Raw genomic sequence first — 72,089 nt, 5'->3', positions numbered from 1 at the left:
TTGTTGCGATTATTATTGTAATTGCTGTTGTTGTTGTATTGGTGATTCTTATCACCGTTTTTCTCCTACTTTCTTTTGACTTGCTTCACATTGGCTTCTTCAGCCGTATGTTCTTTAATTCTTTCCTCAATCTGGTTCACTAGTTTGTGAGCCATTCTACATGCCTGTTGTATGGAGACGGGCTCGTGTGAACTTATATCTTCTTGGATTCTTTCCGGTAATCCTTTCACAAACGCGCCGATCTTCTCTTCCTCATCTTCGAACGCTCCCGGACACAATAGGCACAATTCTATGAATCATCTTTCGTACGTGGTAATATCAAATCCTTGGGTTCGTAACCCTCTAAGTTCTGTCTTGAGCTTATTGACCTCGGTTCTGGGACGGTACTTCTCGTTCATCAAGTGCTTGAATGCTGACCACGGTAGTGCGTACGCATCATCTTGTCCCACTTGCTCTAGATAGGTATTCCACCATGTTAACGCAGAACCTGTGAAGGTATGTGTAGTGTACTTCACTTTGTCCTCTTCAGTACACTTACTTATGGCAAACACCGATTCGACCTTCTCGGTCCACCGTTTCAATCCGATCGGTCCTTCGGTTCCATCAAATTCCAAAGGTTTGCAGGCAGTGAATTCTTTGTAGGTGCATCCTACACGATTTCCTGTACTGCTAGATCCAAGGTTATTGTTGGTATGTAGCGCAGCCTGTATTGTGGCTATGTTTGAAGCTAGAAAAGTACGGAATTCCTCTTCATTCATATTCACGGTGTGGCGAGTAGTCGGTGCCATTTCCTTCAAAATAGTCAAATGGAACAAGTTAATCATACAGAATATTAAGAGTAGTTAATAGTATTTCGTAGCATAATATGAACTCATTTATAAAAGCTTTTTCTTCATATTAGCATTTTATAAGTTTAAATTCGGGTAGTACCTACCCGTTAAGTTCATACTTAGTAGCTAATATACAATTCAACTACTACAATTCTATATGAAAAACTGATTATAATAATATTTCGCATTCAAACTTTTATACAATATTTTACAAACTTACAATACCGCTTATTTTACATAAAGCATGAAATATAGCACACAATAACTTTGATACAAGATAGTTGTGAAGATAATTCTAGCTTGTACACAAGTCGTTCAGCAAAGGCAATAAAGACACGTAATTCATACGTCCAGAAACAAGTCATGCATTCTGGTTTTACTAGGACTACTTCCCATCCTTGGTCTTGTGGAATATAACCGTTATGGCCGTTGATAAGACAGCGTATTGTAACGTCGTCAAAGGGACGAGGGTTACGTAATGACCAACAGTCTCGTAATAACCTAAAAACCTCATTTCTTACCCCAATTACCGACTCTGTCACTTGTGGGAACGTTTTGTTTAATAGTTGTAGCCCGATGTTCTTTTTCTCACTTTGGTGAGAAGCGAACATTACTAACATAGCATGCTTCTTTATGTTGCATGTTAGTCGCTTTTTCTAAATCATGAAGTCCTATATTCGGATACATTGAGTCAAAATAATTTCTTAACCCGTTGCGTAAAATAGCATTTGGGTTCCCCGCAATATATGCGTCAAGGTAAAAACATCGTAACTTATGGGTTTCCCAATGTGGTATCCCCCATCTTTCAAACGAAAGTCTCTTATAAACCAAGACATTCTTGGAACGTTCTTCGAATGTCTTACAAACTGATTTCGCCGTAAATAGTTGTGCCGAAGAATTCTGACCGACTCTAGACAAGATTTCATCAATCATGTCTCCGGGTAGGTCTCTTAAAATATTGGGTTGTCTATCCATTTTGTGTTTTTATACTGTAAAATAGACAAGAGTTAGATTCATAAAAAAAATACTTATTAATACAAGCAATTTTTACATATATCATAAAGCATAAGCACACTATATTACATATATTACACCACACGAATACAACTATCTTATTCCGACTCGCTCATTTCTTCTTCTTCAGTTTTGGTTCGTTTTGCCAAGTTTCTAGGGATATATGATGTTCCCCTAATACGAGCTGTCGTTTTCCACAACGGTTTAGAAAAAACTGGTGGTTTAGAGGTTCCCGGGTCATTGTTACAACTTAAGGGCTTCGGGGTTTGACGATACATATAAAGTTCATTGGGATTGGAATTAGATTTCTCTATTTTTATGCCCTTTCCCTTATTATTTTCTTTTGCCTTTTTAAATTCAGTTGGGGTAATTTCTATAACATCATCGGAATTCTCGTCGGAATCCGATTCATCGGAGAATTGGTAATCCTCCCAATATTTTGCTTCCTTGGCGGAAACACCATTGACCATAATTAACCTTGGTCGGTTGGTTGAGGATTTTCTTTTACTTAACCGTTTTATTATTTCCCCCACCGGTTCTATTTCCTCCCCCGGTTCCTCCTCTTCCGGTTCTGATTCTTCTTCCGGTTCTGATTCTTCTTCCGGTTCTTCTTCGGGAACTTGTGAATCAGTCCAATATATATTCGAATCTTCGTTATTATTAGGTGAGTCAATGGGATTTGTGCTAGAGGTAGACATCTATCACACAATATCAAACATGTTAAGAGATTAATATATCACATAATATATACATGTTAATAATATATAGTTTCCAACAAAAATGTTAAGCAATCATTTTTAAAGAAAACACGGTCGAAGTCCAGACTCACTAATGCATCCTAACAAACTCGATAAGACGCACTAATGAAAATTTTCTGGTTCTCTAAGACCAACGCTCGGATACCAACTGAAATGTCCCGTTCTTATTGATTAAAAATGTTCCATATTAATTGATTTCGTTGCGAGGTTTTGACCTCTATATGAGACGTTTTTCAAAGACTGCATTCATTTTTAAAACAAACCATAACCTTTATTTCATAAATAAAGGTTTAAAAAGCTTTACATAGATTATCAAATAATGATAATCTAAAATATCCTGTTTACACATGACCATTACATAATGGTTTATAATACAAATATGTTACATCGAAATCAGTTTCTTGAATGCAGTTTTTACACAATATCACACAAACATGGACTCCAAATCTTGTACTTATTTTAGTATGCAACAGCGGAAGCTCTTAGTATTCACCTGAGAATAAACATGCTTTAAACGTCAACAAAAATGTTGGTGAGTTATAGGTTTAACCTATATATATCAAATCGTAACAATAGACCACAAGATTTCATATTTCAATACACATCCCATACATAGAGATAAAAATCATTCATATGGTGAACACCTGGTAACCGACATTAACAAGATGCATATATAAGAATATCCCCATCATTCCGGGACACCCTTCGGGTATGATATAAATTTCGAAGTACTAAAGCATCCGGTACTTTGGATGGGGTTTGTTAGGCCCAATAGATCTATCTTTAGGATTCGCGTCAATTAGGGTGTCTGTTCTCTAATTCTAAGATTACCAGACTTAATAAAAAGGGGAATATTCGATTTCGATAATTCAACCATAGAATGTAGTTTCACGTACTTGTGTCTATTTTGTAAATCATTTATAAAACCTGCATGTATTCTCATCCCAAAAATATTAGATTTTAAAAGTGGGACTATAACTCACTTTCACAGATTTTTACTTCGTCGGGAAGTAAGACTTGGCCACTTTTTGATTCACGAACCTATAACAATATATACATATATATCAAAGTATGTTCAAAATATATTTACAACACTTTTAATATATTTTGATGTTTTAAGTTTATTAAGTCAGCTGTCCTCGTTAGTAACCTACAACTAGTTGTCCACAGTTAGATGTACAGAAATAAATTGATAAATATTATCTTGAATCAATCCACGACCCAGTGTATACGTATCTCAGTATTGATCACAACTCAAACTATATATATTTTGGAATCAACCTCAACCCTGTATAGCTAACTCCAACATTCACATATAGAGTGTCTATGGTTGTTCCGAAATATATATAGATGTGTCGACATGATAGGTCGAAACATTGTATACGTGTCTATGGTATCTCAAGATTACATAATATACAATACAAGTTGATTAAGTTATGGTTGGAATAGATTTGTTACCAATTTTCACGTAGCTAAAATGAGAAAAATTATCCAATCTTGTTTTACCCATAACTTCTTCATTTTAAATCCGTTTTGAGTGAATCAAATTGCTATGGTTTCATATTGAACTCTATTTTATGAATCTAAACAGAAAAAGTATAGGTTTATAGTCGGAAAAATAAGTTACAAGTCGTTTTTGTAAAGGTAGTCATTTCAGTCGAAAGAACGATGTCTAGATGACCATTTTAGAAAACATACTTCCACTTTGAGTTTAACCATAATTTTTGGATATAGTTTCATGTTCATAATAAAAATAATTTTCCCAGAATAACAACTTTTAAATCAAAGTTTATCATAGTTTTTAATTAACTAACCCAAAACATCCCGCTGTGTTACTACGACGGCGTAAATCCGGTTTTACGGTGTTTTTCGTGTTTTCAGGTTTTAAATCATTAAGTTAGCATATCATATAGATATAGAACATGTGTTTAGTTGATTTTAAAAGTCAAGTTAGAAGGATTAACTTTTATTTGCGAACAAGTTTAGAATTAACTAAACTATGTTCTAGTGATTACAAGTTTAAACCTTCGAATAAGATAGCTTTATATGTATGAATCGAATGATGATATGAACATCATTAATACCTCAAGTTCCTTGGATAAACCTACTGGAAATGAGAAAAATAGATCTAGCTTCAAAGGATCCTTGGATGGCTTGAAAGTTCTTGAAGCAGAATCATGACACGAAAACAATTTCAAGTAAGATTTCCACTCGAAATAAGATTGTTATAGTTATAGAAATTGAATTAAAGTTTGAATATGATTATTACCTTGTATTAGAAAGATAACCTACTGTAAGTAACAAAGGTTTCTTTATCTTGGATGATTACTTGGAATGGATTTAGAAAACTTGGAAGTAAACTTGCAATCTTAGAAGTATTCTTGATTTTATGAAACTAGAACTTTTGGAATTTATGAAGAACACTTAGAACTTGAAGATAGAACTTGAGAGAGATCAATTAGATGAAGAAAATTGAAGAATGAAAGTGTTTGTAGGTGTTTTTGGTCGTTGGTGTATGGATTAGATATAAAGGATATGTAATTTTGTTTTCATGTAAATAAGTCATGAATGATTACTCATATTTTTGTAATTTTATGAGATATTTCATGCTAGTTGCCAAATGATGGTTCCCACATGTGTTAGGTGACTCACATGGGCTGCTAAGAGCTGATCATTGGAGTGTATATACTAAAAGTACATATATCTAAAAGCTGTGTATTGTACGAGTACGAATACGGGTGCATACGAGTAGAATTGTTGATGAAACTGAACGAGGATGTAATTGTAAGCATTTTTGTTAAGTAGAAACATTTTGATAAGTGTCTTGAAGTCTTTCAAAAGTGTATGAATACATATTAAAACACTACATGTATATACATTTTAACTGAGTCGTTAAGTCATCGTTAGTCGTTACATGTAAGTGTTGTTTTGAAACCTTTAGGTTAACGATCTTGTTAAGTGTTGTTAACCCAATGTTTATAATATCAAATGAGATTTTAAATTATTATATTATCATGATATTATGATGTATAAATATCTCTTAATATGATATATATACATTAAATGTCGTTACAACGATAATCGTTACATATATGTCTCGTTTCAAAATCATTAAGTTAGTAGTCTTGTTTTTACATATGTAGTTCATTGTTAATATACTTAATGATATGTTTAATTATCATAATATCATGTTAACTATATATATATATATATATATATATATATATATATATATATATATATATATATATATATATATATATATATATATATATATATATATATATATATATATATATATATCCTTATATATGTCATCATATAGTTTTTACAAGTTTTAACGTTCGTGAATCACCGGTCAACTTGGGTGGTCAATTGTCTATATGAAACCTATTTCAATTAATCAAGTCTTAACAAGTTTGATTGCTTAACATGTTGGAAACACTTAATCATGTAAATAATAATTTCATTTAATATATATAAACATGGAAAAGTTCGGGTCACTACAGTCACACCATGCGATCGCATGGAGTGTAGGTTGTTTTTCCATGCGATCGCATGGCCTGCAGATCCAGAAATGGTTTTGGGCTGCTACAGTACTTGGCCCGATTACAATTTTTATTTTTTATTTTTTTATTTTTCTGAGTTTAATTTACAAAATATATATAAAGAAAATATTTATTAAAATAAACTTATATTTTAAAATGTAAAAATAAAAATACTTATTATAGACAAAATCTTAAAAATACTTATATTTTAAAATATTTATATAAAATAATAAAATACTTATATTTAAAAACTAAAATAGAAATAAAAATACTTTTTTAACTTTATATATTTTAAACAAACTCTTAAAAATAAATATATAGATATTTTTCTTTTATATTTTTGTATATATTTTTGTATATTTTTTACAAACGTATATTTTTAATAAAAACTTAATAAAACTCTAATAAAATCTTTTTTTATATATATAGCGTTGCGCTTCCGGCGTTTAAGCAAGAAGTCCCTGGCAGCGGCGCCAAAAATACTTGATGTGTGCGAGGCGTACTAGGAAATAGTTATATTTTTACTACGAAATACTATTAAATACGATACAATTTTACACAAGTTATTTATTTATTTATAGAATGGATATACCTAAACCTTGCTACAACACTTATAGGTAGTGTACCTAATCGTACAGTAGTGTAGTTTTTAGTAAGTCTGGTTCGTTCCACAGGGATCTTTTAAACAAGCTTAACGCTATATTTTTAACTTATAATTGTAAAAATACAAAAATATATATAAGTAGTATTATTATTATAAAAGGAGGTTTTTACCGTTTAATGACCGGTTTGTCGATTTTTAAAACTTTAGTCGCAGTTAAAACCTAATGTAAAATATTAAAAATAAATATAACTTAATTTTAAGCGTAAAGTAAATAATGATAATGAAATTGCGATAAATAAAAATGCGATAAATAAAAATGACGATAATTAAAGAGTACGATAATTAAAAGTGCAATTAAATACAATGACAGTAAATAAAAGTACGATAATTAAAAGTGCAATTAAATATGAAATAAAGAAATTATGCTTATTTAAACTTCTGTAATCATGATGTTCGACGTGTTGTTTTTTAGTTTATTCCCATGGGTTAATTGTCCTTTGTCCTGGATTATTCGATATGTCCATATGGATTTGTCTATAATAGTCCATCAGTCATAACCATAAAGTGCGAGAGTCTTCGTCAAATTATTCTTATTCCCGAAGTCAAATATTCCAACTAATTAGGGATTCGAATTGTAACAAGGTCTTAATACTTTATTTAATGAATACACCAGGTTATCGACTGCGTGTAGACCAAGGTTTTACTACTTTGTTAACAATTACACCAATTACCCTTGAATGTAATCCACCCCTGTTTTAACTAATCCATTAGCTATTAATCCAGTCCCGTGTCTGGTAAAATGAACAATTATTGGTATTTATAGATATCCCACCCACCGTGCCCAGTCAAGCGTATGTGGTTATATATAAATACGTCAAATTATAAGTCTATATATTAAATCAATGAGGTATCATTTAGTTAATATAAAGCCCATTAATAGCCCATAGTCTAATTTCCACAAGTGTCGTTCTTTTGTCCAAACCCCAATTATGGTACAAAGCCCCATTACCCAATTTTAATATTTAGCCCAACATCACGATTACTTCGGCATTAAATAAGCATAATAATAACTTAGCTACGAGATACTAATTTAAAAAGGTTGAACATAACTTACAATGATTAATAATAGAGTAGCGTTACACGGACAGAATTTCGACTTACACCCTTACAACATTCGCTAACATACCCTTATTATTAGAATTTAAAATTAAAATTATAATTATATATATATATATATATATATATATATATATATATATATATATATATATATATATATATATATATATATATATATATATATATCGTTAAGTGAATGAAGAAGAAAAAGATCTTGTAATGTTGCTCAAAACTGCAAAATTTATAGGCATGTGGCCTGGTACCTACTGCCATGCGATCGCATGGATTTCTCTTATCCAGGCCATGCGATCGCATGGCCTGCTTTTCCAGGTCACATGTCTTTGTTTGCATTCTGCCGACGGTTTATAAATATATATATAATATATAAATAATTTTAAGAATTATTTAAATATTATATTATATTTATGTGCATAGTTGACTTGTAATTTTTAATCCGTTGCGTCGAGCGTTGAGAGTTGACTCTGGTCCCGGTTCCGGATTTTCGAACGTCCTTGCGTACAATTTAATATCTTGTATTTTGCGTTTTGCATCTTGTACTCTTGTAATTTTGAGACGTTTCTCATCAATAATTTGAACCACTTTGATTGTACTTTGTACTTTTGAGCTTTTTGGTCGTTTGCATCTTCAATTCGTCAAATCTGTCTTTTGTCTTCACCTTTTATTATTTAAACGAATATCACTTGTAAATAGAACAATTGCAACTAAAAGCTTGTCTTTCTTGAGGGATAATGCTATGAAATATATGTTCGTTTTTAGCATTATCAAATATTCCCACACTTGAGCGTTGCTTGTCCTCAAGCAATATAGTCTTGAAATAAATATATACTAGAATCACTTCTTTATTCTTCACACTTTGTACATCAGTGATTTCTATACGGCGGTATGAACAATGGTAGTAACGATGTGGTTTACAGTCCCATATGACTATGAAAATTTAGATCCTTAAGGAAATTGGATCTTTATGAAAATATTTGATCTTTTGAAAATACAATCTAGCTTTTACCCTAGATAAGTTTTCCGGAATAACCCTTCACCGGTGTTTGCGAAATTGTTTTTGTGGGTTTGGTTGGTTTTCAGATTTAAAAATTTTAGCTCAAAACTTATGGTTTTGTGTCACCCACTTGCTAACCTTGTATTAGGAAAGCAACACGTCCAGTATACTTGCTCCGTATATTACCTTTCGATAAACTACCGTCCGGTTGTAAAGGAAAGCATTGAACAAGCAACTGTTAAGGCAATGTCCCCTGACATGCTTTTAATTATGGTCTATAACGTGTCGGATGCAATTACTATCCTTGGTAGGAGCAATAGTAAAGCTTACTCTATAGTTTTTCGGTCTGGCACAAGGTCCTGTCTTCGACCATGCTATGCAACCACCGTTCTTACGGTTGACACCCGATTTGGTTCAGGTGACCTAATGAATTCCAGGTGAATTCCTAGGATTTTACGTTCAATGGTAATGAACGCATTAAAAATGGATTTTCAGAAAACAAATCGGTTTGTAATTTGATCAAAATATTTTCTCGTTCAAGCTCGAGTTTAGATATCATCGAATTTCATGAGTTTGTAATTCTCAATCTTTAAGGTCAATCTCTAGGATTGAGTAATATCAGTCTTAAAAGCTGATTTTTGATCTTTAAGGAGATTATCCTTTCTAGAGGTCTGATTCATTAGTCTTATCAAGCTAATTTGCATGGCGCCCTCCCCATTTTACGAGACAGATCCTCTCATGGTTAGGATAAGTTTGACCACTTGGCGACCCTGTTTGATGCTGAGGTCCGTGGATTTCCAGCTGATTTTCGAGAAAACTTTTCAAGGTTTTTCGTAGACTCTACAACTGGTCTGGACGACAACTTCCTGACCTATATCAAGAAGCGCGTGTCTTTTTCGGAAGACTTTACTTCCTTTTAATGATGGAATTGATTCATCGTGTAGATCCATCTTTCTTTCAAATATATTAAAATTTTCCGGGTAAAATAGATTAGTTTAGTCCAAAGCAAAAGTATCTTCAATTATTTGTTACAAAAATATGTGATATATGTTTTAAATAACTTGGTAAATTTTTCCCACACTTGGCTTTTATTTTCCTTTCTTTTCCTTTTTATTGTCCTCTATTCCATTTTAAATGAATTCTAACATTTTGGTTTGTTTCTCAATTTATGCCCTTTCCGAGGTAACAATAATTTCGGTATTAACACCTAGTTTTATCGTTCATAAATATGTATAAACATGATTTTGAGTTCATTTAATTGGAAATTTTGAAAAATTTTACTAGAATTGGGTAGTCAATATATAAGACTAGGGCTGTTCTTTATTATCAGAGAGCACTAGATTCTAATACAACTACTGCGTTACTAGTATTTTTAATGGTAACCAAGTGTATAAGTTAAAATTTTAAAAATCTGAAAGAATTTAACCCCTTCCCACACTTAAGATCTTGCAATGCCCTCATTTGCAAGAAATCAGTAACAATTTAAATTATTGAGGGTGATTAGTGTGACAACCCAGAAATTTCCAACCAAATTTAAACTTTAATCTTTATATGTTTCCGACACGATAAGCAATATGTGTTAAGTTAAATTTCAAGAATTTTAAACTATGTTCATACATTCATTCAACCTCGACCAAGTTCCAACAATTCACGAACCATTAAACGAATATGATTATATATGCATATGTGTATATATTATAACTTGAAATGTAAACAAAAATATTAGATTAAATACTTTATATGATTGTATCTGTTTCAAAATGTTTATCAATGGAATTAGAAGATAAGATCAAATGATTGAATTATCAGATATATTGAATTATGATTACAAGTCTCTGTTGAAAGGCCCACGTTGATTTGAGAAATCTTTCCATTTTAACAATATTCGAAAAATGGTAAAGTGATTTATAAATAAGAATAAATTGTGAATCATTGAGAACTAGACAAAGGATAGTGGAAGATTGAATCTCATAAAGACTCGATTGATCTATTTAGTTTCAAACGTACAAAAACGTTTTCAGTTTAAAAAGAACTTTATTATTAAAACATATATAAATATCTAGAATCACTTTTGACAACTCATTACTTAACTAGTATGATAAAGATAACAATATTTATATTTTATTTTATTAAGTATATATAACGATTTAAATTAATATTATATATATTTATACGCGTATTATACGTACATAGTTTTATACTTTTACTATACTTAAACTTTACCTTTATTTTATTTTTACTTTACTTTAACTTTAATAATTCACTTTAATAATTCATACTTTAATAATTCACTTTAATAATTCATACTTTAATAATTCACTTTAATAATTCATACTTTAATAATTCACTTTAATAATTCATACTTTAATAATTCACTTTAATAATTCATACTTTAATAATTCACTTTAATAATTCAAAAATCTATTATAAATAGAATTCAATAGGTTTCATTATTTCATAGAAACTTGAAAATATTTTTCTCTAAACTCTCTCAATCGATTTACATATATATATTTACTCCATATTATTTCAAGATATTATTAGTATACATAAAATATTACGACGGAGTGCTGTCCGAGTGATTTCGAAGTTGTTTTTCGAGTGGGATAGGATTAAGGAAATTATGGGTTATAGCTATGGAGGTGATTGAGTATGGTTCATGGGTATGCTCGTGAGGTCAATATAGTGTTTATCATTTCCGTTGCGTCTACGTACCTTTCCTGCAATATTGAATCTCAATATTGATACGTGAGTACTCATAATTTAACTTTTACATACTAATAGTGTATCCCTGACTAGTGCTCGAGTATTTAGGATTATGCATGCTTGTACTTTTGATATTGCCCTTAGACAGGTTAGGTTGAATCTTGAATTAGTTACACTTACGGTTGAGATAAGGTATAAGATATTCATGTCCTTGGAAAGCTAGCGGAAAATTAAGAACTTTTCCTTTAGATATCGAATAGTTTCGATGAACGGATTAAAAGTTATAATCAATTGAATTTTCGATATTTTTATTAAAAAATGATTATTATTATCGTCGTTTTTATCGTCGTTCTAGTTTTATCTTGTTATTATCATTATTATTATCTTTATCAATAAAAGGGATTTATCATTAAAAAATGTTATTTTTATTTTATTTTATTATTACTATCGTTATTATCGTTAAAGTTATAATTAGTATTATTATTATTATCCAATTATTATTATTATTATTATTATTATTGGTATTATTATTATTATTATTATTATTATTATCATTATTAATATTAATATATATCATTATTTAAAAATGGTTATTGTTATTGTTATTATTATTATTACTATATTATCATTAAGATAATTATTAGTATTATCGTTAATAATGTCATAGTAACTATCATTATTAATATTAGTGTAATTAAAACAAATATTTGTAACACCTAATTATTTTGATTACTATTATTATCATTATTATGAACACGATATAAAAGACGATTAAAAGCTATTAAACAAAACGATGAGGAAATAATGGGTAAGAGTATCATGATGAAATTAAAATATTATATGATATTGATTTAGATAAAATTATCATTCTTATTATTTTTATCATTACTACTATTATTAAAAGTATCGTTAGTATTAAAACTATCATTTTAACAAAAATTATCATTTTAATAGAAATGTCATTGTTACTATAAAATATCATTATTATTATTATTATTTTAAATAGAATTATTATTTTAAAGATAATATAAAAAAATTATTGTAAATATTAAAGTTATCATAATTAGAATTATCGTTTTATCATAATGTCATCTTGGTAATTATAAATATTGATATTTTTATAATAATTATTATTATTACAAAATAATACAACTTTTACTTACTAACATTATAGATATTATTTTATCAAATAAATATGTGATACAAACATATTTTACTATGTGTAATAACTTACTTTAATAATACCTATCATATTATCTTTATGATATTAAATGAACCCTATAAATTTTATTACTTAATATATATAAAAGTATATTTTATCATATAAATTTAATATAAAAATTTATTTATTAATAAATAAATTATATTATTTACTCTATTAAATCTTTTAAAAATATTTAAAAATATAAAACGACGATATTTAAACTATATATTAATCATGTATAGATTTTTGGAAATTATTTTGAGTCAAATTTACTTTTGTTGACTTTTGCATATTAGTCTCAAGCATTAGAATTGTGGTACACTATGACTTGACCTAATTTGTTAGACAAATATTGACCAACACATAAATATATATAATTAATTTAGGTTCGTGAATTCGAGGCCAACCTTGCATTTGTTCAATGACGTTATATGTATTTTTACTACGAAATACAGTATGGTGAGTTTCATTTGCCTTTTTACCCTTTATATTTTTGAGACTGAGAATACATGCAGGTTTTATAAATGATTTACAAAATAGACACAAGTACGTGAAACTACATTCTATGGTTGAATTATCGAAATCGAATATGCCCCTTTTTATTAAGTCTGGTAATCTAAGAATTAGGGAACAGACACCCTAATTGACGCGAATCCTAAAGATAGATCTATTGGGCCTAACAAACCCCATCCAAAGTACCGGATGCTTTAGTACTTCGAAATGTATATCATGTCCGAAGGAGGATCCCGGAATGATAGGGGATATTCTTATATGTATCTAGTTAATGTCGGTTACCAGGTGTTCACCATATGAATGATTATTTTTGTCTCTATGCATGGGACGTATATTTATGAGAACTGGAAATGAAATTCTTGTGGTCTATTAAAATGATGGAAATAAATGATTATGATAAACTAATGAACTCACCAACCTTTTGGTTGACACTTTAAAGCATGTTTATTCTCAGGTGTTAAAGAAATATTCCGCTGTGCATTTGCTCATTTTAAAGATATTACTTGGAGTCTTTCATAGCATATTTCGAAGAACGTTGCATTCGAGTCATTGAGTTCATCAAAGATTATTATTAAATCAATTTATAGTTGGATAGTGGATATTATGAAATGGTATGCATGCCTGTCAATTTTCAATGAAAAGAAAGATTGTCTTTTAAAAACGAATGCAATGTTTGTATAATGTATCATATAGAGGTCAAATACCTCGCAATGTAATCAACTATTGTGAATCGTTTATAATGTATATGAACGGGTCCTTTCAATTAGCGTAGAAAAATGATTAAATTTTACCAAAGTTTCCAAACATATTGGCGTTTGTTTGTTGAATGATAAATGGTGCACATCATTTGTTCATTCCATCTTGTTGTTACATCACATTTGTTTTTCGTGTTGTCGTCAAAATTAGTAGCTTTTGCTGAACTTAATGCCAGTATTTGAAAATACGCTGTTTAACCCTGTTGTGTACAATTGACAATATACATACATACAAATATAAACATGCATGGTAATTTGAAATGGGACTTTAAAATCCCACTTTCAAATATGAAATATTAGTACAAAATAATAAAAATGTTAAACAATACATTAATGTATCACAATATCATATGTTTAAACATAAATAAATAAAAATAATAAAAATCATAAAAATCACCAACTGGAACTATATCAATCTGGATAGGGGTTCCAGTTCATGTCGTCGTTCGGGTTCCATGGTTGGTGGTAGGTGTACTGGTACGCCTGGTTAGGGTCGTAGAGAGTATATGGTGGTCTCATCTCGGGCTGGTGTGGAGGATAGTAAGCGGGTCGGGTTGGTACGTAGTGATCCTGAGGTGACAGCTGGCTCATGATCTGACGCTGATGATAGTCCCATCTATCATGCTGTCATTGCCTGGAATGCTCGTAATCATTTCGGGCTTACCACTGCTCCATCCGACTAAATCTCTCCCCATTTGTCATATCTACCTCATCTACACGCTGGTAGACATCAGTCATAGCCTCCCTAATGACATCCCTAATGTCATCCGCTTCCTCCATTTCCTCATCTGATCCTCTCTCTACCTGTGGATGATGACCTTCATAGGGTACTGCCTGGTTGCGTCTGCTCTTTAATACCTTAGCACCCTAATAGACCTTCAATCCTAAAGGCTCAACCTGTTCCCTACATTCCAAAAGTGGACCCCCTTGTTCCCTATCTACACCCAAATACTCTCCAATGAGAGTAACAAAAATACCTCCTCCTATTATTCCCCCTTCCTGTAATCCTTCCACCATCTTAGACAAATAAAAACCAACACAGTAAGGGATATTAACAAAGCCTCTTGGGTCTCGAATACACTTTAGGTAAAATAAATCATGTAAGGTCATTTTCTCCTTATTGTGACCTCTCTGTGTAATCGAGTTAGCCAAAAATCTATGAATTATACGAAGCTCGGCTTTGTTAATATGTAAGTAGGAGTGTTTTCCTCCCAACGTGAAAACATTATAATCTGACATACGCCTCCAGATGGCGTTCGCGTCAAAATTCCTATCTACCCTTTCACCACGATAAATCAAATTCATACAATCGGGTAGTAGTAATTCACTAGGAGTATATATCTGCAAAGCCCTGGCCATGTCCAGCATGGACATCCTGTACATCCTACGGCCAAGTATAAACCTAAGAAAACTTCTATCATCTAACCTATCTACATCTGCATTTAATGCTATAGTACTCATAAGCTCAATACACCATTCCTTATATACAGGTCTACGAATGGTGAATAGACGTTCCCAATCGTGAAAAAAAGAGCTGCCATACCTTTGGATCAAATGCTGTCTAACTGAGTTAGCAGGTTGGACCCTTTCCAAAGGCTCCCAATCGATTACCCTTGGCACTTCTACATTTTTTGGTATCAGTTTGAATTTTTTACTTTGATATGTCGGGTAATCTCTCCAGCTTCTATCGAATCTCAGATTAGGATGTAACGTGTGTTCAGGAATCGTTGGGTATTCTACTGCGGATGCATCGAAAATACTATGAAGGCATCAACAAATTGTAGCGGATCATAATAAGGTACGTGTTGATCAGGCTGTTGTTGTGGTTCCTGTTGTTGTTCCAGTTCAGGTTCATATTGCATTTCAGGTTCAGGCTCTGGAGCAGGTTGTCTAGATGATGATGTTGCACCATCAGTATCTGTAAATCTCTGTAAAATACATTAAACACAAAATTTGTGCATCCAAATATGCATTAGTGTTAGCAAAATAACAAATTGAAACAATTACAATAACATGTTAAATCAAAATTAAACTTATACACATTTTCACAATTTTTACAATTCTACACTTTTTCAGATAAGCATATATGAAAATGTTTACAAAGTTCATAAGCATTTAACTCAAATAACATGTTAAAACAACCATTACTAGTAATTAAACAAGTTTCAAATGGGATTTACATCAATTTAATCAAGTTCATGAATTTTATACCTAAAAAGTCCACTTTAATTCTCAAAAATCATGTTTAGGATCAAAGTTTGGATCATTTAGCTACCTAAACATGTTACACTACTTAATTTAGCAATAATTCATGATAAAAATTGACCATAACCTGTTTATATCAAAAAGTCCCAAATTGCTCAAGAACATAAACCCTGGATTCCTAAAAATTTTGAAGTTTTTGGCTTCAAATCATGTTAAATAGCATCAATCTAGGTTATACATTCATAAAATAATAACAATTTAACTCTAATTACACTAGAAATTAACAAAATCAAATTAGGTAAATTATAGCTCAAGAACACTAAAAATCAAATTTAAAGAGGTTTAGGGGTGAAATTTTTACCTTCTTTGAAAAGCTTCTGAACAATTTCATGATTAGAGCGAGAAATTTGACGAATTATGGTGAAAAATTGCGAATTTTAGAGGTGATTTTTGGGTTATTTTCGTGTATATGTGTGTGTGTTGTGGTGAAGACAGACTCGTCTGTCTATTTGATCTGCCCAGATATTCTGCCTCATGCGATCGCATGAGGTTACAGGCCAAACCCCATGCGATCGCATGGGGGTCTGTATTTTTTTTTTTTTTTGAAACCTTTACTAATAAAACATATATATTAAAAATTAAAATTTTGTTTTTAGGATGAGGGCGTTTCGGATCGTTGTCCTAGTCCGTCCCTTGACAAAATTTTAAAATTTGTCATTTTTTTAAGCGCAGTTTTAAAAGCAAAGATTTTTGAGTTTTTTTTATATGTTTTTGGCATACTTTAATTCAATAAGATTAAAAATAATGATAATAAAAATTCTCGTCCCTCCCTTGGGTAGAGCAATTTCGGTTCAACGACCTAGTTTTCAACTCACGACGAATTTTAAAAATCATATTTTTAACTTAGCGAAATAAAGTAAATTTTTGTTTTTAAATTCACACCAAACTTAAATTTAAATTGCATAAAATTAAAAATTCATATTATTAAAATTTTAAAAATTCACACCAAATTTATATTATATTTTTATTTTTATACATACAAACTTATATTAAAAATATTTTTTTTTATATTTACAAACTTAAATATATTAATTAAAAAAGTTTACAATAATAATTTAATATTAATATTTTAATTTTAAAAATAAAGTAAAAATAAAAATTAAAAATCTTTTTGGTCTTTTATCCCACTTTAATCAATCAAATATTATCAAAAATATACGCCCCTCTTTTCGGTAAAGTAATTTCGGCTATATTACCTAGTTTTACTCCTGACGAATTTCTAAAATATTTTGGGTTGATTGATTAAAGATATTTATACCTTAAGAATAATCGGTAAATTTCGCAGTGATGTAATAAATTTTTGTATGATATCAATAATTTCGGTCGCAAAACCTAATTTTATTGAATACCAATTTAATACTTTATAGCGAACGATTCAGCGTTTATTATCAAAAGGTTAAAAGCAATAAAAATAAAAATAAAAACTGCACATACTTACCTGTGAGATAGAATTCTCAGTGACCTGCTTTAGCCCACTCATAAGATAGTCGGGCTAATTGGTTTTCCATAGCTACATAGGCATAACCTCGAGCATTCAATGATTTTTCTTCGAAACATATAAACGGTCCTTCTCTCCATAAAGTAACAAACTCGGTATTGGAATATGTTTGATTCGTCGAGCATATTCCTTCGTGTGACCATTTTCCGCATTTGTGACATCTTTCAAGGTGTCGTGCTCTTCTTTTTGATGCGGATTTTGATTTTCCTTTACCAAAATGTAACTTATTATGATTGTTTCTGAGTTCTTTTCTTACTCCGTCCAATTTGGCTCTTATTACTGATACCAGGTCACTCGGGAGTGTGTCATTATTACGTTTAGTGATCAAAGCGTGTAGCATTAGACCATAGTTTAGTTCACAGGAATTCTTCATCTTGTAAAACCTAAAAAAAATAAAAAATTCAGAATGGGGGGAGAAGACTAGTTCTTTAGGGTCTGCTAGGGAAAGACCATTCGGATTCCATTCTCGAGAACTACATGAAAACAGAATATCTAACTCTAACAGAAATACGTATTACCCTTAAAAGACTCGAATCTCCCCACACTTAGTTAGATGTGGTGTTGAAATTGTGATTAACGTTATTTTCAATTGGATCATCAACAACTTGTATATCTCTGACTTTTGCTTCAATCCATTTGTTGATTTCCTCCGCAACTTTCACAAATTCAACTAACATTGCCTTTTCTTTTGGCGATAAATTGGATACTAATCGGTTACATAACTTAAAGTTTCCCTTAATCTTAGCATCGTGAATCCGTTTATAAAGTTTCTTCTTTGAACTGTTAAAAATGGGTTCATCTAATTTCGTATCATCAACGGGGTTCTTTGTGATCGGATCATCATTAAGTGTTTCTTCATCTTCCCCACACTTATGCATTTTTATTGGTCTAACAGTTTTAGTTGGTGGAGATCTAAACTTTCGGTTCACAAAGGTGATCGATTTATCACCATCCCTTAGTGTCATTCTACCTTCTCTTACATCAATGAACGCCTCGGTGGTTGCTAAAAATGGGCGACCTAAAATTAGAGGAATATCAAGGTTTTCCTTCATATTAATCACTATGAAGTTTGCAACAAAGGTCAAACTTCCCACGTTAATAAGTAAATTACTTGCTATTCCAACCGGGTGTTTAATGGTTAGGTCAAATGATTGAACACCTATTTTGGTTGGTTTTAATTTACCCATACCTAATCTTTTGTATAAGGAAAGAGGCATAATATTTGCGCTTGCTCCTAAATCTGCGAGTCCATTATATATAGCACCATCATTAAGCAAGCAAGAAATGATAAATTCGCCCGGGTCTCCTGCTTTAGTAAGTCGAGTTGGTTTGTAAACATTTCTCGGGTGTTCTTTTCTTGGTTCTTTCACTTCTATTTGAACTTCTTGTTCACATTTTTCTTCGTTTCTTGGAATGGGAGGTTTGTATAAGAATTCTTCTTCATCACTCCAATTTGAATCCTCCCTATTTTCCAATTTTGATTTTTCATATGTTGTTGATAACATATTTATGTTTTCATTTTGAAGGTTTTCTTGGGTGGTGAAATTATGATTGACTTCATTGTCAACTTCCATCGGACCATGCATGTAATGTTTAACTCTGTGACCATTAACTTTAAATTCAATCCCATTTGAATTTATTAACTCTATTGTTCCGTATGGGAAAACTCTTTTGAATATGAATGGTCCAGACCATCTTGATTTCAATTTTCCAGGAAATAGCTTGAATCGTGAATTGAAAAGAAGAACTCTGTCTCCTTCTTTAAATTCTTTTGAACTTCTGATTCTTTTATCATGCCATTTCTTCGTTCTTTCTTTATAGATTAACGAATTTTCGTATGCTTCATGTCTTAATTCTTCTAATTCATTTAGTTGACTTAATCGTAGACGTCCGGATTCATGTAAATCAAGATTACATGTCTTCAAAGCCCAAAATGCTTTGTGTTCAATTTCTACTGGAAGATGACATGCTTTTCCGTAAACGAGTTTAAAAGGTGTGGTTCCAATTGGAGTTTTGTAGGCTGTTCTAAAAGCCCAGAGTGCATCCTCCAATTTCATGGACCATTCCTTCGGATTTGATCCTACGGTTTTCTCTAGAATACGTTTTAATGCTCGGTTGGTATTTTCAACTTGTCCACTTGTTTGTGGATGATAAGCAGTGGAGATTTTATGAGTTACTCCATATCTTTTGAGAACTTTCTCAAGTTGATTATTACAAAAATGAGTACCCCGATCACTTATTAAAGCTTTCGGTGTTCCAAACCTGGCAAAAAGACGTTTTAAAAAGCTGACTACAACTCGTGCATCGTTAGTCGGGAGAGCTTGTGCTTCCGTCCATTTAGATACATAATCAATGGCAACGAGAATGTAGAGATTATTATAAGATTTTAGAAATGGACCCATAAAGTCAATACCCCAAATGTCAAATACTTCACATACTTGAATGACATTTTGTAGCATTTCATCACGTTGACTTATTTTTCCGGCCCTTTGACAAGCATCACAGGATTTGCAAAGAAGATGTGCGTCTTTGAAAATTGTAGGCCAATAGAATCCAGCATCGTAAACTTTTCTTGCTGTGAGTTTAGGCCCATAATGCCCTCCTGTTGGTCCTGTGTGACAATGGTTTAATATTTGACTAGCTTCTTCTCCGAATACACATCGACGTATTATTCCATCGGGACAACTTTTAAACAAATGTGGATCTTCCCAGAAATAGTGTTTTATATCACTAAAGAATTTCTTTCGTTTTTGGTACGATTATCCTTTTTCAAGGAATCCACATACTAAGTAGTTTGCATAGTCTGCAAACCATGGAATTTCACTATAATCTATCTTCAATAGATATTCATCAGGAAAGTTGTCTTGTATGGCCGATTCATTTAGAACTTCTAATTTGGGATTTTCAAGACGAGAAAGATGATCAGCGGCGAGATTTTCTGCTCCCTTTTTATCTCGGATTTCAATATCAAACTCTTGTAAGAGTAAGATCCAACGGATTAATCTTGGTTTAGCATCTTGTTTTGAAAATAGGTATCTAAGAGCAGAATGGTCGGTATAGACCACCGTTTTTGCTAGAACGAGATATGAACGAAATTTATCAAAAGCAAAGACAATAGCAAGGAGTTCTTTTTCAGTAGTTGTGTAATTCGTTTGTGCTCCTTGTAACATCTTACTAGCATAATAAATAGGTTGAAATCGTTTTTCAATCCTTTGTCCTAAAACGGCTCCCATTGCAAAATCACTTGCATCGCACATTAGTTCAAATGGTAGATTCCAATTTGGAGTTATCATGATCGGCGCATTAGTGAGTTTTTCTTTAAGAATATTAAAATATTTGATGCATTCATCCGAAAAGATGAATGGAGCATCCTTTTCTAGGAGTTTATTCATAGGAGTGGCAATTTTAGAAAAATCTTTTATGAAACGTCGGTAAAAACCGGCATGCCCTAGAAAACTCCTAACTCCTCTAACATTGGTGGGATATGGAAGTTTAGCAATTACATTTACTTTAGCTCTATCCACTTCAATTCCTTCCTTTGAAATTTTATGACCAAGAACGATGTCTTCTTTAACCATGAAATGGCATTTCTCCCAATTAAGTACTAGATTTGATTGTTCGCATCTAATAAGCATTCGTTCAAGATTAACTAGACATGATTCAAATGTATCACCGAAGACTGAAAAGTCATCCATGAAAACTTCCATGCATTCTTCTATCATGTCGTGAAAAATCGCCATCATGCACCTTTGAAAGGTTGCAGGGGCGTTGCAAAGTCCAAATGGCATGCGTTTGTAAGCAAAAGTATCATAAGGGCACGTAAATGTGGTTTTCTCTTGATCCTCGGATGCTATTGGAATTTGAAAATATCCGGAAAAACCATCAAGAAAACAATAGTAACTATTTTCGGCTAATCTTTCCAACATTTGATCAATGAAAGGTAAGGAAAAGTGATCTTTTCTGGTGGCGTCATTTAATTTTCTATAATCAATACAAACACGCCATCCTGTTACAGTCCTAGTAGGAATAAGCTCATTTTTCTCATTTGTGATGACAGTCATGCCACCCTTCTTAGGTACGCATTGAACTGGGCTTACCCATGGACTATCAGAGATTAGATAAATTAAACCTGCATCTAGCAGTTTAATAATTTCTTTCTTAACAACATCTTGCATATTAGGATTTAGTCTTCGTTGGCGTTGCACATACGTTTTATGACCTTCTTCCATAAGGATTTTATGTGTGCAATACGAAGGACTTATTAATTTAATATCATGAATTTTCCATGCAATAGCTGGTTTATGAGCTTTTAGCACAGAAATGAGTTGTGATTTTTCATTTTCAGTAAGAGAAGACGATATTATTACAGGTAATTCAGATTCACCATGTAAATAAGCGTATTCCAAATGGTTTGGAAGTGGTTTTAATTCTAATGTCGGTGGTTCTTCTATCGATGATTTATATCGATATCTGTCTTCTTCTTTTAGCATTTGAATTTCTTCTGTTGTCGGTTCATATCCATTAGCCATAAGTGTAGCTAACATTTCAGTTTCATCAATTGGTTCAGTTCCTTCTCCTAAAGAACATTCTCCTGTTCCTTGTAATTCTGGAAATTCTTCTAACAATTCTGCATGTGAATCTATAGTTTAAATATAATAACATGTATCATCTGCAGATTGCGGTTGTTGCATGGATCTATCAACTGAAAAGGTAACACTCTCGTCCTCTATACTTAGGGTCAGTTTCTTACCAAACACGTCTATTATTGCTTTAGCCGTGTTTAAAAACGGTCTTCCTAATTTGAGAGGAACTCGAGAATCTTCTTCCATGTCCAAAATAACAAAATCTACTGGAAATACTAAAGTACCAACTTTAACTAGTATATTTTCCATTATCCCTCTAGGATATTTTACTGATCGATCGGCTAGTTGTATACTTATTCTAGTTGGTTTCAATTCTCCAAGGTCTAGTTTAGCGTATAGTGAATACGACATTAAATTTATACTAGCACCTAAGTCTGTCAATGCTTCTATTGAACTAAGACTACTCAGAAAACATGGAATCGTGAAACTTCCTGGATCTGATAATTTTTCTTGTATCTTATTCAATAGCACTGCAGAACAATTAGCATTCATAGTAACAGCTGAGAGTTCTTCCATTTTCTTTCTATTTGTGATTAGATCTTTCAGAAATTTAGCATATCTAGGCATTCCTGAAATCACATCAATGAAAGGAATATTTACATTTATTTCTTTAAACATATCCAAGAATTTGGATTGCTCGGCTTCAAGTCTCTTTTTTCTCATTTTACTTGGGTAAGGAAGTGGTGGTTGGTATGGTTTAACATAAGGTATTGCCTTAACTGTGTTATCTTCATTAACCTTTTCAACTACCGGTTCTTTTTCCTTATTTTGCTCAGGTTGTGGTTCTTGTGGAGTAGGAATAGAGTCATCAGAAATTACAGGTATTTCAGGTATTTTAGGTGGTTTAAGTGTAATACCACTTCTTGTGGTAATGGCTTTAGCTGTTTCATTCCGGGGGTTAGCATTTGTATCACTAGGTAGACTTCTCGGTTTTCTTTCACCTATCAACCTTGCTAGGTTGCTTACTTCTTGTTCCAGATTTTGAATAGAAGCTTGTTGATTTCTAAATGCTTGAGCATTTTGTTCATTGGTTTGTTTACGAGATGTGAAAAACTGCGTTTGAGATACAACTAGCTTTGACAACATGTCTTCTAAATTTGGCTTTTTATCATCGGTTTATGGTGGTTTATTTTGAAAAATAGGTCTTTGCTGATTGTAAGTGTTGTTGGATACTTGTTGATTACTAGGACCTTGTTGGTTGTTGTATGGAACATTTCGATTATAATTCTGATTTTGATTGTAGATTGTTCTTGGCGGTTGATAATTATTCTGATAATTATTTTCAGGCCTTTGGTTCATGTATGAAACATTCTCTCTTTGTTCCATTGTTAGTTCAATACTGAGACAATCTTTTGTCAAATGTGGTCCTCCACACAGCTCATAACTAATTCATATTGAGTGAATATCTTTAGTCATCTTTTCCATTCGTCTCTCGACAGCATCTATCTTTGCGGAAATGGAATCAAAGTCATGGCTAGAATCGGCTCTAGCCACTTTAGATGATCTAACGATATCTTTTTCTTGATGCCACTCATGTGAGTGGGAAGCAGTGTTATCAATAATTTTGTAAGCGTCAGTTTCTGTTTTCTTCATAATGGAACCACCAGCTGCTATATCTATGTCTTTTCTTGTAGTGATGTCACATCCTTGGTAGAATATTTGTACTATTTGACAGGTGTCTAAACCATGTTGCGGACATCCTCTCAATAACTTTCCAAATCTTGTCCACGCTTCATATAGAGTTTCATTTGGCTTTTGTGTGAACATAACAATTTCTCCTTGAAGTCTCACGGCTTTAGATGCCAGAAAGAATTGTTTAAGAAATTTTTCAACTAAAACGTCCCATGTATCAATCGCCCCTTCAGGTAACGATTCTAACCAATCTTTGGCTTCTCCCATTAAAGTCCAGGGAAATAACATGAGATATATCTGTTCATCCTCAACTTCTCGAATTTTAAATAGAGTGCAGGTCCTATTAAAAGTACGAAGATGTTCGTTTGGATCTTCCTTTGATGCACCACTAAATCGGCATTGATTAGTTACCATATGTAGGATTTGTCCTTTGATTTCATAATCTGGCGCATTAATGTCAGGTTGAGTAATTGTGTGACCTTGGCCAGTGCGTTTAGCTCGCATTCGGTCTTTCATACTTAGAGGTTCCAGATTTTCCATGATTGAATTTGTTGAATCTGAATCACTAGAGTATTCTGATTTAATGGGTTGTTCCTCGACAATTTCTGTTTGAATGATTGGTGGTTCCGGAGGAAAGATTAATGGTTCAGGATCTCTGAATTGTCCCTGAATATCCTCCGGATTCTCAATTGTGAGGTCGGGTTCAAAAAATGGATTATCGGAAATTTGAATTAGAGTACTTGGTTGACTGGATGACAATTCTAAAGAAAAATCAACGGCGACAATATTTGCTAGATGTCTTGATCGAGTTACAGGTGGTGAACATACAAAAGGTGGTGAACGTTTTGCTCGGTGCATTCACTGAATATCCTATTAGTTATAAAAATTAAAAATTATATAAGTTATCAAATTAATAGACTTTTCTGAATTACGTTTCGAATAGCCAAAAGATGTAGCAGGGAGCCAGAACCCTTTAAATCGGAAGCCCACAACTCGCCACTTACAAATCCAACTATTACTACGAACCAGAAAATTTAGGATGCCTATCAATTTAACCGCTTAAAATAATTTTTCGATAAAATTTAAAGAAATTTAGAGAAGAAATAGAAAATTCTATGTCCTAAAAACTAGAGCGTTGAGAAATAAGAAAGAAAAAGAGCGCGTCAAAAAACGTCAAAAAATAAAAAGTTGAAAAAAAAGGCGTCGAAAAATAAAAATAAAAAAGTAGCGCGTCGAAATTTAAAAAGGAACTAAAAACTAAGAATTAAAAGTTGCGTCTAAAAATATTAAAGCTTACAAGTAATTCTATATCCTAAAACGGCAATAACTTAAAAAAGTACTAAAAACTTAAAACGGCGTCGCAAAATTCTAAAGCGCCTAAATCTTAGTCTAAAGAAAAAAGCACTTAAGGGATTTTACGGCAAAGCCTAAAAATCTAGAAATAAAAATAACTATGGCAAAAACTATGACTTAAAACTAATTACGAACGAAAAATACAAATATTACGCTAAAACAAATAAAAAGATACAAAATATAAAAAAAATAAACTTAAAGTTGTAAAAAGTACAATTTTTTATAAAAATATTATTTTTATATTATTTATTTTATAAAACTATTAATTTTATAATTTATTAAAACTAATTAAACTAAATAATACAAATTAATTAAAAACTAAAAATAAATAATTAAAAACATTAACCCTAATTAGGGTTTTAATTAAATAATAATAATAACAATAATTACCCCATAATTAATGCAGTACCAGGTCACATGGGACGTGTCAGATCACTTCATGCGGTCGCATGAAATTTTGCCTTCGGGTTCATGCGATCGCATAAAGTAGGGTTTCGGGCCAAATGCTGGGCTGCAACAGTGATCGGGCCGAGTACTTTTTATATTTTTTTTTCTTTTTTCTGTTTTGCTATTTTTAAAATAAATAAATATTTATATAAAATAATAAAATACTTATATTTAAAAACTAAAATAGAAATAAAAATACTTTTTTAACTTTATATATTTTAAACAAACTCTTAAAAATAAATATATAGATATTTTTCTTTTATATTTTTGTATTTTTTATTTTTTTATTTTTTAAAAACGTATATTTTTAATAAAAACTTAATAAAACTCTAATAAAATCTTTTTTTTTTATATATAGCGTTGCGCTTCCGGCGTTTAAGCAAGAAGTCCCTGGCAGCGGCGCCAAAAATACTTGATGTGAGCGAGGCTTACTAGGAAATAGTTATATTTTTACTACGAAATACTATTAAATACGATACAATTTTACACAAGTTATTTATTTATTTATAGAATGGATATACCTAAACTTTGCTACAACACTTATAGGCAATGTACCTAATCGTACAGTAGTGTAGTTTTTAGTAAGTCCGGTTCGTTCCACAGGGATCTTTTAAACAAGCTTAACGCTATATTTTTAACTTATAATTGTAAAAATACAAAAATATATATAAGTAGTATTATTATTATAAAAGGGGATTTTTACCGTTTAATGACCGGTTTGTCGATTTTAAAACTTTAGTCGCAGTTAATACCTAATGTAAAATATTAAAAATAAATATAACTTAATTTTAAGCGTAAAGTAAATAATGATAATGAAATTGCGATAAATAAAAATGCGATAAATAAAAATGACGATAATTAAAGAGTACGATAATTAAAAGTGCAATTAAATACAATGACAGTAAATAAAAGTGCAATAATTAAAAGTGCAATTAAATATGAAATAAAGAAATTATGCTTATTTAAACTTCTGTAATCATGATGTTCGGCGTGTTGTTTTTTAGTTCATTCCCATGGGTTAATTGTCCTTTGTCTTGGATTATTCGATATGTCCATACGGATTTGTCCATAATAGTCCATCAGTCATAATCATAAAGTGCGAGAGTCTTCGTCAAATTATTCTTATTCCCGAAGTCAAATATTCCAACTAATTGAGGATTCGAATTGTAACAAGGTCTTAATACTTTGTTTAATGAATACACCAGGTTATCGACTGCGTGTAGACCAAGGTTTTACTACTTTGTTAACAATTACACCAATTACCCTTGAATGTAATCCACCCATGTTTTAACTAATCCATTAGCTATTAATCCAGTCCCGTGTCCGGTAAAATGAACAATTATTGGTATTTATAGATATCCCGCCCACCATGCCCAGTCAAGAGTATGTAGTTATATATAAATACGTCAAATTATAAGTCTATATATTAAATCAACGAGGTATCATTTAGTTAATATAAAGCCCATTAATAGCCCATAGTCTAATTTCCACAAGTGTCGTTCTTTTTTCTAAACCCCAATTATGGTACAAAGCCCAATTACCCAATTTTAATATTTAGCCCAACATCACGATTACTTCGGCATTAAATAAGCATAATAATAACTTAGCTACGAGACATTAATTTAAAAAGGTTGAACATAACTTACAATGATTAATAATAGCGTAGCGTTACACGGACAGAATTTCGACTTACACCCTTACAACATTCGCTAACATACCCTTATTATTAGAATTTAAAATTAAAATTAAAATTAAAATTAAAATTATAATATATATATATATATATATATATATATATATATATATATATATATATATATATATATATATATATATATATATATATATATATATATATATATCGTTGAGTGAATGAAGAAGAAAAAGATCTTGTAATGTTGCTCAAAACTGCGAAATTTATAGGCATGTGGCCTGGTACCTACTGCCATGTGATCGCATGGATTTCTCTCATCCAGGCCCTGCGATCGCATGGCCTGCTTTTCCAGGTCACATGTCTTTGTTTGCATTCTGCCGACGGTTTATAAATATATATATATAATATATAAATAATTTTAAGAATTATTTAAATATTATATTATATTTATGTGCATAGTTGACTTGTAATTTTTAGTCCGTTGCATCGAGCGTTGAGAGTTGACTCTGGTCCCGGTTCTGAATTTTCGAACGTCCTTGCGTACAATTTAATATCTTGTATTTTGCGTTTTGCGTCTTGTACTCTTGTAATTTTGAGACGTTTCTCATCAATAATTTGAACCACTTTGTACTTTTGAGCTTTTTGGTCGTTTGCGTCTTCAATTCGTCGAATCTGTCTTTTGTCTTCACCTTTTATTATTTAAACGAATATCACTTGTAAATAGAACAATTGCAACTAAAAGCTTGTCTTTCTTGAGGGATAATGCTATGAAATATATGTTCGTTTTTAGCATTATCAGTTACATGGACAGAACTCCGACTTTAAAACCCGTAAAACCTTTCTTACAATAACCCAATTATTATTAAACTTAAATTAAAATTAAAATTAAAATTATAAATATATATATTTCTTACAGAGAGAAGGAAAGAAAATGTGAAGGTGTACATAATTCACTGAAAAAGTCGCCTTTTATAGCACTTGGCCAGGTTCTAACCTCCATGCGATCGCATGGATTTTGTGCCTCCTGGCCATGCGATCGCATGGCCCTCTGATCCAGCTCATATGCTTTTGTTTTCTAGTTTGCCGACGTTTTATTTAAATATATATAATTTATATAATTTATATTAATTATATATATATTATATTATATTCTTGTGCATAGTTGACTTGTAATTTTAGGTCCGTTGCATCACGGGTTGATAGTTGGCTCAGGTCCCGGTTCCGGATTTTCGAACGTCCTTTCGTACGCGGAGATATCTTGTACTTTGAGTTCCGCGGTTCGTACTCTTGTCATTTTTAGACGTTTCTTATCAATAAATGGAACCACTTGAATTATATCTTGTACATCTGAGCTTTTTGGTCATTTGCGTCTTCAAATCATCATTTTCTTCTTTTGTCTTTGCACTTATTTATTTAAACGAATATTACATAAAAATAGAACAATTACAACTAAAAGCTTTACATATTGGAAGGATATTGATACTAAATATATGTTCATTTAGAGCACTATCATATATATATTATATATCTGTTTGTAGTTTATCTTATGTACAAAACAGGGTAAAACAACGCACTTTCAAAGACTGACATTAAGTTCAGCAAAAGCTATTAATTTTGACGACAAGACGTAAAATATCAAATGTGATATAAAACAATATGTTTGCAAACTTGGTATTTTTAATCATTTTTCTACGCTAATCACCCTCATGAATTTAAATTTTTACTGATTTCTTGCAAATGAGGGGATTGCAAGATCTCAAGTGTGGAGAAGGGTTATAAATTCTCCCGGGTTTACACTTGGTTTAATTGCCAAATTTTGTGAAAAGTTGAAAAAATTTCAATTAAATGAACTCAAAATCATTTTATACATATTTATGAACGATAAAACTAGGTGATAATACCGAAATTATTGTTACCTCAGAAAGGACATAAATTGAGAAACAACCCAAAATGCTAGAATTCATTTAAAATGGAATAAAGGAGAATAAAAAGACAAAGAAAAAAATAAATAAAAGCGAAGTGTGGAAAGAATTTACCAAGTTTTTTAAAACACATATCACATATTTGGTACAAGATTATTGCAGGTGCTTTTGCTTTGGACTAAACTAATCAGTTTTACCTGAATTACTGTAATATATTTGAAAGAAAGATGGATCTACACGATGAATCAATTACATCATTAAAAGAAAGTAAAGTCTTCCGAAAAAGACACGCGCTTCTTGATTTAGGTCAGGAAGTTGTCGTCCAGACCAGCTGTAGGTTGATGAAAAATCTTGAAAAGTCATCTCTAAAATTAGCAGGAAATCCACGGACCTCAGCATCAAATAGGGTCGCCAAGTGGTCAGACTTATCCTAACTATGAGAGAATCTGTCTCGTAAAATGGGGAGGGCATCGTGCAAATTAGCTTGATAAGACTAATGAATCAGATCCCCATAAAGGATAATCTCCTTAAAAGATTAAAAATCAGCATTTAAGCCTGATATTACTCAATCCTTGAGATTGACCTTAAAGATTGAGAATTACAAACTCATGGAATTCGATGATATCTAAACTCGAGCTTGAACGAGAAAATATTTTGATCAAAATTACAACCGATTTGTTTTCTAAAAATCTATTTTCAATGCGTTCATTACCATTGAACGTAAAATCCTAGGAATTCATCTGGAATTCATTAGGTCACCTGAACCAAATTGGGTGTCAACCGTAAGAACGGTGGTTGCATAACATGGTCGAAGACAGGACCTTGTGCCAGACAGAAAAATTATAGGGTGATCTTTACTATTTCTCCTACAAAGGATATTAATTGCATCCTACACGTTGTGGACCATAAAGATCTGCATGTCATTAGACATTGCCTTAACAGTTGCTTGTTCAACGCTTTCCTTTACAACCGGATGGTATGATGATGTAGCGTGAGGGTACGAAATAGTATTATTTTTAATATAAAATACTACAAAATATGACACAAGTTTTATTAATTTACGGATGGGATATACCTAAACCTTGCTACAACACTATAGGCAGTGTACCTAATCGTAGAGTAGTGTAGTTTTTAGTAAGTCCGGTTCGTTCCACAGGGAGCTGGTGAAGTTAACGCTATATTATTAAGTTTATTTGTAAAAATATATATATAAATAAGTAGTAGTATTATTATAAAATGGGGGTTTTACCGTTTAATGACCGGTTTGTCGATTTTAAGCGTAAAAATAAATGACAAAAATTAAAGTGCGTAAAATAAATTGCGATAAATAAAATGACAGAAAATAAAATTGCGAGTAATAAAATGACAGTAAATAAAGATACGATGAGAAATATAATAAAAGAATTATCCTTATTTAAACTTCCGTAATCATGATGTTTGACGTGTTGATTTTAATTTATTACCATGGGTTAATTGTCCTTTGTCCTGGTTTATTTGATACATCTATCTGGTTTTTGTCCATAATAGTCCATCGGTCATAAATATAAAGTGCGAGTATCCTCGTCAAATTACCCTTATACCCGAAGTCAAATATTCCAACTGATTAAGGATTTAAACTGTGACGCAGTTATCACTTCTGTCAACAATTACACCAGTTATCACTGTATGTAATCCGCCCCTGTTTTAATTAGTTTATGAATATTAATTCATCCACTTGATCAGAATGAATAATCAATTACCCAACCCAATTGATTAATTAAATGATTATAACAGATTCCATATGAACATCACTAAATAGGACAACCATAATCATTATTAATTATTAGGTTAATTAATTTGAAGATAGGTTCGACAGACTCCAATGAGTTGTCACTCAATTAGACAATACCCCCCATCTATTAATAGTCAATAGTTCAATTTCCACAAGTGTCGGTCTTTTGCCCAAACCTTAATTATGGTACAAAGCCCAATTACCCAATTTTAGTAATTAGCCCAACATCATGATTACTTCGTTTTAAATAAGCATAATAATAACTTAGCTACGAGACATTAATGTAAAAAGGTTGAACATAACTTACAATGATTAAAAATAGCGTAGCGTTACACGGACAGAATTTCGACTTACACACTCAAACGATCTCTATCATAAATCTTATTATTATCATAATTTAAAATTAAAATTAAGATTATTGTTATATCTGATTACATTAACATTATGATAGAGATATAGAATATAGATATTGATCGATATATAGATAAAAAAAAAGGATAGAAAAGTTCTTTTTTCCTTCGATCGTTACATAGCCTTTTATAGGCGAAATTAGAAATTGAATTTTCATTTACGACCCCTGAACTATGCTCAATTAACAACTTTTTATTATTTAATATTATTCTTATTATGAATTATTTAAATATTATATTTTATTCTTGTGCATAGTTGACTCGTAATTTTTACACCGTTGCGTCGAGCGCTGAAAGTTGGTTCATGCCTCGGTTCCGGATTTTCGAACGTCCTTTCGTACTATTTTATATCGTGTACTTTGCGTTTTGTAACTTGTACTCTTGTCATTTTTAGACGTTCTTCATCAATAATTTGAACCTTTTTAATTGTATCTTGTACATTTGAGCTTTTTGGACGTTTTGGTCTTTCAAATCTTTGTTTTTGTCTTTAAATCTTCATTTTCGAGCGATTTGCGTCTTTCGTCTTCGCACTTATTTATTTAACTATTACAACTAAAAATAAGAAAATTACATTTAAAAACTTTACATATTGGAACGATATTGCTACTAAATATATGTTCATTTGGAGCACTATCAAATATCCCCACACTTGAGCGTTGCTTGTCCTCAAGCAATACAGAACTTGAAATAAAAACATACATGAATCACTTTTTTATTCATCACACTTTGTACATCAGTGATTTTGATATAGCGGTATAAACAATGACAGTAATGATGGTTAAAGGTGGGTGTGTCATCCACAGTTGCCTCGGGTTTAGGTCAACGACACTTGCAATCAAATAGCCGATTTACTTTCGGTTTCCAAAGCAAAGTGCACATTTGAAAGGCGGTTTACAGTCCCACATGACTATAAAAATTTAGATCCTTTAGGAAATAGGATCTTTATGAAAACATTTGATCTTTTGAAAATTCAATCTAGCTTTTACCCTAGATAAGTTTTCTGATTTGATCCACCATTGGTGTTGCAAAATATATTTGTGGATCAATATTTTGGCTAAAAACATTTAGGTTCGTGTAATCCACTGCTATCCCGGTATCGGAAAGCACACATCCAGTTTACTTGTTCCGTATATTACCTTTCGGTAAACTACCGTCCGGTTGTAAAGGAAAGCGATGAACAAGAAACTGTTAAGGCAATGTCCCGTGACATGCAGATGATTATGGTCTTTTAACGTGTCGGATGCTAGAACTATCCTTGGTAGGAGCGATAGTAAAGATCATCCTATGATTTTTCGGTCTGGCACAAGGTCCTGTCTCTGACCATGCTATGCAACCACCGTTCTTACGGTTGACACCCGATTTGGTTCAGGTGACCTAATGAATTCTGATGAATTCTCAGGATTTTACGTTCAATGGTAATGAACGCATTGAAAATGGGTTTTCAGAAAACAAATCGGTTTGTATTTTTGATCAAAATATTTTCTCGTTCAAGCTCGAGTTTCGATATCATTGAATTCCATGAGTTTGAATTCTCAATCTTTAAGGTCAATCTCTAGGATTGAGTAATATCAGTCTTAAAAGCTGATTTTTAATCTTTAAGGAGATTATCCTTTCTGGGGATCTGATTCATTAGTCTTATCAAGCTAATTTGCACGGTGCCCTCCCCATTTTACAAGACAGACCCTCTCATGGTTAGGATAAGTCTGACCACTTGGCGACCCTGTTTGATGCTGAGGTCCGTGGATTTCCTGCTGATTTTAGTGATGACTTTTCTAGGTTTTTCGTCAACCTACAGCTGGTCTGGACGACAACTTCATGACCTAAATCAAGAAGCGCGTGTCTTTTTCAGAAGACTTTACTTCCTTTTAATGATGGAATTGATTCATCGTGTAGATCCATCTTTCTTTCAAATGTATTACAGTAAACCGGGTAAAACTGATTAGTATCGTCCAAAGCAAAAGTACCTGCAATAATCTTGTACAAAAATATGTGATATATGTTTTAAATTGAATAACTTGGTACATTCTTCCCACACTTAGTTTCTTTCTTTGCCTTTTTATTTTCTTTTATTTCATTTTAAATGAATTCAAGCGTTTTAGGGTGTTTCTCAATTTATGTCCTTTTCGAGGTAACGATAATTTCGGTATTATCACCTAGTTTTCACCGTTCATAAATATGTATAAACATGATTTTAAATTCATTTAGTTGAAAATTTTTCAAATTTTCACAAAATTTGGCAAATAAACTAAGTGCAAACCCGAGAGAATTTATAACCCTTCCCCACACTTGAGATCATGCAATGCCCTCATTTGCATGAAATCAGACTATAATTATAAATTCATGAGGGTGATTAGTGTAGAAAAGTGATTAAAAATACCCAGTTTGTAAGCATATTATTTTACATCACATTTGATATTTTGCTTCTTGTCGTCAAAATCAGTAGCTATTGCTGAACTTAATGTTAGTCTTTGAAAGTGCGTTGTTCTACCCTATTTTGTACATAATATAAAATACAAACATATATATACATATTTTTGAAGTTGGGTATATTACCCCACGTTCAAAAATTTATAAAGTCTAATATCTTTTTGGCATACTTTAGATCAATAAAATTAAAAATAATGATAACAAAATTTGCCGTCCCACCCTCGGGTAAAGCAATTTCGGCTTAATGACCTAGTCTTCAACTCACGACGAATTTTAGAAATCATTTTTTCAACTTAATGAATTAAAGTAAATTTTGTTTTTAAATATCACACAAAACTTAAAAGCATATTAATTTCATATAAAACCTAAAAAAAACAAAAATTCAGAATGGGGGGAGAAAACTAGTTCTTTAGTGTCTGCTAGCGGAAAAGACCAATCGGATTCCATTCTCGGAACTACACGAGAACAGAACAACTAACTCTAGATAACATTTTCTTAGAACATTTGAATCTCCCCACACTTAGGTAGCTGTGGTGTCGAAATTGTGATTAACTTCATCGTCAATTTCTTTTGGTCCATAATCAACTTGCCTATCTGTGACTTTTTCTTTAAGCCAGTGCCCGGCTTCTTCCGTAATATCCCAAAATTCAACTAGTTTCGCCTTTTCTTTAGGCGACAGATTGGATACTAACCGGTTACATAACTTAAAGTTCCCCTTACTTCTAGCATCGATAGCCCGTTTAAAAAGTTTCTTCATTGAACTGTTAATAACGGGGTCATTTAATTTCGTATCAACAACGGGGTTCTTTATTATCAAGTCATCATTAGGTTTTACTTCATTTTCCCCACACTTAGGCGTTTTATTATTGCTAAGCACTACCGTTGGAGTTGGTAAAACAACATGGTTATTACCAATCGTTTTTACTGGTTCAACGGTTTTAGTTGGTGGAGATTTAGACTTTCGAATCATAAAGGTGATTGATTTGTTACCACTTTTAAGTGTCATTCTTCCATTTCCTACATCAAATAACGCCCCGGTGGACGCAAAGAATGGTCGACCTAAAATTAGAGGAACGTTTGGGTCCTCTTCTATGTCAATGACAATAAATTCGACTAGAAAGGTTAAATTGCCTACTTGAACGGGTAGGTTGTCAGCAATTCCAACTGGGTGCTTAATGGTTTGATCAAAGAGTCGAACACTCATATCCGTTGGACTTAACTTACCTACACCTAATCTCTTATATAAGGAAAGAGGCATAACACTTACACTTGCACCTAAATCTGCTAGTGCATCATACATGACACAATCACTAAGTAGACAAGGAACAATAAATTCACCCGGATCACCTACCCTAGGTGGAGGTTTTGGTGGAACTGTCTTCACCGGGTTTATATTTACGGCTTTTGTTTCTTGCACTTTCTTATTCTTTTTCTTCTTCTTCTTTCCAGAGGTATCACAATCTTTATTACCTATCACTTGCTCATACTCAACTCCTTTTCTTGGAAACGGGATGGGTGGTTTGTATGGTGCCACCACTGGCTTTACATACTCGGGTGGTGGTGGTGTAACTTCTTCATTGTTACTCTCATCTAAAACCTTCCCATCTTCTGGTGCTGGTTTTTCAGAATTCGTTGAAACCATATTAACATTCTCATTCCGAGGATTTACTTCAGTATTACTCGGTAGCTTTCCTTGTTCCCTCTCACTCATCATGCTAGCAAGAGTACCTACGTGTTTTTCTAGATTCAAAATGGAAGCTTGTTGAGTTCTTAATGACTGATCAAATCTCTCGTTCGTTTGGGTTTGAGTTTCAATAAATTGTGTTTGAGATTCAACTAGCTTGAATACCACGTCTTCCATATTTGACTTTTTCTCTTCGGTTTGTTGTTGTGGTTTATATAAGCCAGGTCTTTGTTGATTGAAAGTGTTGTTTTGAGTTGGTTGGTTATTCGGACCTTGTTGGTTATACCAGTTATTTTCGGGTCCTTTTGGATTGTAAAGAATGTTTTGATTTCGATTGAAGTTTAGCTTTGGCGGTTGATAATTATTTTGATAATTATTTCCAGGCCTTTGGTTCATATAGGAAACATTCTCTCGTTGTTCCAATGTTGGTTCAATGTGACAATCTTTCAATAAGTGTGGTCCACCGCATAGCTCACAACTGATTCGTATTGCGTGAATATCTTTATTCATCTTTTCCATTCGTCTTTCGAAAGCATCTATTTTTGCGGAAACGGAATCAAAGTCATGGCTAGAATCGGCTCTAGCCACTTTAGATGAACAAAAAATATCTTTTTCTTGGTGCCACTCATGCGAGTGGAAGGCTGTGTTATCAATAATTTTGTAAGCTTCAGTTGCGGTTTTCTTCATAATGGAACCACCAGCTGTTATGTCGATGTCTTTTCGTGTAGCAACGTTGACACCTTGGTAGAATATTTGTACTATTTGGTAAGTGTCTAAACCGTGTTGAGGACATCCTCTCAACATCCTTCCGAATCTTGTCCACGCCTCATATAATGTTTCATTTAGCTTTTGCGCGAACGTAACAATTTCTCCTTGAAGTCTCACGGCTTTAGATGCCGGAAAGAATTGTTTAAGAAATTTTTCAACTAAAACATCCCATGTGTCAATCGCCCCTTCAGGTAACGATTCTAACCAATCTTTGGCTTCTCCCTTTAAAGTCCAGGGAAACAACATGAGATAGATCTGCTCATCTTCCACTTCTCGGATTTTGAATAGTGTACAAATTCTTTTAAACGTACGAAGGTGTTCGTTAGGATCTTCATTCGGTGCACCACTGAATTGGCATTGGTTAGTTACCATGTGTAGGATTTGTCCTTTAATTTCATAATCTGGAGCATTAACTTCTGGTTTAATAATGGCGTGACCTTGGCCCGTGCGTGTGGCTCTCATTCGATCTTCCATACTTAGAGGTTCCGTTACTTCCATAATTGAATTTGTTGAATACGAATCACTAGAGGATTCTGATTTAATGGTTTGTGGCTCAGGAGGAATAATTAGTGGTTCAAGATCTTGGAATTGTCCTTGAATATGCTCCGGGTTCTTAATTGTGAAGTCGGGTTCAAAAGATGGATTATCGGAAATTTGAGTTGGAGTTCTTGTTCGACTAGATGACGATTCTAAAGAAAAATCAACGGCGACAATATTTGCTAGATGTCTTGATCGAGTTACAGGTGGTGAACGTATGACCGGCGGCGAACGTCTTGCTCGGTGCATTCACTGAATATCCTATTAGTTTTTAAAAAGGAAAGAAAAATTATAATAAGTTATCCAATTAATAGACTTTTCTGATTTTGCCCACGTTTCGAATAGCCAAAAGATGCAGCAGAGGGGCAGGATTCGTTTGGTCTCAATATAATTGAGTACTGTTTGGCTCCAATAACCCGGTCCACGTACAAATCCAACTATTACTACGAACCAGAAAATTTTGATGTCTATCAATTTAACCACTTAAAATAAATTTTCGTAATTTTAAGAAATTTAGAGAAGAAGTAGAAAAAATTCTAAGTCCTAAAAACTAGAATGGCGAGAAATAAGAGAGAAAAAGAGTGCGCGTCGAAAAGTGTCGAAAAATGAAAAAGACGAAGAGTGGTTTGTAAACACGCGGTTAATCCAACCTTATAACGATCACTATCTTAAAATTAAAGCTACAAATGGAGATCACTAATTGGAATTGTAATTGATACATAGGTAAAAGGCATCGAAAAATAAAAATAAGAAAATAACTATGGCAAAACTAAACTTAATATTAAAAGTTGCGACTATAGTCTAAAAATCTAAAGGTAATAAAACTAAAAAAACATTTTTTTTTTATAGACAAAATCTTAAAAAATATATTTTTTTTTAATAATTTTTTTTTTTTTACGTTTTTTTTTTTTCTTTTTTACGTTTTTTTTTTTTTTTTAAAACGATTTTTTTTCTTAAAAAAAACGTATTTTTTTTTTTTAATTTTTTTATATAAAAAACGAATTTTTTTTTTCTTTAAAAAAAACGTTTTTTTTTACACAAATTTTTTTTTTAACTCATTTACTATTCATGAATAGTAAATGAAAAGAAATTAATTAATTTATTATTCACATGAAAGCGACATGATAGTAATTATTAATTACAAGTTACATAATATACCCCTGAAGTATTTAATAAATACGACTTTTTAAAACTTTTACGATTATATTTTGATTCTAAAATATTATTATATTATTATATTCTATTTCAATATTATTATATTATTATATTCTATTTCAATATTATTATATTATTAAAAATATAGCGTTTTAGCGTCCCCGGCAGCGGCGCCAAAAACTTGATGATGTAGCGTGAGGGTACGAAATAGTATTATTTTTAATACAAAATACTACAAAATATGACACAAGTTTTATTAATTTACGGATGGGATATACCTAAACCTTGCTACAACACTATAGGCAGTGTACCTAATCGTAGAGTAGTGTAGTTTTTAGTAAGTCCGGTTCGTTCCACAGGGAGCTGGTGAAGTTAACGCTATATTATTAAGTTTATTTGTAAAAATATATATATAAATAAGTAGTAGTATTATTATAAAATGGGGGTTTTACCGTTTAATGACCGGTTTGTCGATTTTAAGCGTAAAAATAAATGACAAAAATTAAAGTGCGTAAAATAAATTGCGATAAATAAAATGACAGAAAATAAAATTGCGAGTAATAAAATGACAGTAAATAAAGATACGATGAGAAATATAATAAAAGAATTATGCTTATTTAAACTTCCGTAATCATGATGTTTGACGTGTTGATTTTAATTTATTACCATGGGTTAATTGTCCTTTGTCCTGGTTTATTTGATACATCTATCTGGTTTTTGTCCATAATAGTCCATCGGTCATAAATATAAAGTGCGAGTATCCTCGTCAAATTACCCTTATACCCGAAGTCAAATATTCCAACTGATTAAGGATTTAAACTGTGACGCAGTTATCACTTCTGTCAACAATTACACCAGTTATCACTGTATGTAATCCACCCCTGTTTTAATTAGTTTATGAATATTAATTCATCCACTTGATCAGAATGAATAATCAATTACCCAACCCAATTGATTAATTAAATGATTATAACAGATTCCATATGAACATCACTAAATAGGACAACCATAATCATTATTAATTATTAGGTTAATTAATTTGAAGATAGGTTCGACAGACTCCAATGAGTTGTCACTCAATTAGACAATACCCCCCATCTATTAATAGTCAATAGTTCAATTTCCATAAGTGTCGGTCTTTTGCCCAAACCTTAATTATGGTACAAAGCCCAATTACCCAATTTTAGTAATTAGCCCAACATCATGATTACTTCGTTTTAAATAAGCATAATAATAACTTAGCTACGAGACATTAATGTAAAAAGGTTGAACATAACTTACAATGATTAAAAATAGCGTAGCGTTACACGGACAGAATTTCGACTTGCACACTCAAACGATCTCTATCATAAATCTTATTATTATCATAATTTAAAATTAAAATTAAGATTATTGTTATATCTGATTACATTAACATTATGATAGAGATATAGAATATAGATATTGATCGATATATAGATAAAAAAAAAAGGATAGAAAAGTTCTTTTTTCCTTCGATCGTTACATAGCCTTTTATAGGCGAAATTAGAAATTGAATTTTCATTTACGACCCCTGAACTATGCTCAATTAACAACTTTTTATTATTTAATATTATTCTTATTATGAATTATTTAAATATTATATTTTATTCTTGTGCATAGTTGACTCGTAATTTTTACACCGTTGCGTCGAGCGCTGAAAGTTGGTTCATGCCTCGGTTCCGGATTTTCGAACGTCCTTTCGTACTATTTTATATCGTGTACTTTGCGTTTTGTAACTTGTACTCTTGTCATTTTTAGACGTTCTTCATCAATAATTTGAACCTTTTTAATTGTATCTTGTACATTTGAGCTTTTTGGACGTTTTGGTCTTTCAAATCTTTGTTTTTGTCTTTAAATCTTCATTTTTGAGCGATTTGCGTCTTTCGTCTTCGAACTTATTTATTTAACTATTACAACTAAAAATAAGGAAATTACATTTAAAAACTTTACATATTGGAACGATATTGCTACTAAATATATGTTCATTTGGAGCACTATCATGGTAGTTTACCGAAAGGTAATATACGGAGCAAGTATACTGGACGTGTTACTTTCCTAATACAAGGATTAGCAAGTGGGTGACACAAAACTGCAAGTTTTGAGCTAAAATTTTAAAATATGAAACCCACACAACCCACAAAAATATTTTGCAAACACCGGTGAAGGGTTATTCCGGAAAACTTATCTAGGGTAAAAGCTAGAATGAATTTTCAAAAAATCAAATGTTTTCATAAAGATCCAATTTCCTTAAGGATCTAAATTTTCATAGTCACGTGGGACTTTAAACCGCCTTTCAAATGTGCACTTTGCTTTAGAAACCGAAAGTAAATTGGCTATTTGATTGCAAGTGTCATTGACCTAAACCCGAGGCAACTATGGATGGCACACCCACCTTTAACCATGGTTCTATTGTTACTATCATTGTTTATACCGCCGTATCAAAATCACTGATGTATAAAGTGTGAGAATAAAAAAGTGATTCGAGTGAAGTGTGATTTTATTTCAAGTTTTGTATTGCTTGAGGACAAGCAACGTTTAAGTGTGGGGATATTTGATAGTGCTCCAAATGAACATATATTTAGTCGCAATATCATCCCAATATGTAAAGTTTTTAGTTGCAATTGTTCTAATTCCAAGTAATATTCGTTTAAATAAATAAGTGCGAAGACAAAAGAAGAAAACGACGATTTGAAGACGCAAATGACCAAAAAGCTCAAATGTACAAGATACAATCCAAGTGGTTCAATTTATTGATGAGAAACGTCTAAAACTTACAAGAGTACAAGTCGCGGAACGGAAAATACAAGATATCTACGCGTACGAAAGGACGTTCGAAAATCCGGAATCGAGACATGAATTGAGCATCAACGCGCGAGTCAACGGAGCTAAAATTACAAGTCTACTTTGCACAAGAATATAATATTATATATATATAATTATATAAAATTATATATATTTTATTATATATTAAATAAACTCAGCAGCCCACGTTTCGATTAAGCAAAATATCTGGGACAGGCTGGCCATGCGATCGCATGGCCAGGAGGAAGAAAAAGCATGCGATCGCATGGGCATGAAATGCTGGCTAAGTCTATAAATTGCAATATTTTTCGGACGAGTTTACACACACCATTTTTTCTTTCTTCCTCTGTAAACTTAATATATATATATATATATATATATATATATATATATATATATATATATATATATATATATATATATATATATATATATATATATATATATATATATATATATAAGTTAATTTTAATAATAAAGTTATGGTTTAGTTGAGTTATTGTAAGAAATGTTTTACGGGTTTTAAAGTCGAAACTCTGTCCGGGTAACGCTACGCGATAAATAATCACTGTAAGCTATGTTCTTCCTTTTTAAATTAATGTCTCGTAACTAAGTTATTATTATGCTTATTTAATCCGAAATAATTCTCAAGTTGGGCTAAATATTAAGACAGGGTTATTGGATTTTGTACCATAATTTGGGTTTGGACAAAAGACCGACACTTGTGGACATTGGACTATGACTATTAATAGATGGGGGGTATTGTCTAATTCAGCGACAATTCATTGGAACCTGTCGAACCTATCTTCAAATTAATTAATCTAATAATTATTAAAATGATTACGAATGTCCTATTTAGTGACGTTCATACGACATCGTTTGCAATCATTTAATTAATCAATTGGATTGGGTAATTGATTATTCATTATGGCCAAGTGAATAAATTAATGTATCATGGACTAATTAAAACAGGGGTAGATTATATACAAGGATAATTGGTGTAATTGTTAACAAAGTATTAAAACCTTGAATTACACGCAGTCGATAACCTGGTGTAATTATTAACAAAGTATTAAAACCCTGTTACAGTCTAAATCCCTAATTAGTTGGAATATTTGACTTCGGGAATAAGGTTAATTTGACGAGCATTTTATAATTATGACCGATGGTCTATGATGGACAAAAGCCAGATAGGTATCAAATAAACCAGGACAAAGGACAATTAACCCGGGTAACAATTAATTAAAATCAAAACGTCAAACATCATGATTACGGAAGTTTAAATAAGCATAATACTTTTATTTCATATTTCATCGTACCTTTATTTACTGTCATTTTAATTACTACAATTTACTTTATCGCAATTTAAATTCTGTCATTTATATTTATCGTCATTTACTTTACGCTTTAAATTAAGTTATATTTATATTAATATTTTACATTAGGTTTTATTTGTGACTTAAGACATAAAATCGACAAACCGGTCATTAAAGGGTAAAAACCCCCTTTTTATAATAATATTACTATATATAATTATATATATTTTATATAAATATCGTTGTTAAAAAATATAGTACGTAATCGCTAGCTCCCTGTGGAACGAACCGGACTTACTAAAAACTACACTACTCTACGATTAGGTACACTACCTATAGTGTTGTAGCAAGGTTTAGGTATATCCCAATCTATAAATAAATTAAAACTTGTGTAAATTGTATCGTATTTAATAGTATTTCGTAATAAAATATAATCTATTTCGTATACACCCCGCACAACATCAGCAATGTTTACAAAACGTATCATGTAGAGGTCAGAACTTCACTGTAAAATCAATGAATGATGTATTCGTCCAAAAGGATTTGGAGGGATCCTCACACAAACTAAAAGCGATAAACAAACCAAAACTCCCGAAACTAAGCACAAGTAACACGACATACCATCCGGTCTTAAAGAAAATTAAAATTTCAAAGCATGTTGTACGACGAACAAACCATATTCTTGAGTGCATCAGTAACCTCTAATTCAAAAACAACAAGAATCATTTTCTCGACCACAACACCCCATCCGCATAAGGTTGAATGTCTAACGTAAATGAATCTACATAAACCGAAACCTTCTTCGAAACCATCTTTTTATAAATATGATGAAAACTAATTCGTTTCATTAATTTATAATTATAACTTTATAACTACACAATAAGGTAAAGTAAGCCTACAAATAAAGGCAACTAAAAAGGTTACTCCCTCCATCTCATAAATAAATTTAAGAAAAAGTCAAACCCGACTGTTTTTCTGGAACGAAAGGAGTGATAATTCTCTTAAAAATAAATTAAAACAATATAAATTAAATTAAAATAAAATAATAAATGAGCTATTCATTAAAACGCCACTTTTTCAAACGAACTATAAGAATTCACCCTGGAAAAAAATTGTCATAATGCATCGCAAAGAGCCGTGCGGGTCTTGCGACTTGTGACTCGGCATCGACGACCATGCAAAATCTGGGTCACAAGATGCTCTTTGCGACCATGGGACTGGGCGCGATCGGGAAAGAACGAAAATTTTTAGATCGAGATAACTTTTGATTTGTAAATCGTTTTTAGGCACTGTTTTTTTAAGTGTGTATTTTTCAGAGTTCTATTTGTTTTTATCAACACAAAAACCATAATTTTTATTTAAAAACGATCGCATACTGCGAGTTGCGATCTATGCAAATGTATGATTTTCGAGTTGTGTGATGTAGTTCAAACTGATTGAAGGGATTCGTTTAGTTTTAGTCAATAATGGTGGGGGATTAGACGGGTCACAAAATAGAATGTTCTATAGCAACTTATGAGTGGTAAAAGTGCGTAAAAAGTAAAAATCAATGAAAAATGGCAAAATTGACTGTCTTCGAGCTGATTTTTTTTTTAAAAGTGGACCAAACCATCTTCGACTATTTGCCAACGTATATATCTCGAAAAAATACACGATTATAAAAAAAAAGTGGGTAAATTAAAGCTATGAGTCAAAAGATATGACTTTTCAAAGTTTACATAAACTGGTTATAATTTACGTATAACTTGCAAGATCACAAGTAAAAAAACACTAAGTATCACCCTATCGTAAGGCTCTTTGGGACTTGACCAAAGTCGTTCATGACTGACTTTTCTCAAATTTTCATTTTTTATGGTGAATTTTTATATAGTTGGTGTTAAAAATGGATTTTTTGATCCATAGCCCTTTATAATTATAAATTACAAATTACTTTAATAAAATTATGAAATTTTCTAATGATAACTCTAAGAGTTGTCATTATAGAGATTTAGGCATGCTAATTTAATTTGTACATTCAAAGTAACTACCTATTTTCTAGAAATAACTACCACTAAGTCAATAAATGTACCACCATTCATGCTTCAATTTTTTTTCTAAAAGACAACCCTATTAGAAAGAGTAATGATATGTACACAACCCAAAATTGTTATGTACACAACCATCATACTTTACAGTACTGTACTGTACAACACTGTAAAATATGATGGTTATGTACATAACAATTTTGGATTATGTACATATCACTTCCCTATTAGAAAACTTCTAAAATTATAATATAACTAGAGTTGTTTCGGACGCGCGTTGCGGCGGCCGAGTTGTATTTGTTTATGGTTATAGATCGATGAGTGGTTGTATAGGCAAAATTCAAAGTATTTACTAATTACAAACCATTCGGATATGCTAATAATTCATACATAGCATTATCTAAGTTCTGACCGTTTATTACACAAAATGGCTATTTTAGCAGTTCCTTTCTAATCAAATAAAATACAAAGCTTAAATGGCCTTTAAAGTACGACAAATCACAATTCACAACCAAACAATACCTATACATAACGTGCATCAAAAGTCTAGTTAGTCAATAGCTGAATAATTTAAATGTAGGTAACATAAATGAAAATAGTATAAGAGTTACCTGTGATGGTTCCATGTACAACGTTGTTGACAACCTATAAAATATCGAGTTTGTAATTCAGTACTGGTGAGGATGCATACATGTTTTCATGCTTTATGATAAAGCTACATGTATGCTTATAAGGGGAGTATGTAGTTAACAACTCACCACATAAACAGTTGTTTAATTCTTCAAAAGTTCTTCAACATGAAGCTGACTTTACTACCTTCAAGTCCCACTTCATCGTGATCAGTCACATATAGCAGAAGCATTTTATCTGAGTTACGGGCTAGCTGGCATATTCTTTCTTCGCAAGTGAGGTTTGTAGCCTGAAAGCACTTCAGAAGTTAGTATGTAGTATAAGATATGATAGAATAACTGATGCTACTTTACATATGATTGTGGAGGTTATAGCGGTTAACTCTTCTTGTAGTGTGTGCCCTCTTTCGTGAGAAATTAAATATGAAAATTGTAAGAAGAAGACCAGTTATAAAATGAAATTTTGGTCATGTAATCATCATTGGTTACACAAATAGAAGTCTTTCCCTAAATTATCACTCCAAATTACATCTCATATAGTAACTTTATGTAAACATGTATCAAGCAAGATGCTAGACATAAACCAATGGCTGGAGTATATGTAGTAATAAGCTACACTGAATAGCAGTAATAGTTAAACATAAAATGTTGTTCGAAAAACTATTTTGTAACCTGCTTCATCTGCTGGAGCGTCCGGCGGTTCAGCACTTGCAGCTGTCGGCGCTGTTGCCTCCTCAAGTATGACAACAACGATAAATTCTGGATTGTCACCAGCTCTTTACATGTGTGGCCAACGACCTTGTTAACTGCAGCTGAAAAGGTGAAAATGCGGTTGATGATGCATATCGAGAGAAAGCCTTAAAACATTACCTGCAAACAATGTACATAGTTAAAGTTTATTGATTTGGTTGAATCGTAATGTGATATCAGGTAATGCTTACGTGGGACTGTACGTCGATTGTTTTCTATAATCAATGCATTCAAAGTCGGTTGAGTAGTCCATGACCTTCTTGTAACTGTCTTCGCAGGCTTCATAGAACCAACTTTTATGTTGCCCCAGTTGCTCGATGACCACCCTCACACGTGGATTTAACTGACTAAAAAACACGTAATGCAACGTCCAAATTAGATATCTACTTACATGGGTAGTATTAGAAGCTGACAATTTGAATTAATCAACAATAATAGCATTAGCCGCAACAATAACAACAATAATATCAGTATATAATTCCAGGAACAACATCTATACAATTCAACTAACATGGTATGAAAAACAACCTACTTTGACCAAAATTTGTAACCAAAAATGTAGCAGCAGCAATATTACTATCACAATTCAATTATACTATAAACAAAACATACAACACTTAAGATAAACCACTTGCGTACAACAAAAAATGTTAAACAAAATAAAATATGGCAAACTTATCTCATGCATTATTATTGTTGGTGTGTTCCTTGCATTGTAACCTCACTTATTCTTTAAATCAATAACTGCAAAACATGAGATTGTTTACATATATTGATAACAAATTAGTTATTCTTATTCTTACCATAATCATCGTGATCTGCACATTTTAAACAAGAAACTGTGGATAAAATTAGTTACCAATAATAACAAAACTGATAGTGCTCTAAATGATCATATATTTAGTCGCAATATCCTTTCAATATGTAAAGTTTTTAGTTGTAATTGTTCTATTTTTAAGTTGTAATCGTTTAAATAAATAAGTGCGAAGACAAAAGACGAAAATGAAGATATGAAGACGAAAACGTCCAAAATGCTCAAACGTACAAGTTAAACTCCAAGTGATACTAATTATCGATGAATAACGTCTAAATATTGACAAGAGTACAAGCCGCGAAAATCAAAGTACAGGATATTAAATCATACGAAAAGACGTTCGAGAATCCAGAACTGAGACATAAACCGAGTATCAACGTACGAGTCAACGGACCTAAAATTACAAGTCAACTATGCACGAGAATATAATATATATATATATATATATATATATATATATATATATATAATTAATATAAATGATATATATATATTATATATATATTATTATGTCGACAAGAAAATAATAATAATATAATTATAATATATTATAAAAGAAGCCATCGGATGAATTGCAAGTTGATTATATCAACTTGATCAACTTTACACTTTACAGCCAAATTGAATTCTCAATCAATAATTCAACATACTCTTCCAACAAACATACAAATGGAGAATAGTACTTTCATATGGCCTATAAATACAACACGGAGAAGAACCAATTGAGGACACACCTTTTACACCATATCATATATCTCTCTCCCTCTGTATAATATATATATATATATATATATATATATATATATATATATATATATATATATATATATATATATATATATATATATATATATATATATATTATAATAGTTTAGTTTTATATTAGATTAGTTTGGGTAATGTAAAGGTTAATTACGGGTTTTAAAGTCGGAGTTCTGTCCGTGTAGCACTGCGCGATTAATAATCACTGTAAGCTATGTTCTTCTTTTTTAAATTAATGTCTCGTATTTAAGTTATTAGTATGCTTATTTGAGCCGAAGTAATCGTGATGTTGGACTAATTATTAAGACGAGGTTATTGAACTTTGGACCATAATTGGGGTTTGGACAAAAGACCGACACTTGTGGAAATTGAACTATGGGCTATTAATGGGCTTTATATTAACTAAATGATATCTCGTTAATTTAATATAGAGATTTATAATTTGACGTATTTATATATAACCACATACGCTTGACTGGGTACGGTGAGAGGGATATTTATAAATACTAATAATTGTTCATTTGACCGGACACGAGGATGGATTAATAGTCAATGGACTTATTAAAACAGGGGTGAATTACATGCAAGGGAAATTGGTGTAATTGTTAATAAAGTATTAAAACCTTGGGTTACACGCAGTCGATAACCTGGTGTAATCATTAACAATGTATTAAAACCTTATTACAGTTTAAATTCCCAATTAGTTAGAATATTTGACTTCGGGTATAAGGTTAATTTGGCGAAGACCCTCCACTTTATAATTATGACCGATGGACTATTATGGACAAAACTAGATGGACATATCGAATAATCCAGGACAAAGGACAATTAACCCAGGGTAATAATTTAAAATCAAAACATCAAACAATCATGATTACGGAAGTTTAAATAAGCATAATACTTTTATTTCATTTCTTATCGCAATTTTATATACCGTCATTTAAATATCGTTATTTATTTTACACTTTAAATTAAGTTATATATAATATTTTTTGCATTAGCTTTTAATTGTGACTTAAGTTTTAAAATCGACAAACCGGTCATTAAACGGTAAATCCCCATTTTATATATTATTATATATAATTATATATATTTTGTACAAATATAGTTATATAAAAATATAGTGTAAAATAAGCCGTCTCCCTGTGGAACGAACCGGATTTACTAAAAACTATACTACTCTACGATTAGGTACACTGCCTATAGTGTTGTAGCAAGGTTTTGGTATATCCCATCTGTAAATAAAATAAATTAAAACTTGTGTAATTTGTATCGTATTCCTTAATAAAAATAATAGTATTTCGTACGCCTCCGCTCGCACATCAAAAACTTTAATAGGGAAAAGGAAAAAACATAGGCTCATATACGTCTTTAAAATCAAGCTAGAGAAGATGAATCGCCATGGCTGCAATTCGTAGATTGCCTCGCCAAAACACGAACTCATTTTTTCTCATTGCTCAACCCAACTCCCACATATTTATCATCACAGCCTATTTTAGTAAACCTTCTTGAGTTGTGAGTAGTAAAAAATGTTGTCGTTGATGCAAATCCCAAGTCAACAATGGTGTTGTGAATCATGGCAAAGCGTATATTTGTTTACTTCAATCATTTGGCAACAAAGAGACTACCACGTCCTAAGACGGCAACCAAACCACGTGTAGCGGCTGGGATTTCCAAAAACGTTATCGTAAGTACGGAATTCGCATCAGAAATATGTAATCAGTTACCATAGCTGCAACTAACATGTTGCTCTGCCAATAAATGACCGAGAGCACACGTATTTCACCATCACAACCGTTAGTAAGCTGTCAAAATGCAACAAACAAAATATTAGCACGTAGCTCAATTTGGATATAAATCACATTAAGTTGATAGCAAAAACGATTATGAACAAAGGTAAATGCGTGCAAAAACAATCAAACTCAAATAGCATAATTTTGGTTCCAAATAGAATTGCATAGCCCGCAAGCAGCCAATAGAAATGTCTCAACGGCCTGAAAATTCCCCCAAATTATCTACACCTAACCAATAAGGCCAAAGTCTCTCATCTAGGACACTAATTAAAATTTTTAAAGTTCTCTGGTTCCTATCTTTGTTTGCATTGTGAAAGAAAAAAACTATATATATAAATCAAGAATGTCTCCTATTCTCTCCAATCATATTTTGTTTTGAGATGGGCATTTTGGCTACGTTGAGTTAGCTTTTTGTATTTTAACTGAGCTTACCATAAAAATTGATATACTCTAGCAATTCCAATTGCTAAAATAATATTAAACACTGAAGTGTACCTATTATGCATATGCTTAGGCTTATAAAATTGTGTTCTTGTAACTCTTATTGTTGCTTACGCTGGATGGTTCCAATCCTAACTTCAAACAGAATTAAATTTGACCAATCTTGTATACTGCAACAATTACTTTATGATAATTTAACTTAGAGGAACATGTTTTCCAGAATCTGTTTCATCGATTATTGTATATTAAATTAGCGTACATCTGTTGCAATGATTACGCATATAGTTCACAACAACCGAATGTCTGAATCAGAGTAACATCGGTCGCAACAAATCATCAAGCATGCAAGTAAAGAATATTGTTAAAAAAATAATTATACCTTAGATAGCACAATCGACGGAGATAATAATTGCAAGAGTTTGGAACTTTGTCTTCCAAATCCCGAATCACTGGCATGAAATTAAAAACCCTAGAGGTAAATGATAATCGCACAGACAGAAACGTATCCAAAACCGTTTGGTTAAATCGAAATAGGGTGCCACAAAAACATAAACCCTAAAATGAAATTAAATTTCTCCACGAAATCCAAAGATGACAGATAAATTAGGGTTTCTTAAGAAGAATCGATCGTTGTAGATGGCAAGTAGGTTGTAAATCCGTAAATGCAAGTAGGAGAAAAGTTGAGGACATCAAATTGAAAGTGGGGTTTCATACAGGAAGGGGCGATGAGAAATCGGGGACCCTCAAACCCTAATATTCTCTCCAAAAGTGCAATCGATTTATGATGAATTTGATAGTTGGTTGGTATGTTTTGAACTGATTTCATGGGAGAATCTTCAGGAAGTAGAGGGGGGTGGAGGGGGGAACATTGCAACAGTATAACAGTGATTGGTGGGCGCTGTGGCCAATGAGGATGCAGTTTCTTTTACGGGGTTTAGCATATAAATATAATATAATATAATATAATATAAATATAAATTTACTATGATGATAAGTAAAAATGAAGTATTCACATAATCCCAGTACTTTCACCTTCCAGTGAAAGTTCCACAAAACCCTATAAACCCATTTCTCATTTTTCCCAAAACCCTAGCAACTCACACTTAACTCCGGCGACTCAACACCGCCGCCCAAAACCGCCGCCATGTCAGAAGTCGACCTCCACCGTTCAGATAAGAAGAAAAAGAAATCAAAATCAAAAGACACTGACGCCACCACCGAAACACCAGCCGCCGCCACTGACACCGCCGATTACCTAATCAAACCACAAAGCTTCACACCATCAATTGACACCTCCGATTGGCCTATTCTTCTCAAAAACTACGACCGATTAAACGTACGAACCGGCCACTACACTCCACTTCCGTCCGGCTACTCGCCGCTTAAACGGCCGCTCGCTGAATACATCAGGTACGGTGTTATTAACCTAGATAAACCTGCTAACCCTAGCTCACATGAAGTTGTTGCCTGGATTAAACGGATCCTCCGGGTTGAAAAAACGGGTCATAGCGGTACACTTGACCCGAAGGTTACTGGTAACTTAATTGTTTGCATTGATAGAGCCACTAGGTTAGTTAAATCACAACAAGGTGCAGGAAAAGAGTATGTTTGTGTTGCTAGGTTACATTCTGCAGTCCCTGATGTTGCGAAAGTAGCTAGGGCGCTCGAGACGTTAACCGGTGCCGTTTTTCAACGTCCGCCGTTGATTTCCGCGGTTAAACGGCAACTTAGGATTAGGACTATTTATGAAAGTAAGTTGTTAGAGTATGATGCTGATAAACATTTAGTTGTGTTTTGGATTTCGTGTGAGGCGGGAACTTATGTAAGGACTTTGTGTGTTCATTTGGGGTTGATTTTGGGGTGTGGTGGGCATATGCAGGAGTTGAGGAGAGTTAGGTCTGGGATTATGGGTGAGAAAGATAATATGATTACAATGCATGATGTTATGGATGGTCAATGGATGTATGATAATTATAGAGATGAAACGTATTTAAGACGTGTGATTATGCCATTAGAGGTGTTGTTGACTAGTTATAAGAGGTTAGTTGTGAAGGATTCGGCTGTGAATGCGATTTGTTATGGTGCAAAGTTGATGGTTCCGGGGTTGTTGAGGTTTGAGAATGGGATTGAGAATGGGGAAGAAGTTGTGTTGATGACGACGAAAGGGGAAGCGATTGCGTTGGGGATTGCGGAGATGACGACTGCGGTGATGGCGACGTGTGATCATGGTGTTGTTGCGAAGATTAAGCGGGTTGTAATGGATAGAGATATGTATCCGAGGAAATGGGGGTTGGGGCCCACGGCTTCGATGAAGAAGAAGTTGATTAGTGAAGGGAAGTTGAGTAAGCATGGAAAGGCGAATGAGAATACGCCCGCTGAGTGGTTGAGGAATGTTGCGGTTCCGACTGGCAGTGATTCGGTGGTTGCACCGGAGAAGACTGTGGTGGAAGTTGATGGTGAGAAGAAAAGGAAGAAGAAAGATAAGGACGATGTGGAAACGCCTGTTTTGAAGAAAATGAAGGTTGAAGTGGAAGAAAAAGAGGTGGAAGGTGAGACTAGTGAGAAGAAGAAGAAGAAAAAAAAGAAGAAAGATGGTGACGTGGCGGTTGAAACGGAGAATGGAGATGAAGAGAAGTCTGAGAAAAAGAAGAAGAAAAAGAAGGATAAGGATGTTGAAAATGGAGGTACTCCTGAAGAAGGAACTAAAAGCGAGAAGAAAAAGAAGAAGAAGAAGAAAGATGCAGAGGACGAGTAGATATAGTAATAAAGATGGTTGCTTGAATCTTGACTTGAAGGTCTTGAATCATGGTTTCAATGGTGAACATCTTTGCATATTTTTGTAGTGATGGAGCTGAATTCGGATCTTTATTTGTTTTGCTTTATTACTGCTTTGTTTTTAATAGATGTATTGATGGTTTTGGTTACCTGTTGAACTTGAACTTGTCTTGTAATCTATGATATGATCATCCCTACAGTTTTGATATTTCATTAAGCTTTTATGATGCAGTTATATTGCTATGTTATTAGTTTATGTTGCTCTGTCACAAACCTTTTGTGACATTCTTCAGCTTAAGTTTCCAAATGTTATTCTTAGTGATGAAGTTTTCTGAACTGTGGAGACAAATTTTCCAATTAACGATGGTGGTGATCCGATCGGTTATTCGGATCTTTTTGGTCGTTGGTGATGGTTTTAATCATCGAAAAATAATTGGAGAAGATGATCGAACTGAATGTGGTTGAAGTCTAAGATCCTGCCTTGTATGGCTCTGTATTTTGAAGTCTGTAACATAATTTAGGTATTTTTAAGTTTCTAATATTTTAGTGATTTTAGATGTAAAAATAATTATTTTGGTTTTTAACAAGCAATGGATCATCGAAGCCGAATTAGGCTTCACATTTGAACGCATCTTACAGAAAGTTATTTAAGCCTTTAAGGAGCCATATATGGGCCCCATTTATTGGGCCTTTGTACAATGGTTTAGGGCCTAGCCCAAGACTAAATATAAAGCCACAAGCCACCAAGATATTAGCTCATTATCAAATATCAATAACTTGAAGTTTAACCTCGACATTTTATATACAGTAGTAAACTAGTAGTCTTATAACATAACCACTCATTCACTTTTTCCACTCATATAACTCACATATACTTCACATAAGTGTGTGTAGAGAAAAACAATATGTAATGGGTGTTGGACAAGTTATCAATTTAAGTTACAAACTACAGTATATAAAACATAAAACATTAATTAAAGTACTGTTATGTAGTTGTAACCAAAAAATAGATTTTAAAAGTTAAAAATAAAATGAAGTTGCATATAACATGGTTGAAGTCATGGAGTGTAAAAACATAGTAGTAATTTGATGGTGTGTGCTCAGCAAGTGGCACGCCTAATAAGGCCAACCGTACCTGAATTTCGTGGCCCACTTCAAATTTTATACGGAGTATACGTAACTTTCAACCTAATCTCGAGACATATAGGGTGCGTTTGATAAAAATGAATGCTTTAGCGTTAAATGGTTCAGAATCTGAATGATTCAAAGTTTGTTCTGAATGAAAATAAGCTGTTTGATAATCATTTAGAATGAACGATATAAACTGAGTAAAATTACTTTATCATTTAGAATGAATGGTTCAGCATTCAACACTGACCATTCCATTAAGAGGCAAACAAACGCACCCATAGTCTCCTGAATTGTCACGTCTCCCAGCTGTTAATCTCGTATTGACCATACCATATTAACATAAAAACATATTTATATAGATTTATTATAGATATTTACTTTTGTAAATAACGTTTAATGAGATATAAATTCACAATTTACGATAGTAGCTAATTCATATATAATGACAACCCTTTATTTCGTTAAATAAGCTGGAAGAGGTTTTATAAAAAAGGCAAAAGCCATCAAAAATACACCACAAGTTCACTAGAAACTTATATACAAAAGATAGCTCGAACAAAAAATCAGAAGGGTGTGTCTAAGGATAACAACAAACAAAAGGCAGGGTTTGGTGTGGGAAAACCAAAGCAAAAATTGGTCTATAGGCCAAAGAAGAGTGTGACTCAAAGTGATAAGAATGATGGATTGCCGAAGGTTGCAAAGGGTGATAAAAGAGGTTCGGATATTGGAACAAGTAAGGGATCTCAAGTGAATACTCAAAATTCGTTTGGAGCCCTGAATCAGGATGCGTATAACCTAATTGATGAACCGAGTGATGTTGAGTCTGATAAAGAGGAAACGGCTGAATTCATGGTGGGTAAAGATGTCATTAAGGCAACAACTACGTTTGGCATGAAAAAAGGATGGTTGTAGTTGTTGAGTCCTTGTCTAGGTGTGTAGGTAGGTGTCCTTGTGTTTGATAGTCCTTGGTGTTTTTAGGTCTAGCTTGTTTTGTGGTTGTTTGTGAGGCCGTAAGGCACGCTTTCGGTCGTTGTTCTCCTTTGTATTTTTTATTATTTTTTATAAAAAATATTCACCGGGTAAAACCCATTACCCAAAAAAAATAACACCTCAACCATTTTGTAGAATAATGTTTAGTTTTTTTTTACTATAGTTTAAAATCCGTTTTACATCATACGTAGTACTGTGGAGTGCGGAGTATATCTTATGTTTTCCTAACAAATGGACATTATTATTCATTTTCATTGTAATTTTATATGGGAGGGACAATACATCATAAGATATACCTAATGAATATGGATAGTGATATATCCACCACACTTTTTGATATATCCACCACAAATATGCAGTAACAGTTTGTACAGTACAATCTATTAATGCATATTTTGTGGTGGATATATCAAAAAGTGTGTTGGATATATGATCACCCAATGAATATGTTTGCAACACATGACAATTATTAATTAACCCATTTCAAAAGCCCATTATTCACCATGAAACGTCTAATCTTGTAATCAATCAACACTTGCAACTTATTGGTGTTTCTTCTAATATGTCACGCTTTTATTATACTAAATAGTACTTGTATATGATACATGATCCTTTAAGGGGCAAAAGTCACGACCCATCAAATTTTAGAGACAATAGTGTAATTTTATTACAAAGTGAAGTTAGTTTCTTTATACCTTTTTATCGCACGTTTATTTACATAATACTAAAAATCATTTAATTTGTTGTGTATAACAAAATATATTACAGTAATAAATGTATTAAAATTCCGTTACTACTACATATAGATATAGTAGTATTTAGCCTAACATATAATGAACGATAAATCTATGATGAAAACTTAAAGGGTTCCTAATTTTTTTTTCTTTCTAAAGTTAATTATATTAAATTGGTACTTTAGTATAATTATTTATTTCTAAAAAATTATTTTTAAAAATATATGAGGTTTAATACTTAAATTAAGTAGTGTCTTATTAATTTAAAGATTTTGTAAAAAAAATATGGAGTAAATAATAATAAAAAAATTAACTAAAGGAGAAGAAATTGATTTAAACTGAAAAAATAGAATATAGGACGAAACATAATAATGGAAGATCGTATATGTGGGTCACATATTTTGATCGTAACAGTTTGAAAATTGAATTTAGATCCCTTTGGTAATCTGTGTCAATAATGAATATGTACTTATACTTATTGAAGTCACGTGACATGCATTTTCTTTAGAAGTGATATTTTTTCAAACTATTTTTAGACTCATCTAATGATCGTTTGTTTGCCTCTCATTGAAATGATTCAGCGCTGAATGTCGAATTATTCAGAATTTAGTGTGTTTGTTTCTAATTTCTGAATGACATGTGGTGCTGAATGGTTCAGGATTCAGTGTTGAACCATTCAGAGTTGAAATACACTCTTAATCATCAAGCATCTAATTTTTCTGTAATATCATTTTCAAATCATATTCAAAATGTTTAACCAACAAGTATATTGCATTTTTTATTCATGTAACACGTTAATAAGGTAACTTTATTCAATTCATATCGTTCATTTAAAATGATTATCAAACAACTCCCACCTGGCATGCCTCTCGAGTTTTGTTTACAAGGTCTTTTGGCTCTACTATTCGAGGCAACAACAAGCGTCGATTTTGTGGCGTCTTGAATGCCGCTTAGAGCCTAAATTAATTTTTCAGGCAGGTTTAAATACCCATGGAAATTTGATTTCTACCATTTTCATGGCGTATCTTTTCTACTTTTACTTTTTATTTATTTATTTATCCTTATTTATTTCTATTTTTTTATTTTTATTTTTATTTTTATTTTATTATTATTATTAATTTTTATTTTTTTTATATATAGAGGCCGGAGGTCCGCACGGAAGCAATCTCTCTACTCTGGGGTAGGGAGAGGGATGACTTTCTCTTCATGTGGGTAGAGAATTTTTCTCGACTCGTGGATAGAGAAACGACTTCTCCTCTATTCTATGATAGAGGAAGGATTGTCTACATCTCACCTCCCCCATACCTCGCATATGCGGGATTGGATTTTTTTGTTGTTGTTGTTGTTGTTGTTGTTGTTGTTATTTTCATTCAGAACAAATTTTATTCAAAGGTTCCGAACCATTTATATTCTGATCCAATTAGCGCAAAATCATTTAGTTTTATCAAACGCACCCTAAATTTCTTATATCTACACTAGGGTCAATTTAATTTTCAATTAAATAGTTCTTAATTTAATAAGTAAAATTGTTTCTTTTTTTACTTAATCTGCAAATTTATCTCTTTCTATAAGACATTGAATCAAAAATCCCTCCAAAAACAAAAGCAAATAGAAACACAACTTAATATAGAAAAAAAAAGTAAACAACAATTTTACTTATTTAATTAAGAACTATTTAATACACGGAAAAAAAAAAAGTAAATTGAATAATGTCTTGCACCAATATTTTGCTACAATTGATTGGAGTGTTATTTTTTGAATATAGTATCAAAAGATAGTGGATATGTAATTTTGGAGGTTGGAAATATTAATATCAACTCCCTCTTTAGAAAGATAGAAGGTTTTTCTATATTCGGACTAGTCGAAAAACACACAATTCGACCTCATATTCTGATATATGTAGTCCAACAAAGCTACTCCCTAATTGTTTTCAACTCGTCCCGGATCATCACCTCTGTCTTTCTTCAGTCAATATCTCATACACCAACGAAACCTCCATCAATTATTTTACTCCGTACTATTTATCAGTTCTAAGTTGGTACTTTTCTTTTCTCATAATTTTGATTTTAACAATTCATGTTCATATACATATTAATTGAGAAGATAACACTAGATATATCGATCTATTTGAAACTACCTATTGAAGACAACATTAACAAAATAAACAACCAAAACTTACATCTTCGCATAACACAAACTCTAAGAAATTCATCAAAAAGTAAATCGTCTACTTCATTTTACAGTGAGAGTTGACTACATGATGAAAACCATGAGCATCTCTAAACCCGTAAAATGATATAACCCACCAAACGCGTTAAGTATTTTACGCCTAAGTACAAAATAAAGCGATCAAGGGACATTAAAACATTGAAATAGTCGAGACCCGAGTGACCATGAGTAAAATATCAAGTTCATCCATTGAAACAGTTTTATTTTAGTTTATTGTATTTATTAAATTAAACAAAAATTTTATTATAAAAACTCTTTTACTAAACCAACCAAATAGCTTATACATCACATTACGTAACATGATTAATATTAAAATTAAAATTAAAACACAAGTTAAAACAACAGGTTAATTAACTAGAACACATGGACACAATTAATTTAATTTACTAATTAGGCCAATACCATTTCTTGAATTTATATGCGATGTTGTTGCAACTGTAACAGTCTAGAATAAGCTCCATCACATCCTCTGCCCAATAGTTCACTATGGCTACCTTGTTCAACGATTCGCCCGTCTTGAACCACACCGATATTATCCACACCTCGTATGGTCGATAATCGATGAGCCACAAGAACCGTGGTTCGACCTCTCATGAGTCGTTCGAGTGCTTCTTGTAGCACACACTCGGATTCAGCATCTAGAGCACTAGTCGCCTCGTCTAGCAGTAGTATTGTCGGGTTTTTAAGAACAGCCCGAGCTATTGCTATTCGTTGCTTTTGGCCTCCCGAAAGTTGAACACCTCGTTCGCCTACTGGCGTATGATACCCTTGAGGCAAACCGCTAACGAACGTATGCACATTTGCTGCACGGGCCGCTTCAATAACTTCAACTTCAGTAGCTTCGTCTTTACCATAAGCAATGTTTTCCATTATGCTAGCTGCGAATAGGGCTGGTTCTTGTTGAACCAGTCCAATTTTGGCCCGAAGGGCCCTTAGATTTAACCGTCTTATATCTTTCCCATCAATCATAACCTTACCAACGTTCGGGTCATAAAAACGCTCAATTAGTCCAATGATGGAACTTTTGCCCGAACCACTAGCTCCTACGAGCGCTTGGCTCTGGCCAGCTCGGATTCTAAGACAAAGGTCCTTGAATACCATCACATCTGGTCTTGAAGGGTATGAAAAGTCAACATGGGATAACTCAATATCACCCCTAATTGTGTTAAAGGGTTCGGCATCCGGGTCGTCTGGGTCGATTCGAGTCGATCTATCGAGAATCGCAAATACGGACCCGATGGCTTCACCGCCTCTGATGATTTCGGGCGCAAGGCTAACGGTCTCGGCTACTGAGTTTGCGGTAATGACTAAAACCACAAACACTTTGATAACTTTCGAGAACGTGGATAACCCTTCTTTAACGAGGTGCACCCCGTACCATAGGATTAGAGCTTCAGATGTAAAAAGAGCTAGTTGTGAGATCCCGAATAGCATGCCCGAAAACTGACTTCTGCGAAGACTTTGGTTTTGTGGGACCCGAAGTTCGTCAGAGAACAAGGAGAGAATCTTGTCTTGTGCATTGAAGGCTGCAATTGTTCGAATGTTACTTACGCCTTCCCCTGCGATCATACTGGTCTTCGCGTGCGCCTTTGCTGTGTCCCCAGCAAATCCTTTAAGTGAAAGTTGCTGTAAAATACAAATTTGATCATATTAATTAACCAATAACATAGCAAACATTATCTTATTATTATTATTATTATAATCATTGTCAAGAAGAACATGTTAAGCTGTTTTTATTCACCTAAGGTGCTAGGATTAAGTGATAAGAATTTGTTTAAGACAACCTTTAAGGTGATTAGTACTCTAATTAAACTTCTTAATTTAATCCAGATAGTAGTATTTGTAAACATAGATACCAGCAGTCTTGTTTTTAGAGTTGTGGCCCACAAGCCCAGGCTTTTAAAAGGATGTATGCTAAAACGAAAGGGACAGTACTAGTAATCTTGAAAAGTGCAAAAAAATTAAAATAAAAGGGTAGCACCATGAAAAATGGGCCCTTGAGAAATAAAAGGGTACAGGACAAAAGAAACAGATGGTAACAACTCTAATGGATTTTAGGTTGGTTGTATGCTATAATCCAAAACACTGTTCAAAAAAATAGAGGGGTAGAAAGGTCAATGTTATAGTAGTACAGTAGTACCCTTAAATAGACAAGAAGGCTGTGTGAATGTAAATGTGCAGTCCAAAACGACACAGGAATAATGAATTAGTGAATGCCATATGCATTTTCTGACATATTTCAACCTCCCCTTATTTATTTTTTATTATTATCTTTTTTTTCAACCTCCCCTTATTGATATTCACAAATGAGACACTAAAAAGTGAAGGCCAGATGTTAATGTTACTTTATAAGAATACAGTAGAGCATATAGCCATAGATCACGGGCTAACAATCTTTGATCTTATACGGAGTATTAATTGTTGAAATATGACTGTCAATTTGTCACTGAATTGTTGTCAGGGTACCTTTAGTACTACTCAAATTTGAGAAACAAATTCAAATATTATTCTAGAAAAAGATTTGTTATATAGTATTCGTTTTTTTGACAAAAAAAAAAAAAAAAAATAAAAAAAAAAATAAAAAAAATTCAAATATTAGTTACATTGAACATACTCTTAAGGTGATCTTTTATTAATTTACATTTTTATAATACACGGATTATAGCTGAAATTACTTTGCATTGTTTAGGAACATAACTGAAATTTGCTCTTAAGGTCTTTGCAGTATGCTAAACTAAATTTGACTATTAAATATGACTATATGGATAAGAGATTATAAAACAATGATCAGGTTAATGAGTATACTAATAATTATCATAGATATATGCTAAAATTCTTGTAAAAGATTTTGAAAAGATGTAACCTAGGAGAAATTTATGTCAAGTAGGTTGACAAAGTATGCAAAAGTTTAGTGGCTCAAGAAATTAAAAAAAAAAAAAAAATTAAGTGGGCATTGATTTTGATGTTATTAGATAAGAGAATCTTTTATAAGAAAATTTGAACTTCCTGTTTTTGTATGCAACAGATTTTATAATATTATAATTAAACTGAATTAGAGGAAGCACGTGTAATATACCAGAGTTGTGCCACTTTTACTATACACTAGTTGTCGTTACTGGTATTAATATTCGATTGTTAATGTTAATTTAATAATTAGTTTTATAATTAAGTTTAATTAATTAGTAGCACGTACGTACGTACCTGAGCAAAATATGCCAGGACAAGAAGAGGGAAGGTGCCGAGAATGAGAAGAGAGACCCTCCATTCAACTATGAATGCAACTACAAATGATGTAAGAAGTGATGTCATGTTTTGTAATATAACCGCAATTCGCTCGGCTATAGCAGACTTTACATCCGCTGCATCTGTGGCTAACCGGTTTGCAACTAGACTCGAGTTATGATCCTCTTCGTCGTACCATCCAACTTCATTCCTCAGTATTGCTGCACAAAAAAAAACATGATCAAAATTATCAACATGATAGCTTGATAGTCAATGATGTTCTTTGAAATTTTTGAGGATCTAAAAGATAGTATTCAAATTATATGTACTCTGTATTAAACATAAATTTTTAGTCCCTACGTCCCCAAAAAAACTGTACCATTTGACTTTCAAAAGTCATTCTTACATCCAGGGTTCAAAAGTCAAACCGAGACCGTTATTTTGGGACAGTGAAATACTTAAGTAACAAAATGGTCAAGTTTAGTACATCATGGTGTAATTAAGTTTAAAAAGAAGTACCTGCAAGCATCATTCTTCTTACTCTTGTAGTGAGATTTTCGCCCATAATGCTAAAGAAGTAATGCTGTATTAAATAAGCAATGACTGCATATAAACCGGCTCCAACGTAGATGAACACGCATTCCTTAGTTTTGCTTTCCATTCTAGCAGGATTAGTGTAGTAAAACACTTCAATCATATTACTCATAACAATGGCAAATGTGGGCCCAATAAAACCCGAAAGAATTGATCCAACAGCACCCATAATCGAGTACGGCCATTCAGGAGCGTTCATTTTCAAAAGTCGTAAAAAGTATCCGCTCGGTGCAGGATTTTTTCTATCGGTTTCAGCATTGGAGATCATTTCAATACGACCATCAGCACCAGTGCTGTACTGATAACTCAAGTTTCTTAAGCTTCCAGATCTAAGACTAAGAGACTTTGTTGACAACGAATGACTTAAACGTGTTGAACGAGTGCGACGGGTCGAAGGATTTGAAAAATCTCGATTTCCCGCCATTTCTTGGAATCTGATTAAAGAAGCGTATGCTCCGGGTTTTGAAATTAGTTCTTCGTGGGTCCCGGTCTCGATAACTTGTCCTTGTTGAATCACTGCTATTGAATCAACGTTTCGTATGGTAGAGAGACGATGAGCAACCACAATGGTTGTTCGACCGATCATTAAACGATCTAAAGCTTCTTGCACGACGTTTTCAGAACCGGAATCGAGTGCGCTCGTTGCCTCATCAAGGAGTAAGATTTTCGGGTCCTTTAACATTGCTCTAGCTATCGCGATTCTTTGTTTTTGACCACCAGATAATTGCACTCCTCGTTCGCCCACCTAAATTTATCAACTTGTTAACGTATAGTTTTGTAAACTTTGTTGTTTCAAAGATTTTGAATGGATACGAACCTGAGTGTTGTAACCGTTTGGAAGCAGAGTGATAAAACTATGAGCGTTGGATGCTGACGTTGCAGCTTCCACATCAGCCATTGTTGCATCAGGTTTTCCATAAAGTATGTTCTCAAGTATAGTGGTGGCTAAAAGTGCAGGTTCTTGGTTCACGAGACCAATTTGATCACGCAACCATCTTAGTTGCAGTGTCTTTATGTCCACATTGTCTAGCAGTATTTGGCCTGTGTATTCATTTAATTTAAAAACAATTAAAAGGATAACATAAGCATATAAAAAAAAGGTTTTTTCTAACGATCGTTAACGTGCTTAAAGTCATTGTACAATTTAGTAACTGCCATTTAATAGTCAGATGTAACTACTATGTAAAAATTTTAAGCACGTTAATGACAGACCTTAGGGCTGTCATTAGAAAAATCTAAAAAAACAAATATAAGATACATTCAAATGACATTATCAATTATTCACCTTGATTTGGATCATAAAAGCGTTCGATCAAAGAAACAACAGTACTTTTCCCAGATCCACTGCCACCAACGACAGCCACCGTCTTTCCAGCCGCAAAGAAAATGGAAAAATCTCTAAAAATAATGACATCCGGTCGTGAAGGGTAACTAAAAGTTACGTCCTTAAACTCAATATTTCCTTTGACCTCAGTTAAACACTTCCCATCTGTAGCGTTTTGAGCAATAGCAGGATTTTGCTTGATAATCTCAAGCAACTTGTATCCAGCCGATTTCCCTTTGCTAAATGCTCCAAGATTCGAAAACGACTGCCCTAAACTCCTGTTATATTAACCATTAACCACTTACATTAATAACCTGATTTACCTTGTTAAACAAGGAAACAATGATATTATAGAATCTTACATGCCACCAACAATGGCAGAGAAAATGGCGGTAAATGCCTTTCCACCATCAGTTTGACCGTTTCTAATAAACACGCCTGCGTACCAGAACACAAGTGCCCAAGACATGCAAGCTATTCCATAAGTACATCCCAACCCTAAACCCTTAGCCATCCCGGCCTTATAACCGAGCTTCAGCGTATGTTGTATCGCATCTGAATATGAGTTAAGCGCTTTAGTCTCACCAACATATGAATACACAGTCCTAACATGTGCAATAGCCTGTTCATAACAAACCAACTTTTAATACACATCACACATAAACATAACACATCTATGATCAATTTAGTCAAGCTAAAATTAATTTAAATTTACAAATAGAAAAATACATTAATATTATTATTTATTTTTTTCAAAAACCACATGTGCAGTGGCGGAACATGAACCTGGATACAGATGAGGCGCGTGTAAAAATTTAATAAATTCTTCATTGTCAGCAGGGGTAAACACTAAAAAAACCTTATTTTTTGGTAATTTCTTTTTTTTAGCATAAGATTTTTTTCCCGTTAAATCCACGGGAGAATACCCTTTTGGGTAACACTATGTTCACATGTGCATCATATGTGATCATTGATCTAGTTGGTTGTTAATTAACTAACTACCACACTACGGAAACATAGGCCAAAAGTTAAGGGGTGAAAGTAAAGAGAGTCCTTTAATATTATTGCAACGCATGCTTCTACTTATATTATTATATATGATACAAAGAATGTGAAAATACAACTACAGTAGCACTGGTACCCACAAATTTAATAATTGCTAAAATGATAAAAGTAAACATAACAAAAGAAAAATATCCTACCTCTTCAGCAATAATCCCGGCATTCGCATACGATTCGCGGCTCTTCGAAGTAAGACCGGTGAGTGTATATGCATATAAACCACCAGCAAATGCAATTCCAGGTATAACAGCAATACTTAAAAGAGCAAGTTTCCAAGCTGATACAAAACCAACCACCAATCCCGCCAAAAATGTTGATAGGTAATGTATAAAATTCCCTACCTAAAATTCGAATAAAGCATTAAATTCTGTACTTCTATAAATTTCAATCAACAAAATCTTCAAAGATGCTGTTTGACCGGCGGACGTTAACATATACAAGCTAACATGCGCTGATATCCGCGCACGGTAATCAGTAAATGATAAAATGCGCCGATGAACTCTTAACAATTTAAAATTACCTTTTCGCTAATGGCGTCTTGAACAAGGAGCGTATCTGTTGATATACCAAATACAATATCTCCTGTACGTGCATCTGTATCGTAAAACCCTACGTCTTGTTTTAATACTGCTTCTAAATACCTTTTTCTCAACGCACTCACTTGCCGTTCTCCGGTATACATCCAGCATGCAATTTCTGCTCATTTTTAATTAATTAATTAAATTAATTAATCGAATAATAATAAGGATTGATTATATTATATTATATTGATGGAGAGGAGATGGAGATTTGTGCTAATTAAACTATTAAATTATTAATATTAATTCAGTATGTGACATGAAAAGAATGGCAGCCACGTGAGCTTGATCTGAAAGTGAACTGATTATAAATAAATATTTTAATTTATATAATATAATTTGAGTAATAATAATAATTACATACACAAATTGTTTACAAAAATTAAATAAAAAATATAGAGAAAATAACGGATCAAGGTTTAGCTCACCTGCATATGATGAGACACATACCACCAGCCCTAGGTATACAAAATACAACGCATACTGCATTTCAAAATTAATTTATCAGATCTAAATAAATTGTATATTAATGATTTAATTTATTTAATTAAAATTATATGAAGAGTGAATTAGTACTACCTTAGAGACTTCATGAACCATGGCGCTTAAATCAGACTGCTGTTTACCAAAACCATTGACCATATTACCAAATAATAAGAAGAAAAATGGCATTGAAGATCCATGAACAATGGCACCGATGCTACCGGAGATCATGAGAATGTAATCGTATTTATCAGCAAATGAAAACAGCTGGTAAAACGGCAGCGTTTGGTCCTTTTTCTTCTCCGCCGGTGCCGGCATTTTCTTCTCCGGTTCCGACATTGTGACTGAACCGGCGAGCTCCGGTTGTGTACGGAAATTTGTTTATGAAGAAAGAAGATGAATTGCCATGAAAAAGTGTGTGTGAGTTGAGTGAGATACTGAGATATGACTTGTGGTCAAACAAGGTGAGGTTGGTTAGTTATATAAGAGCTTAACTATGGTTGGGTTAAAGGATGGTATACGGGGTTAAAAATGTAAAAACACGCTTTTTTAATATGTTACTTTTACTGGGTACTAATGTACGAAGTACTATACTGCTATTGGACCTGATCGTGTAAATCTGATCGGACCCGACGACCCGATTCATATTAATTTTGTCCGCGTGCGATTCTGGTTTCATTAAAGAAAAATGCGTTGTCACATGGGTAATTGATTATGTTTAATGCATTATCACATGGTGCTCTCTTTTACAAATAAATTTTTAGATTTGTATTAGTTTCATCTGTTGTTTGTAAATGATTCTATGATTCTATGATTGTATGTTGTATTTCTTTTTTGAAATAGTTTCATTTGTTATGGTCAAGTTCAATTGTTATTATTGTTGTTTTTAAATAAGTCTCTAATTGTTGTAACATTTTGATCTTCAAATCTTTTTGATTTTTTTTTTTTTTTTTTTTTTTTTGCTGTACAATTTTTTTTACAAATATATGATTTTTGGACCAGGCCCTTGGGTACTTGATAGACTTACGATATGGGCTTTTTTTCCGCCCAATAGACTCCCTTTCATCAATCCAGCTACGAATGTGTGTTTATAAATTTTTTTTTTTTTTTTGGTTAACGAGGGAACCCGCCCCGCAACACTCACATTGGAGCCCTACGGACCGGTAAACCCTCGGGTACCCGAGCCCCCAGGCTTACCCGGATCCCAGATGAAGCATCCTCAGGTGAGCTTCCTTTTTGAACGAAATGGCTTCGCCAAGATTCGAACCCTGGTGGCTCCCCTCACAGGAAGTCCTGGTGGCCATCCAAGCTATGCCCGGATGGTTATGTGTGTTTATAAATGACTATTGACTAGTTAGTTTATATCATTTAAACCGATTGAATATAAGATTTTGATTTGATTCATTAAATTGAGTACATATAAGATTTCTATACACCACCAACTTTCACTCCAACATTATAAAATATATTTTAAATTATTTTTTAATGGCAGTTTTAGCATCGAATACTCTCATTTGTCACTCACACACGCGTTAGGAGAAAACTCATCGCACACCTTCACGTGGCTTTGACATACACCTCAACTCCACGAACCCAGTGTGTAGAGACCCGTCCTAAACCATCCGGACGAAGTCCATATCGATTATAAACGATTCACAACAGTTGATTACATCGCGAGGTACTTGACCTCTATATGATACATTTTACAAACATCGCATTCGTTTTTGAAAAGACAATCTTTAATTACATCGAAAGTTGACGGCATGCATATCATTTCATAATATATCTAACTATAATTGACTTAATAATAATCTTGATGAACTCAACGACTCGAATGCAACGTCTTTTGAAATATGCCATGAATGACTCCAAGTAATATCTTTAAAGTGAGCAAATGCACAGCGGAAGATTTCTGTATTACCTGAGAATAAACATGCTTTAAAGTGTCAACCAAAAGGTTGGTGAGTTCATTAGTTTAACATAAATAATCATTTCCATCATTTTAATAGACCACAAGATTTTCATTTCTCATAAACATACGTCCCATGCATAGAGACAAAAATATCATTCATATGGATTGAACACCTGGTAACCGACATTAACTAGATGCATATAAGAATATCCCCTATCATTCTGGAAAACCCTTCGGACATGATATAAACAAAACGAAGTACTAAAGCATCCGGTACTTTGGATGGGGTTCGTCGGGCCCATAGATCTATCTTCAGGATTCGCGTCAATTAGGGTGTCTGTTCCCTAATTCTTAGATTACCAGACTTAATAAAAAGGGGCATATTCGATTTCGATAATTCAACCATATAATGTAGTTTCAATTACTTGTGTCTATTTCGTAAAACATTTATAAAAATTGCGCATGTATTCTCAGCCTAAAAATATAAAGGGTAAAAAGGCAAATGAAACCCACCTAATGTATTTTGTAGTAAAAATACATATGACGACATTGAACAACTGAACAATACAGGGTTGGCCTCGAATTCACGAACCTATATCATGTATATATATATTGACACATAATATTGTAATTGAACAATGTTGTATATATATATTTATTATAACATTTTATTAAATTGTAACTTATGGTTATAGATATATAATGTGTTGAATTCAATATTTATATATGTGTTTATTACTACTTATAATATCTTAAAATATTTTTATACAATATATGTAATTTAGTTATTATTACATATTTCATATGAAAATATAGTATGTAATATACTTTTTACATACAAGTCTCTTTTGTTTGAAAAATTAATCTTTATAATACTATTAAGGTAAAGATATTAATACCTATGATAAAGATGATAGTTTTACCAATATTGATTCTCTTAATAATAATATAGTTGTAAAAATAATAATTTTTAATAATAATGCTAATAATGATAATGATAATATTAATAATAGTAGTACTTATGTTAATAGTGATAATAATAATAATAATTATAGAGATATCTATTTTGTTAATTATGATTATAAGTTTAATTATAACCATTCTAATAATCATATTAATAATAGTAATAGTAATAATAGTTATACTAGTAGTAAAATGTTAAAATTATATTTTAAATGATATTAGTAAACACACTAGTAATAATAATATTCGTATTTGTATCTATAAATGGGTTTCTATCATACATCATACATTTGTAGTAATACTTATCTTAATAATTATAAAACTAATAATAGTAATAATAATAAATATAATAATGATAATAATAATAATAAAACTTATAAGTATGATAATAACAATAACTATATTACTAGTAATATTAATCATAACAACAATAGTAATAATAATCTTGATAATAATAATAATAATCAATATTAATAAGGAAAACTACCTCACAATGAAAGAGTCCCAAAAAAAGAATAAAGATGCCTACGCACGGGCTCGAACCCTTGACCTCCCGTTTACCCATCAACAACCCAAACCATCGGACCACATCTGTTTTTCTGATTTAAACACCCCCGAATTATATATAATCTAACTATTACCCCGTTCCTATTTCCCTCTTCATCTTCTTCAATTAATCGAATTCACAAAACTCTTTTGATAAACATAACAGAAAATTACTCGATTTGAATCATGAGGTTATATGGAGTTTGAAACAACTAATAATTGTTATTAATCGATAAAAAAAATAATAAAAGGAAAATATATATATATATATATATATATATATATATATATATATATATATATATATATATATATATATATATACCCGTCGCTTTTATCATATAAAAAAAAATTTGATTTCCACCTTTGAGCACGAATTTGACAAAGATCATAACACGAAATACTTTTAAAATCAATCCTAAAAACTTTAAAAATCGTCAATTTACTTTAATTCATAACAGGGGATTCGAATTTGTTCAAAAAAGAATGTTTGACTTTTTTTAACCAAAGTTTTGACTTCGAAATTCGTCTTTAATTTTGCGAAATAAGAATTGAAACTTTGCAGAAACATTCAATGGAGGATTCCTAACAACTCTACATTTTTAGATTTTGCAATAGAATTCGGATTCAAATTTTGACAGAAAATTTCAAGAACAAAGAAGAAGAAGAACACGTTTTTTTATTATTTTTTTATAAGTGAAAACTTGTAGTAATCAATATATAAACCATAATTTCCTGTGTCAAATTTTGATTGAGAAGGACTGGTAACTGAATCCGACATCGACAAAAATTAATCACATGGATTTGTTGAAATTTTTAGATTGTTAAATTAAACTGATTTGTACTTATGATACTGTTATGTTATGAAAAGGAAATTGACATGTGTGACTCTCTAGTCCCAAATCCAATATAATCAGTAAAACAAGAGAAAGAGTTAAGCATATAAAACAAAATCTATTATTTGTTATTGTTTTTGCATTTAATAATAATATCTCTAAATAATAATTATATTAACAATAATATTATTGATAAAAATACTAAAAAAAAACTGATATATATAAACTAATAATATAACAAATCATATGTATTAGATTATATATATATATATATATATATATATATATATATATATATATATATATATATATATATATATATATATATTGATTATGTGTTTGCATAATTTAGTTAATATGAAAATATAAGTGTTTTATATATATAAGTATTATATATATATATATATTTATATATATTCATCTTAATAGTAACCTAATTATTTTTATTTATTATTTTACATTCTGAATTCCAATCGATTAAAGTGTATATTGTTAATTCAACATATTATATATATACATTTATATTTATATTTACAAAATACATATATATACATTTTTGTCTACAAACCAATGTTCGTGAATCTTCGGGAATAGTCAAGGGTCAAATGTATATATGAACATTGTTCAAAGTTTTTGAGACTTCAACATTACAAACTTTGCTTATCGTGTCGGAAACATATAAAGATTAAGTTTAAATTTGGTCGGAAATCTCCGGGTCGTCACAGTACCTACACGTTAAAGAAATTTCGTCCCGAAATTTGAGTGGGATGGTCATGGATGACAATAAGTATGTTTTCAAGACACATATGAGTTGATACTCAGAGTTTTATTTGAAGGTATTTCGTATGCCCGAGAGACATATTAAATTAACGTGGCTGACGTGTTATGATCCAAGTCGGGTCATACCCAATAACAAACTTACTGACACCTTATTCGTCTTTGATCTTAACGATTGAATTGTTGATTAAATACGCGACACTTGAACTTTGAGAAAAATGGTTTTCTTAAATAATACTTGGTGTATATATATATATATATATATATAAATTATGGAATAATTTATATTATATGGAATTAATTATTTATGGGTTAAATAATTAATTAATTTATGTTACATTTATATAAATTGGTTTTATATAAATAAAATGTACATAAATTAAATTGCAAGTTTATAAAATGTGCATTATAAATATATGGAAGTTTTATATAAACATATAACTTGTTTAAAACTAATTAATTTAAACAAAAGATGGAGTGGCCTTGGAGTTGTAAGTAAGCATGCTAATGACTCCAACACTTGTCCATACTTTCCCACTTCCATATACATGCACTTTGACTCCTTGGTGGATGATAATACTTGCAAAAATACATCAAAAAAACTGCACAAAGTCTCCCATTCTGCTGCTGCAGGCCGTGGGGTTTAGGGAGCAAGAAGGGGTTCATAATTTGGTTTTGTAAGTTTAATTCAAGTGTTAATTAAATCCTAACCAAAGTACAAGGTGTTGGTTACAAGTTTGGGGTATAATCTCTTGAGGTTTCATCCATTTGAAGCTCCATTCAACATCATCATCTTCATCACTTTCAACTAGCTTGGAATAGGTATAACATCTTATTCTTGCTTGTAGTTTGTAAGCTTATTTCTCAACTTGATCCTTTTCTTGGGATTTAACTTTTATATGGTTAAAGATTAACATGTTCCAAAATGGTAATTACATGCTTCCGCTTTTAATTGATTCTTAAATGGTTTTAAGTATCATGAAACTTGTTAAATCCCAACAATGGTATCTAGAGCCGAAGTTGATGAAATATGCTTCGAGATGATATGTTAAACCCACTATATTTTTGCATTTTATGAACATGCATGATAGTAGAATGCAAAAATTTTAGGGTTTGGGTGGGTTTGGTATTTAGGCCGAATTTAAGGAGACCCAAAATGGGTTTTTGGGTTCTTCCATTTGGTCTAATTTTGGTTGTATGTAATGTTCACAATCCTAGCCTTGACCTTGTGTTGCATGCATGTGTGTTTGGTTGATTTATGATTCATTTGGTATGTATTATCATTCATTCAAAAGGCATGTAATAATTATTCAATTGGTTTGTAATTATATTCATTTGGCTATGTAATTTATTTTTGGTATGTAAAATAGATTAGGTTGTATTTCATTTTCTAGACAAAATGTATTAGGATATATTTTGTAAAATGATGAAGATGATGAAGACTTGAAGAACACATGAAGAAGCATATGGATGCAAGATTAAGTGGGAGGTTAAAACCTCCTACTTTGTGTTATAACCCCTTAACCGGTGGCATTTGTTTTCGGCTAAACAAATGTCTACCAAAATGGCTTGATTGTGAACATATGATTTTGCATGCGTGGTTGTTTTGTATGATTATGTGGATTGTATGTTTGTATGCTACAAGTTAATCACACAAGTTAACAACAAACTAAAATGGCAATTTAAATTGGTTAAAATTGACATTATTAACGACATGCAAAACGTCAATTTAAATGGTTAAATTAAAAACGGCTAAAAGGACATTAATAATCGGTTATTAAGAACATGATAAGGATCATACATATGAAATGGTTTATAACTAGTAATTGGCTTACTAAAAGGACATGAAAATAGGTTTTTCATAAAACACTACACACCAAATGCATGTTGGTGTATAGCATTTTGTTTTCTAAAACTAGAATGTAGAAAACATAAATCCCTTTAACTAATACAAGGTAAACAAGTTAAACGCCATCCTTTTGTGGAAACACTTAGACATATTAGGAATCTCTTGATGGGATAAAGGTCACCTAACCGTCATGAGTGAACTAATATGAATAAGGTACACTTTGCATACATGTGGGATAAAGGTCACCTAACCACTTGTATGTTAAGTCTACATGTCTACACAAGTAGGACGACTTGATTTGGGAATCATGAACTTAGGGTCACCGAAGCATGAGGAACAAATAGGCGTTTGATGGGATTAATATGCCATGCAAAAGGATTGCATGATCCCATAAAATTAGAAGTTGCAAAAGGATTGCAATTGTCATTATGACTACCTAGCTAAATCAAATGACGGGATAAAGGTCACCTAACCGGAATTTGACTTACCGTTGGATTCTAATA

At 32.2% G+C, this 72,089-nt stretch overlaps 2 protein-coding genes across 2 annotated transcripts; one reads left to right on the top strand and one right to left on the bottom strand.

The window, feature by feature from the left end:
* Nucleotides 1–50,635: 50,635 nt before the first annotated feature.
* LOC139861815 (H/ACA ribonucleoprotein complex subunit 4-like) lies at nucleotides 50,636–52,545 on the top strand. The gene has a single exon (XM_071850339.1). The coding sequence runs from the start codon at nucleotides 50,726–50,728 to the stop codon at nucleotides 52,334–52,336; it is 1,611 nt and encodes a 536-aa protein (XP_071706440.1). The 5' UTR covers nucleotides 50,636–50,725; the 3' UTR covers nucleotides 52,337–52,545.
* Nucleotides 52,546–57,722: 5,177 nt separating this feature from the next.
* Nucleotides 57,723–65,042, bottom strand: LOC139862095 (ABC transporter B family member 19-like). The gene is made up of 10 exons (XM_071850644.1): nucleotides 64,800–65,042; nucleotides 64,649–64,703; nucleotides 64,163–64,338; nucleotides 63,783–63,983; nucleotides 62,943–63,202; nucleotides 62,542–62,858; nucleotides 62,074–62,297; nucleotides 61,182–62,001; nucleotides 60,642–60,883; nucleotides 57,723–59,066 (listed from the first exon to the last, which is right to left on the bottom strand). Exons 1-10 carry the CDS (start codon nucleotides 65,040–65,042, stop codon nucleotides 57,855–57,857), a joined length of 3,750 nt encoding a protein of 1,249 aa, XP_071706745.1. The 3' UTR covers nucleotides 57,723–57,854.
* Between the last annotated feature and the right edge of the window lie 7,047 nt (nucleotides 65,043–72,089).

Source organism: Rutidosis leptorrhynchoides, chromosome 8 (genome assembly GCF_046630445.1).
Source record: "Rutidosis leptorrhynchoides isolate AG116_Rl617_1_P2 chromosome 8, CSIRO_AGI_Rlap_v1, whole genome shotgun sequence".
NCBI classification, from domain to species: Eukaryota; Viridiplantae; Streptophyta; class Magnoliopsida; order Asterales; family Asteraceae; genus Rutidosis; species Rutidosis leptorrhynchoides.
Note: the sequence above shows the minus strand (reverse complement) of the source record. Positions and strands in the feature narration are given on the sequence as shown.

Excerpts from the sequence above, each read along its gene's own strand:
- LOC139861815 (XM_071850339.1), top strand. The coding sequence starts at position 50,726 with ATGTCAGAAGTCGACCTCCACCGTTCAGATAAGAAGAAAAAGAAATCA.
- LOC139862095 (XM_071850644.1), bottom strand. The coding sequence starts at position 65,042 with ATGTCGGAACCGGAGAAGAAAATGCCGGCACCGGCGGAGAAGAAAAAG. Across the intron at positions 64,339-64,648 it reads ATGTGTCTCATCATATGCAG|AAATTGCATGCTGGATGTAT; the intron begins GTGAGCTAAACC and ends AAAAATGAGCAG. Across the intron at positions 62,859-62,942 it reads TCTGCCATTGTTGGTGGCAT|GAGTTTAGGGCAGTCGTTTT; the intron begins GTAAGATTCTAT and ends TTAATATAACAG.